The sequence below is a fragment of the Apium graveolens genome, chromosome 7 (assembly GCF_009905375.1).
Source record: "Apium graveolens cultivar Ventura chromosome 7, ASM990537v1, whole genome shotgun sequence".
NCBI lineage: Eukaryota > Viridiplantae > Streptophyta > Magnoliopsida > Apiales > Apiaceae > Apium > Apium graveolens.
Window position 1 is genome coordinate 86,665,071 of NC_133653.1, and position 72,089 is coordinate 86,737,159.

Consider the following 72,089-nt stretch of genomic DNA (forward strand, 5'->3'; position numbering starts at 1 on the left):
TTATATTGTTCTTCACTTGTACACTTGGTAATATATAAACCAAGTAGAAGCTAGTAATTAGAAGAGAGATTTTCCAGAGCTGTTTAGAAATATATTGAGAGAAAATTCATCTAGTTTGTACTAGGATGCAGCTGTGATCAACATTGTTTAATCACAGATTTTCTAAAATACCATCTCTGGTGGAACAACAAATCCACCAGAAAAGTTTTTAAGGTCTGTTGTGTTCTTTACATTTGTGCTTGAATATATATCTGTCTGTATTAGCTTAAAACAATTCACACACTTGTTCTTCTTGAACATACAACTTTCATAAACTGCTCAAAACTTGAAAAAGTTTTGAGATTTACATTCAACCCCCCTTCTGTAAATCTCATTGTTAGTCCACTAGGAATAACAGGTCTCAACATAATTGGTGTCTATTTAGCTTCTATCTCTTTTGTGGATGTCTGGTAATAGGGTATTCGTACAACAAAAGTTGGTGTGTACTAGTTTCGTGTTAGCTGACTAGTTGTCATCACCGTTGCATGCTATGGTTAAGAATAATGACTTTGAATAAAGTAGTAATGAAGTTAAAATCTCATGTTTGTCTCATATAGTTAATTCAATCACTTTTAATCTCTTAGTAATTTGCATGTTAGTTTAATCTTAGTTATAAAAATCTCAACTTTTTATTGTCTTAATATTGTGCGATAGCCATACCATTGTTGCATAAGTGCATAATCTAACCTTAACCTAAACCAGTCTCTATGGGAATGAATCTGATTTATATATAATACTTGTGAACACGTATACTTGCGTGTAATTTTAGCGCCTGTTTTCACCCTACCAAGTTTTTGGCGCCACTGCCGGGGAGTCGGTGTTAATTTTTAGTTTATGTGTTTGACATCAGTGGTCGTTAAAGTTCACTGACTCAGATATCTTACTTGTTTACTTTATTGGTGTTTCAGGTACTCTAGAGGGCGTGTATGTGAACACGTGCTCAATCTCGTAAGGAAGAACTAGAAGAAGTTAAATTAGTAGAAGAAGTTTTTGTTGAGGAGAAGTTGAAGAAGAAGCAATCGTTACAATGGGAGAACCAGTAGCAAATATGAAAGCTTAGATGGATTATTCTCAACCAAAGATCAATGACATTCAATCTAGCATTGTCAGACCAGCCATTGCAGCTAATACTTTTGAAATCAAAGTGATAAGTGGCATTTTATACCATTTAGAGCATCTTGTAATGGTTTGAATTGGTATCTTGAACTCGAGTATTTTGTGTATTTAATGTTTCCAGTGTTTTTACATTTCAGGGTATGACTTGTTTGTATAGGAGAATTTCATCGAAATAAGCCTAGGGAAGTACTTGGAATCAGTTGCGGGGAGTTGTGCGAAGAATTTAGCAAAATCAGAAGCAAACTTGAGAATTTTCCAGAATGCATACAAGCGCCCGCCTGGAAGGAGCAGGCGACCGCCTGGTAGCAGGCGCCCGCCTGGAAGGAGGCGGCGGCCGCCTGGGGTCGGAATTTCAGATTCTGGAATTTCTAATTCGAGTTCTATTGGGCTTCTGTGACTGTTGTTTCTTGTGGACTCTTATATAAGTAATCTTGGGAGACGTTTTGAAGGACAAGTAACAAGGAGAGAAGATTAAGAAGACCGTTTTAGCACGCAACAACGAAGAAGAGGAAGCATACGTTTATCTTGTGATTCTTTTAATTCGTTGTAACAGTGGATGCTAGTTTTCTTTACTCTTGAACCTTAATACTCTTGTGACGTACTATGTTTTTATTAAGTAATTTTTATTAGTTTATATCGTTTTGTTTATATCATGTTTTCATATGAACCCATGGTGACGATGAGTTCTATCATGGGCTAATCGTGAACATGGGGTCATAGCGGATTTACTATGGATCTCTTTAGTTAATTGTTTAATACCTTGATATGTGGTGATTGTATGATATCTAGTATAGGTTGTGCTTATTCATCTTATGTGCACCGCGAACATATAAGATAGCGTGTTAATCTCTTGTGAAGCGACAGTGAATCTTGAGATTTAGAACTTGCCATGCTACCATAGGTTCATGTATTATATGCATGATTAGTGGGTAACTCTAACCGTTTTACTTGCCCTGTGTAATCATAAAGAATAACTTGTTCTTAAATCATTATGTTGTCAAATTCTGTAGACATATAGGGTCTCGACATAATTGATGCCTATTCAACTTCTATCTTAATTGTGGATGCTTGGTAGAATGGTATTCGTACAACGAAAGTTGGCGTTTATCAGTTTCGTGTTGTTCGATTAATATCATCACCATTACATGTTAAGGGTAATAACAATAACTATTGAATGAAGTATTAATGAAGTTATGATCTCATGTGTGTTTAATATTGATAATTTAAGTGTTTAATTCTCGTAGATAATATTAGTTAATCAACCTTAATTGTTATTGTCTTGACATTGAAGAGTGATCATACATTGATGAGTAAGTGTTAATTAAATATAATTAGTCAGAGTCTATGTGGGAACGAACTAGAAATCATTCTATATTACTTGCGAACGCGTATACTTGCATGATTTATTTAGCGCATGCTTTGTGCCTAACAAGTTTTTGGCGCCGCTGCCGGGGACTCGGTGTTAATTTGTTTAGTTTATGTACTTGCCATCAGTGGTCATTAGGATTCATTGATTAAGACTTGTTACTTACTGCTCCCGGTTATGTTTCAGATACTCTAGCGAGCGTTTATGCAAACACGTTCTCGCACCCGTAAAAGATATCTAGATACGGCTGAGGAGACAGGTTCAGCTCTTGACTTTCTGGAGAAGATAGTTTTTGAAGATTCGGATACAGAGAGTGAGAAGAAAGAACCTGTAACAATGGGTGATCGTATAGTTCCAGCTGATCCACCTCTTATAGACTTTTCTCGGCCTAAAATCGATGACATTCAGTCAAGCATCATTCATCCGGCTATTCAGGCCAATACTTTCGAAATCAAGCCGGGCACTATTCAGATGGTGCAGAATTCTGTTTCTTTCAGGGGTGCTGCAACTGAAGATCGCAACATGCATATCAGGAATTTTGTCGAGATCTGTAGTACTTTCAAATATAATGGTGTTATTGATGAGGCTATCAAGCTGAGGCTTTTCCCATTCTCTCTGAGGGACAAGCCTAAGGACTGATTACATTCTTTACCAGCTGGGTCCATCACTACTTGGGAAGATCTCGCGTAAAAGTTTCTGGTGAAGTTCTATCCAATGGCCAAGACTGCAGCTATGAGGAGTGCTCTTACTCAGTTTGCGTAGTAATAAGGAGAATCTATGTGTGAAGCGTGGGAGCACTACAAGGAGATGTTGAGAAAGTGTCCACATCATGGTATGCTAACTGGATGGTGATCACTGGGTTCTATAATGGTTTGGGGGCCCAATCTAGGCATATGCTCGATACAGCTTCTGGAGGCGCTTTGTGGGCTAAAAGCTATACTGAAACCTATAATCTTATTGAAACTATGGCTGCAAACGAGTATCAAAACCCAACTTAAAGGATGATGTCTGGTAAGGGTAGTAGGTATTCTGGAAGTCGATGCAGCTACAGCTATTGCAGCGCAGCTCCAAGCGCTGTCTATGAAGGTTGATTCTTTAGCCAACTATGGAGTCAATCAAATAGCTATTATATGTGAGCTTTGTGCAAGCTTTCATGCTACGGATCAGTGTTCTCTTGTTAATGAATCTGTTCAGTATGTGAACAATTATCAGCGACCGCAGCAGCCTGTGCCAACTACTTATCATCCTAATAACAGAAATCATCCCAATTTCAGCTGGAGCAATAATTAGAATGTTGTTCAGCAACCATATCAGCAAGCCGCAAGTAAACAGTTCAATCCACCTGGATTCCAGCAACCTCAGCAATATGCTCAAAGGCAATCATATCCTCAACAAGGAGGTGCTACTCCACCTTCTAGTGCTAATTTTAAGGAGTTAAAGCTGTTGTGCAAAATTCAGGTTGTTTCTATCAAGACCTTAGAAAATCAAATCGGTCAAATAGCCAATGCCTTGCTCAATCGTCAACCTGGCATACTTCCCAGCGATACTGAAGTGCCAGGGAGGAAGGAAGCTAAGGAGCAAGTTAAAGCTGTCAACTTAAGGTCTGGAAAAGTTGCTGATGCTGAAAAAGCAAAAGATGGAGAAGTTGAAGTCGTAGATGAAGAATAAAAGCAAAAGGAGAAAGAGGGGGAACCAAGGAAGACTACTGTTGAACACACTCTTCCTGAGGGTAATACAGGGGAGAAACAGCTCTATCCTCCACCACCTTTTCCTAAGAGATTGTAAAAACAAAAGCAGGACAAGCAATTTGGTAAGTTTCTGGAGATGTTCAAGAAACTTCACATCAACATACCTTTCACTGAGGCTCTGGAGCAAATGCCTAATTATGTGAAATTCATGAAAGGTATTCTTTCAAGGAAGGTGAAACTGGATGATCTTGATACCATTGCTCTAACGGAAGAATGCAGTGATGTGTTATAACAAAAGTTACCTATAAATCTTAAGGATCCAGGTAGCTTCACCATTCCTTGCACCATTGGCAAGTTTTCATTCGACAAGTGCCTTTGCAATTTGGGAGCAAGCATCAATCTGATGCCGTTGTCTATCTTCAAAAAGCTGAATTTTCCTAATCCAAAGCTCACCTACATGTCTCTACAATTGGCTGATCGTTCTATTACATACCCACGAGGCATCATGGAGGACATGCTAGTAAAGGTGGACAAGCTCATCTTTTCTGCAGATTTTGTCATTCTGGATTTGGATGAAGATAAGAAGATTCCCATAATCTTGGGAAGACCTTTCTTGGCTACTGGTCGTACCTTGATTGATGTGCAAAAAGGTGAACTTACTATGAGGGTGCAAGATCAGGATGTGACATTCAATATGTTCAATGTGATGAAATTCCCTACGGAAGATGAGGAATGCTTCAAGATGGATTTGGTCGATTCTGCAGTTATTTCAGAACTTGATCATATGCTAAGGTCTGATGCCTTAGAAAAAGCCTTATTGGGGGAATTTGACAGTGATGATGAGGAAGGCAATGAGCAGTTACAATATCTAAATGCTTCTCCTTGGAAACGAAAGCTAGACATGCCATTTGAATCTCTTGGTAATACTGATCTCAAGAATGCTGAGGGAAAGCTCAAACCATCTATTAAGGAAGCACCTACATTGGAGCTTAAACCATTGCCTGAACACTTGAGGTATACTTTTTTAGGTGATGCATCTACTTTTCCTGTTATTATTTCATCTGACCTTTCAGGTAGAGATGAGGACAAGCTCTTGAGGATTTTAAGAGAATTCAAATCGGCCATCGGATGGACTATAGCAGATATAAAAGGGATCAGCCCTTCGTACTGCATGCATAAAATTTTCCTAGAGGAAGGTAGTAAACCGAATGTTGAGCAATAGCGAAGGCTTAATCCTATAATAAAAGAAGTGGGGAAGAAAAAAATTCTAAAGTGGCTGGATGCAGGAATCATATATCCTATTTCTGACAGTTCTTGGGTGAGCCCCGTGCAATGTGTACCTAAGAAAGGAGGTATTATTATGGTAGCAAATGAGAAGAACGAGCCCATCCTCACTCGAATAGTCACAGGCTGGAGGGTATGCATGAATTACAGAAAGTTGAAAAAAGCCATAAGGAAGGATCACTTCCCTCTTCCATTTTTTGATCAGATACTCGACAGGTTGGCTGGTCACGAGTATTATTGTCTTCTGGATGGCTATTTAGGCTAAAATCATATTTGCATTGCACCAGAAGATCAAGAGAAGATACTTTCACTTATCCATTCGGCACGTTTGCTTTCCGTAGAGTTTCTTTTGGCTTATATGGTGCACCTGCCACTTTTCAGAGATGCATGATGGCTATATTCTCTGATATGATTGGAAATAATGTCGAAGTGTTCATGGAAGACTTCTCCGTCTTTGGACATTCGTATGATGGATGCTTGAATAATCTCCGTTCGGTGCTCAAAAAGTGTATGGAAACTAATTTGGTGCTCAATTGGGAAAAATGTCACTTCATGGTGCAGTAAGGCATCATTCTTGGGCATATGGTCTCTAGTAAGGGTCTTGAGGTGGATAAAGCCAAGGTGGGAGTCATTGAAAATCTTCCGCCACCAATTTCTGTGAAAGGAATCCGTAGTTTTCTTGGTCATGCGGGTTTTTATCGGCATTTCATCAAGGACTTCTCTAAGATTTCTAAGCCGTTGTGCAACTTGTTCAATAAAGATGTGCCTTTCAAATTTGATGATGAATGTTTGGCAGCATTTAAGACTCTCAAGAAGAGTTTAATCACTGCACCAGTTATTACGGCACCTGATTGGAGAGAACCTTTTGAGATGATGTGTGATACAAGTGAGTATGTTGTGGGAGCAATTCTTGGGCAGCGAATGTCTAATATCTTTCATGTGGTCTACTATGCTAGTAAGACACTAAATGAAGCTTAACTGTACTACACCATTACTGAGAAGGAGCTCTTGGCTATAGTTTTTGGTTTTGAGAAATTTCGATCTTATCGACTTGGGACAAAGGTGACAGTATTCACTAATCACGCTGTCATCCGCTATCTGGTCTCAAATAAGGACTCGAAGCCTAGACTTATTCGTTGGGTGCTCTTGCTACAAGAATTTGAGTTAGAGATCAAGGATCGAAAAGGTAATGAAAATCAAGTAGTTGACCATCTCTCTAGATTGGGGAATCCCGATTCTACTTCACTTGATAAGACATTGATCAACGAATCTTTTCCGGATGAGCAGTTATTCGCAATTCAAGAGGAAGAGCCATGGTTTGCAGACATTGTGAACTATCTTGTTAGCAATATAATGCCTCATAATATGAATGCGGCTCAAAAGAAGAAGTTTCTGCATGAGGTGAAGTGGTACATGTGGGATGAACCATATTTGTTTAGAAAAGGAGTTGACCAGATTATCAGGAGATGTATCCCATTCGGTGAGACGGAGGGGATATTACGAGACTGTCATTCCACAGTTTATGGTGGACATTATGGTGGTGAAAAGACAGCAGCTCGTATTCTTCAAGCAGGTTTTTTCTGGCCTACGTTGTTTAAGGATGCACATCAGTTCGTTTTAAGGTGTGATCATTGCCAAAGAGTTGGGAATCTTACCAGAAAGGATGATATGCCTTTGAATGTGATGCTTGAAGTTGAGCTATTCGATGTTTGGGGAATCGATTTCATGGGACCATTTATCTCGTCCTGCAATAATCAGTACATCTTGTTGGAAGTCGATTATGTCTCGAAATGGGTAGAATTCAAGGCTCTGCCGACTAATGATGCAAAGGTAGTGTTGAGTTTCCTTCATAAGCAGATATTCACAAGGTTTGGAACACCACAAGTTATCATAAGTGATGAGGGGTCACATTTCTGCAATCGTAAGTTCACTTCTATGATGCAGCGCTACAATATGAATCATCGCATCGCTACTGCCTATCATCCGTAAACTAATGGTCAAGCTGAAGTATCTAATAGAGAGATCAAGCGCATTCTAGAGAAAGTCGTTTGTCCGTCAAGGAAATATTGGTCTTTGAAGCTCGATGAAGCTGTTTGGGCTTATAGAACAACATACAAGACTCCACTTAAGATGTCCCCGTTTCAACTTGTCTATGGTAAGTGTTATGGATAAAAAACTAAGGTTATTACTTGCTGTATTTAATACTAAGATTCGGGAGCTCAAGGCCTTTAATGGCTGCTCTCCTGTTTCGTGACTCAATCTGCCTTTACGAGATGCCTACGTATCTCTGTGAATTAGAGAATCAAGCCAAAAAAACGTAGTTCTGATTGGTGGGGGGTGAGACCCCTTATATAGATGTTGGGAGTCCTTGAATTGGACTTGGTATAGGAGACTTGGTGGGCAAGTCTCATAATTAGAATGGACTTTGGAGTCCTAGATAGTAGGAAACTGATTCCTTATCCTTTTAGGTCCCCTTGAGGCTAATCTCCAAGGATTTATATCCTTATCGGGACTCTTTTCAACATCTGATTTGTCCCTTATTAAATAATTACGAAATTAATTAATAATCAGGGCTTTTGGGCCTTTTTTATTCCATCAGGCCTGATCTGGTCCATCAGGCTTAACCTTTCTGGTCTGAGTATCATATATCTTTTTATTGGGCCTAGCAGCCCACAGCTTGTACAATTAATGCAGTATTTAATTATACAAGCATAATTTATTTATCCCTATTATTTGCCCCCCAACTTTTGGGAAACATTGATTAGGTTTCGCAGAAGTTAAGTCTATTCGTTCCCTTACAGGGTTTCGTTTTTCCGTAAAGTGTGGAGCGACCTACACATTTACAATGAATTTTTCCTTTTATTCAGGAATTATCTTAATTTCCAGGAATTTTTCCCTTATTTCCGGGATTTTTTCCTTATTTTCTGGATTTTTCCCTAATTTTCTGGGATTTTTCCTAATTTTCTGGAATTTTTCCCTAATTTTCTGGGATTTTTCCCTAATTTTCTGGGATTTTCCCTAATTTTCTGGGATTTTTCCCTAATTTTCTGGGATTTTTCCCTAATATTCTGGGATTTTCCCTAATTTTCTGGGATTTTTCCCTAATTTTCTGGGATTTTCCCTATTTTTCAGATTTCCAGCCCTTTTTCGACCAGGATCCTAGTCGAAATTTCGACCTGGATCCTAGTCGAAAATAGGGGTCAGCCTTGCCATCCTGGTCGAAAGAATTTGACTAGGATCCACGACCTGGAACTCGACCAGGATCCTAGTCGAAATTTCGACCTGGATCTAGGACCTGGAATTCGACCAGGATCCTAGTCGAAAATTCGACCTGGATCTAGGTCGAAAATTCCACCTCTTTTTTTTTTTTAGCTTCTTGCCATGAGCCTATCGACTAGGATTTTGACTAGGATTCTAGTCGATATTTCGACCTGAATCCTGTTCGAAAATTCTTTGATATTCTTGCTTCCTGGTCAAAGGATTTCGACTAGGATTCACGACCTGGAATTCGACCAGGATCCTAGTCGAACTTCGACCTGAGTTTTTAATCCCCCCTTTTTTTTGAAAGATGCTTGGTTTATTCGACCTCATTTTTGGTCGAAGTTTCGACCTCAATTCAGTCCCGTTATTCCAGCTTCTTGCCATGAGCCTATCGACTAGGATTTCGACTAGGATTCTAGTCGATATTTCGACCTGGATCCTGTTCGAAAATTCTTTGATTTTCTTGCTTCCTGGTCGAAGGATTTCGACTAGGATTCACGACCTGGAATTCGACCTGGATTCTGGTCTTTTTTACCCGTTATTTTCGGGTGTCTGCTCGAAAGATTTCGGGCAGGATTCACGACCTGGAATTCGACCTGGATTCTGGTCTTTTTTACCCGTTATTTTCGGGTGTCTGCTCGAAAGATTTCGGGCAGGATTCACGACCTGGATTTCGACCTGGTTCCTGGTCTTCCACTAGCCTTCTTTATTTAGCTTTAATTTAGGGTATTGTATTTTCCAAATCCTAATTGGATTTGGGCCTGGCCTTTTTTGTTGGGCCTTATTAAATTTTACTGAGCCTCTATTATTGGGCTTTTCCAAATCTTATTGGGCCTCTTTTATTGGGCCTTTTCAAAATCTTATTGGGCCTCTTTTATTGATCTGGGCTTAATACACCCTGTTTAGAATGCTCTAGAATTCCTAGGAATATTCTGGAATATTCTTTTTTCTGGGCTTTTTCCTATAGGCTTTTGTCCTCAATGGGCTTTTCGTCCCTTCAACTTCCTTTTCCTCTTATATAAAGGAATGAGGAAAGGCTATTACTCCTCACTTTCTCATTTCTTAGTTTTCTTCTTCATCTTCCTGCTAAGATTCTCAGAGGAATAACAGCAAGTCGGAGCTCAAAGCCTTTTTCAGGAGCGCTTCTTCATGTAAGATTCCTCCCTTTGCTTTTCGTGTCTATTTTTCCATTGTGTGCCACTTTAAGATAGCCTATTTACGTGCCCCTTACTTTTTTCCAGATGGCTGACAAAAGAATGACCCGTTTGGCCAAGATGAACGTGGCTAGAAAGTCCAACGATTTTCCTATTCGATCGAGGTATACTTCCTTAATCGACATGATCAACACTCGAGGGGACGAGTATCCGTCTGATGCGCATCTGGACGCGCACGATCATATCAGTGCTTTACGGGATCCCAAGGAGCTGGAAAAGTTGAGCAGCTGCTTCAAAATCAAGGAGCCTTTTAAGCTGGTTCTTGCGGGTCCGGCCGACAGGGCCTGTCAGTGGAAGAGGGACGCGCTATGCGTCTATAGGGATACTCTAAGGGCAGGTATTAGACTCCCTTTTCATCCATTCATTCCTTTGCTACTGGCTGATGTGGGCATCAGCCCTTGCCAACTTCCCCCTAATTCCTGGAGGTTGATTCTGTGCTATCTGTCACAATGCGCCAAGCACAACGTCCCCACATCTGTTGCTGTCTTCAGGAAGATTTTTCAGTTCAAAAATAGCCCTGATAAAAGTCCGGGTTGGGTTTCTATCAACCAGCGCCCCACTATCCCCCATATCGTGAATGGGAAGTCCATCCCTGACAACAACTTGGGGTGGAAGAAAGATTTTTTGTTTGTTATTTAGGAAGGTGGAGATTGGGGCTCCCTGTTTCGATCATCCTTTGGGCTGGCCGTGGACGGGAGCCCAAATGACATAACTTTGTCTGAGGAGGAGGCTAGAGGTTTCAACCTCCTTACGCAAGACAACGACACTTCCCATTGTTGGGACCTTATCCGGGAGACCATCCTGGTAGAACGCGGCCTTTCGCCCGTTAATAAGAAAAGTAAGTTCCCTTTCTTATCTCCTTTATTTCCTGCACTTTTATTTCATTGATTTTCAACTGACTTTGTTTGTTGCAGTGGCTGAGAAGATTGAGGAGGCTACCAAGCCGAAGGACCTGGAGACAACCAGGATGAAGAGGGCTGGGAAGGTCTTTAAAGACCCTCGACTTGGTGATCGCTTCCCTGAGTTCCTCCTTCAGGCAATGGAGCCAAGCGAGGAAGGCCCCAGCCAAGTTTTGCGCACCAAGCAGAGGCCAGGGGCCTATTTTCAACCTGCCTGGGGGATCCGGGGCAAGGACTCTATCGTGGGCAGCACGGCGCTGTCCAAGGAATGGTCTAAGCATTCCATCTCCCCGGTGGACTATCAAGATTTTGTCCTTCAACAGGACTTAGAGGGGAATGAGCTATTTGGAGCCCAGGCTCTGGCGACGGTACGTCCTTTACTTATGCTCTTCTTACTTATTTTTCCACGTTTCTTTTCTGAACTTTCGCTGTTTCTCTTGCAGGCTAACGCCCATTTTCAGGGGGCAATCCACCAAGCTAAAGCTTGGAAGGTTGGCCTGGAAGATGCCAACAAGAAGTTGGAAGAGGCCAACCAAAAAATAGAGGCCCTTGAAGCTCAACTAGCCTCTTCCACTTCTGACCTAGAGACGGCCCGGGCCGAAAATGTCATTCTGAAGGCGCAGAAGGACAAAGCCTTTGATGGCTGGATGGACACCCAAGAATTCAAGGACTTGATGGTGGAGCATGATGCCCTTCTTCACCCAGTTAGCTATAAAGAGGGCTGGGATGCTGCTGTGGAGGCCATCCAGGATGAGTTTCCCGAGGTCCTTGAGCAGTCTCCCTTTCCTTGCCCTGTGCGGGTTCCAGAGCTTGGAGGGGTTACTGAGAAGCTTGCTGTTATGATCAAGGACGGAGAGGAGGAAGATTCTTCCGAAGAGGAGTTTGAGCCTGTCGCTAAGAAGGCCAGGGTGGAAGAGCCTCCAAAAGCAACGCCTCAACAGCCAGCATCTCTTGCAGAGGGAACTTCTACAGGGACTTCGGAGGGGACAACCGAGACGTCCGAAGGAATGACCGAGACTTCCGAGGAGACTTCAGATAGTGGTTCCGAGGAATCTCAGCCTTCCAAGGCCTAACTTTTTGTATATCTTCTATTTGAACTTCATTCATATCTAAACTTGTCACCCTTCGGGGTTATATTTTATATGTTGCTTTTCTTCTTTCTGTTTTAACTTTACAATCTTAATACGCATTTGAACTTTAAACATCCTTAGATAGAAATAATTTCAAACTCTTTAATATGAAGTCTGGTTTTCCAAAACCTTACACAGCATGGGTTCGACCCTAATCAACAATAACTAGACAATGTAAATTCTACTGGAATATAAAATCCTACGCAAGCAAAGCTTCATGGTGCTTTTAAACCTACTTGTCAATGACAAGTGAGAATCGTACTTCACCTATCTTACACGTAGTAAACCTTCAGGTTTTGTGCGTGCCAGGTCCTCGGGACTTCAAAACCTTCCATAGTTTCCAGCTTGTAGGTTCCTCTACCCTGAACGCTCTTGACTCTGTACGGCCCTTCCCAATTCGGGGCAAGCTTTCCTTTCTGTCCAATACCAGAAGCCTCTATTTTTCTCAAGACTAGATCTCCTTGTTTAAAAAATCTCTCTTTAACCTTTAGGTTGTAATAGAATGAAGCCTTTTTCTGATATTCTACTATCTTTGCATGTGCCTCATCTCGCACTTCATCAATTAGATCCAGGGCTAACCTCTGCCCTTCCTCATTTTCTACAGCATTGAAAGTCTGAATCCTTGGAGAGGAATGCGATATCTCCACGGGAACTACTGCTTCTGCCCCATATGCCAACATGAAAGGAGTTGCTCCTGTCGTGACTCTACAGGTAGTCCTATAGGCCCATAATATTGGAAGTATCTCATCCACCCAATTATTTCTTGACTTCTCGATCCTCTTTTTTAGTCCATCCAGGATTATCCGATTTGCTACCTCTGCTTGACAATTGGCTTGCGGGTGAGCCACAGAGGTGAATCGTAACTCAATTTCATTTTATTCACAATACTTCTTGAATTCCTCATTGTTGAATTGTGTTCCATTGTCAGTGACGAGGATACGGGGAATTCCATATCGGCACATAATGTTTTCCCACAGGAATTGTGCAACCTGCTTAGTTGTGATTTTGGCCAAGGGTTTGGCTTCGATCCACTTGGTGAAATAATCAATGGCTACAATCAGAAATTTCCTTTGTGCCGTGGCCATAGGAAAAGGCCATAGAATATCCATCCCCCACATGGCAAAGGGAATAGGCGAGTTGATAGAGGTCAGCATCTCGGGGGGTTGTCTAACAACTGGTGCATGCTTCTGACAGCGATCACACTTCTTCGCATATTCTTTGGCATCGGCCATCATTTCTGGCCAATAGAAGCCTAAACGAGTTATCTTATGAGCCAAGGCCCTGCCCCCCAAGTGTTGTCCACAAATACCTTCATGCACTTCTTCAAGAGCCAAGCGTGCCTCATCGGGCCTGAGACACCTCAAGTAGGGAACCACGAAAGATCTTTTGTAAAGAATCCCATCTATCAAAGAGTACCTTAGTGCCCGAACAGTTAACTTCCGTGCTTCAGTTGCATCACTTGGCAACCAACCGGTCTGAATGTGAGCCTTGATGGGATCAATCCATGACGTCCCCAAGCCTATAGGAGCCAGCAGCTTAACATCTATGCTTCGTGTCTTCAAAACACGGAAGTACACACTTCCTCAACTTTCTTCAATCTCAGACGAAGCGAACTTTGATAGCGCATCTGCCTTAACATTTTCTTCCCTTGGAATGTGTTCAACATGGCACTCATTAAATTGGGTCATCACAGCCCTTACTAGGCGGACATACTTAGCCATCGTATCATCCCTTGCCTCAAATTCTCCCTTTACCTGGGATATGATCAGCTTCGAGTCTCCACGGACCTTTAAGTTTTTGACTCTAAGTGTCCCAGCTAGACCAAGGCCAGCTATCAGGGCTTCATACTCTGCCTCATTATTTGTGGTTGGAAAATCTAGCTTCATCGCGTACTCAATTAAGAACCCATCAGGGCTTTGCAAAACCAACCCTGCTCCACTGGAATTTGTTTTTGATGCTCCATCAAAATAGAGAACCCAATATTCTTTCTCCTTGTCATTCTTCTCCCTGTCCCCATTGTCGACTCCCTTATCTTGAGGTATGGTATCTTCCTGCCCCCCGACTTCTTGGTTGGGTATGGTACATTCCACCACGAAGTTAGCTAGTGCCTGGGCTTTTATAGCCGTACGTGGCTTATACTTGAGATCAAATTCTCCCAACTCTATTGCCCACTTAATCAGTCTCCCACTTGCCTTGGGACTGTGAATGATATTTCTCAGTGGCTGATTTGTTAGCACTTCAATCTGGTGAGCTTGAAAATAAGGACGCAGCTTTCTTGAAGCCATTACCAAGGCTAAAGCGAATTTCTCTATAGTTGAATAATTCAACTCAGCACCATGCAAAATTTTGCTGACATAGTATATGGGTTTCTGGACTTTCAGTTCTTCCTTAACCAACACCGCGCTCAAGGCGCTCTCTGAAACAGCCAAGTACAAGAATAAAATTTCACTCAGAACTGGCTTGGCCAACAACGGGGCCTGGGCCATATACTTCTTTAACTCTTCAAATGCCTTCTGGTTTTCCTCATTCCATACAAAGTCTTTGATGCTCTTTAGCGATTTGAAGAATGACAAACACTTTTCCCCCGACTTGGAGATGAATCGTCCTAGCGCAGCAACCCTTCCTGTAAGCTTCTGAACATCCTTAACAGTTTTTGGTGGTTTCATGTCCAGGATCGCCTTTATCTTATCCGGGTTAGCCTCAATTCCCCTCTTTGAGACCATCAGTCCCAAGAATTTTCCAGATCCTACTCCGAAAGCACACTTCGTCGGATTCAACATCATCTTGTGGTACCTCAGGACCTCAAAAGCTTCCCTTAAATGGGCTATATGATCAGTCTTTACTAGACTCTTGACTAACATGTCATCAACATAGACTTCCATAGTCTTACCAATAAGATCCTTAAAAATTCTATTCACCAACCTTTGATAGGTGGCTCCTGCATTCTTGAGACCAAACGCCATAACAAGATAACAATAAACACCAAAGTCAGTGATAAATGATACCTTTGGAATGTCATCCTTATGCATTTTGATCTGGTTGTATCCGCTAAACCCATCCATGAAACTCAGCATCTCATGTCCAGCGGTGGCATCAATCAAAGTATCAATTCTAGGCAGCGGAAAACAGTCTTTGGGGCATGCATCATTCAGATCGGTGAAGTCTATACACATCCTCCACTTTTCATTAGCCTTCTTCACCATTACAGGGTTTGCTAACCACTCCGGAAATTGAATCTCCTCAATGAAACCAGCCTCTAAGAGCTTTTCCACTTCCTGCTTTATAGCCTCTTGTCTTTCCGGGGCAAAATTTCTTTTCTTTTGTTTCACTGTCTTCCGGCTTGGATCTACGTTTAGCTTATGAGTAATTAACTCCGGGTCTATGCCTGGCATATCAGCTGCTGACCATGCAAACACATCACTATTTTCTTGCAAAAATTTCACTAACTTCCCTCTAAGGGGCTCCTCTAATGTGGCTCAAATGAAAGTCGTCCTCTCAGGATTCTCGGGGTCTAAAGGAACCGAAACCAATTCTTCTGCTGGCCTTCCTCTATTCTCATCATTTTCTCGAACATCCATATCTTCAATAGGAAGAACCTGCCCCCCGACTCCATCTGCCCTCAAAGAGGCCACATAACAGCTTCTAGCCATTTTTTGATCTCCTCTCTCTTCTCCAATCCCGTTTCGGGTGGGAAACTTCATGACTGAATGGTAGGAAGAGGGGACAGCCTTGAAGGCATGTATCCCTGTTCTCCCCATGATAGCATTATAAGTTGAACTAGCCTTTACCACCACGAAATCCAGCATCTGCGTTGCTTGCCTTGGCTCCGTACCTATGGTGGTTGGCAATTTGATTATCCCTTCCACAGGACATTCTACTCCAGCAAATCCATATATCGGCATGTCGGTTGGTGTTAACTGGGAGTCGTTATACCCCATCCTTAGAAAGGTGTCGTGGAGCAAGATATCCACAGAAGCACCATTATCCACAAGGACCCTCTTAACCGGGCTATTTCCTATTATTGGTGTTATGACCAGCGGGTCGTCATGGGGAAACTTCACACCCTCTAGGTCGGAATCATCAAAAGCCAATGTTACTTCTGTCCTGGCCCTTTTCGGGGCTTCTCCAACAATATGCATAACCTCTCTAGTATATGCCTTTCTGGAATTTTGGGACAATCCAGCAGCAGTTGGACCTCCAAAGATTGTGTTTATCACAGGCCCTCGAGGTCTCGGCCCTCCATAAATGGTGTTTATAACTGGTCCTCTAGGCTGGGGGTTTCGCCCCTGATCGTCTTGGTCCCTCCTACGATCCTCAAAGTTCTTCCTTCCATTATTATTCCTATCCCCTCCTTCTCCAGTGTATTTGTTCAATCTTCCTTTTCGAATGAGGAACTCAATTTCATCTTTCAATTGCCTACACTCATCGGTGTCATGGCCAACATCTTTATGAAACCTGCAATACTTGCTCTTATCTAGCTTGGCGGGATCAGCCTTCAAGGGCTTAGGCCAGCGAACATCTCTGTCTTTCTCAATCTCCATCAAAATCTGACTTCTAGGAGCATTAGCTTAGCGTATTCAGTGAACTTTTGCCCAGGTCCTCCCTTCTTGGGGGTTGAATCATGGTTTTGCTCGGTTCTAGGATATTTGTCCTTTGCAATATATTCCAAATTAGTTTTTCGCTTCTTGCCTCCAGTGGGCTCATTACTTACTATGGTCTTCCTCATGCTTTCTTCAACCTTGATATACTTCCCTGCTCTCTCTTGGAGTTGCAACATGTTTTCAGGGGGACGTTTGGCCAAGGACATCTTGAAAAACTCATCCCTGGTTCCTTGTTGTAGTGCTATCATGGCTACCTTATCATCAAGGTCTGGGACTTTTAAAGCCTCCTTTGTAAAACGATTCAGGTAATCTCTCAAGGATTCCTTAGCTCCCTGCACAAGACTCATAAGGGATGCTGAACTTTTCTCATGGACTCTTCCACTGATGAATTGCTTAATAAAAGCCTGACTTAATTCTCTGAACGATCCAATAGAATTTGGGGACAGGTGACTGTACCATCTTTGAGCCATACCCGACAGGGTTTGAGGGAAGGCCCGACACTTTATAGCATCATTCACGGGTTGCAGCAGCAGTGCATTAGAGAATGTCCTAACATGATTAGCGGGGTCTCCCGTGCCATCATAGGCTTTGATAGTGAGCATCTTGAATTTCCTTGAGATATGGGCATTCATTATCTCTTCTGTGAAGGGTGGAGTTGGATCATCAGGATCTCCAAGGGGAAGGAGATTGCTTGGATCAGTTCTTGGGACAACAGCCCTTCTTCTTACCGGACCATCCAGGTCTATGACAGGAGGAGGATTTCTCCCCCTAGGAGATATCTGGGGTCTGGTGGCCTGGTGAGCCTCCAAATCACGCCTCAGCCTTTGGATTTCAGCCTCATGAGCCCTGATCCTTTCCTGCACTTCTTGGGGATTCGCCCCTGGGGTGCTTTGGGGGCGTTGCCTTCCATCGGCCATTGGCTCTTTTCCAGGACGCCTCCTTCTCGGGGCCACTTCATCATCCGAAGATTCAGAGTCTCTCTCAGTATAAGGACCAGAAAATTCCCGATCCTCAGGAATAGGACCCAAACCTCGTATATAGGGGGGTGACTACCCTCGTGCTTCGCCTCGCCCAGCATATCCGCTTCCTCCAACCTCAGGGCGAAGGGGCATCCCATAAGGGGGGTTAGTAGTAACAACAGTTGAATATTCATACCCGACGGGTCGAGAATTCATAGGTATATGTACTTGTTGAACTTGAGGATTCGTACCTTGAATAGTCGGGGGAGTTGTCCCTTGTGGCTGAGGTTGAGTTGCCCCTGTCTGGGCTTCCCCCTGAGTAGATACATAAGTTGAATGGGGAGGAACCTCCACGGTTGATGAAATCACCTGGGTTGTCTCTGATGGTGTTCCTTCCTCTAGAGCTCCAATTGTTCTCCGTGTTCTCGCCATGGTTGTTGTTGCGTTTTCCCACAGACGGCGCCAAATGTTATGGATAAAAAACTAAGGTTATTACTTGCTGTATTTAATACTAAGATTCGGGAGCTCAAGGCCTTTAATGGCTGCTCTCGTGTTTCGTGACTCAATCTGCCTTTACGAGATGCCTACGTATCTCTGTGAATTAGAGAATCAAGCCAAAAAAATGTAGTTCTGATTGGTGGGGGCGAGACCCCTTATATAGATGTTGGGAGTCCTTGAATTGGACTTGGTATAGGAGACTTGGTGGGCAAGTCTCATAATTAGAATGGACTTTGGAGTCCTAGATAGTAGGAAACTGATTCCTTATCCTTTTAGGTCCCCTTGAGGCTAATCTCCAAGGATTTATATCCTTATCGGGACTCTTTTCAACATCTGATTTGTCCCTTATTAATTAATTACGAAATTAATTAATAATCAGGGCTTTTGGGCCTTTTTTATTCCATCAGGCCTGATCTGGTCCATCAGGCTTAACCTTTCTGGTCTGAGTATCATATATCTTTTTATTGGGCCTAGCAGCCCACAGCTTGTACAATTAATGTAGTATTTAATTATACAAGCATAATTTATTTATCCCTATCAGTAAGGGATGTCATTTACCTGCGGAGCTTGAGCATAAGGCTTATTGGGCATTGAAGAAGTTAAACCCTTATCTAGATGCAGCTGGGAAGAAGCGAATGCTTCAGTTAAATGAACTTGATGAATTTCGACTTTAAGCGTACGAAATCAACAAAATATACAAGGAAAAAGTAAAAAGGTGGCACGACAGGAAGCTATCTCCTAAGTCATTTGTGTCGGGACAACAAGTTCTTCTATTCAACTCTCGTCTCCGACTTTTTCCTGGAAAGTTGAAATCAAGGTGGTCTGGACCATTTATCGTCAAAATTGTGTTTCCACATGGAGCGGTGGAGATTTTTGAGAATGATCCGGGCCAAGCATTCAAAGTAAATGGTCAGAGATTGAAGCACTATTATGGGGATATGGAAAACCATGAAGTGGTTAGTGCCGTTTTATTGTCAACTTGATCGCAGTACTCTACGTCAAGCTAATGACGTAAAAGAAGCGCTTCTTGGGAGACAACCCAAGATATGAGACCATAGGAACCCTTAGAATTTACTACTCTATCCAAAAACCCAAAAAAATCAGAAAATTGAGGGCAGGAAATTTTTTTTCCAGTGACCTTGCAGGCGCCCGCCTGCTAGGACCAGACGGCCGTGTGCTAGCAGGCGCCTGCCTGCTGGTACCAGGCGACCGCCTGTGGACCTGAGTTTTGAAAAATTTGTTTCAGCCTTATAAAGAAAAACAGAAAAAGCAAAAACACAAAAAAAAACCACAGCACCATTACCCCATTACCCCATTACCCACAAATTCTCCCTACAAATTAGCCATTATCCCACTCCTAATCAATTTTTTACCCTAAGCCTACCCTATATATACATACAACCCCATATATACACATCCATTATAATTTCATCTCTCAAACCCTTTCCTACACATAAAACACAACTCTCCAACTCTTATTCTCAGTTTAAATTGCCCCAAAGAGATCTCGAACTGTAGAGAGCAACAACACCATTCCGATTGCTGATTCTTCAAAGAGCACTGTTGCAAGGCCCCGATTGGTGGATAGGGCTGATGAGGAAGAGTATACTAAGCTATTAACTAAGCCGATTATGAAGGAGAGGGGATTCTTGCCATCGGGGAGGGATGGTGAGTTGTTGCCGATGATTGCAGAGAAGGGGTGGATTACTTTCTGTGAGCACATGAGGCTGTATCGATGAGTGTTGTTCGCGAGTTCTATGCGAACGCCAAGGCTGACAAGAATGGGTTTTTTGTTGTTCGTGGGCTTACTGTTGATTATCAGCCTGAGGCGATTCACCGGGTTATTGGGCAGCAACAAAGGAAACCCCAGGAGGAAAATTGGAATGAAAAGGCCCCTGAGGATTTTGACTCAGATTTGATTATTGCTACTCTCTGTCAGCCAGGCACGGTGTGGAAGTTTAAGAGGGGATCCAACGATTATCGTTCTTTCCCTACTATCTCCATGAATAGGTATGCTCGTGCATGGAATGCATTTATTTATGCTAATATTCTTCCTTCTTCGCATGCACATGAGGTTACAGTTGAGAGAGCCAGGTTGTTGTGGGGGATTCTGAATGAGGGGTATTATGTGGACCTTGGTGAGTTTATCTACCAAGGGATTTTGAAGTTTTTGAGGGGGAGGTCGCAGTACAATATCCCGTATGCCTCTATTGTCACAAAGTTGTGCAAGGCTGTTGGAGTCCACTGGCCTTCTTATGAGCAGTTGCAGATGTCGGCCGCTCCTATTGATTCAGTAACATTGAATGCAATGCAGGAGTGGACGGGTGGAGAGCCCGAGTTATATGGTTTGGGATATCACCTTCCAGGAGGACGTCTAGCAGCTGGTTCTATGATGGCTAGGCCCAGTCAGGCACGGGGGAGGCAGGTTCTTCCAGAGGCCAGGGAGGAGATGGTTCGGGATTGGCTGATGTCCAGTACAGGAGGCTTTCGAGGAGGATGAATGCGATGTATGAGTCACATAGTAGGTTTGCATAGGAGCTCACCCTAGCACTTGGGACTGCATTTAGAGGCCTTGGAGGTGACATCCAGTGACCCATTTTTGGTGATGATTCTGCTTATCCACCTCCTAAAACTCCACCCTCTGAGGGTGATGATGATGATGATTCTTCTGAGTAGGTATACCCTGTGTTCCTTTCTATTACCTTCACTGGGGACAGTGAAGATTTTAAGTTTGGGGGTGGTAGTTAAGGAACATATTTGTGTGTGTGTCATGTAGTTACATTTTCATGTTAGTTTAGCTCATATAGTTGCATATTTTTCCATATAATTTTTTTTTATATATATACAGTTTTTTTTATTTTATTTTATAGCTTTATTTATCATGTCATATAGCTCATGCATATACCATGATCCCTTTTGTGTTGCTTTATCGATTGATATGTGATATTGAAGCGATGTAGTGATAGCATTAGAGTGATGTTGAATCTTGTAAGGTTGGCATGCATGCTGAAAACACTTGTAATTTCACTAAGTCTTAGAGTATGCTTAAGGACTAGATTGTTGTCATGATTTGATGGTTTTTGAGGTTAATCTATTGCTTATGCTGAGAATGTATGATATGCTCTTAATGATAAAAGGCATGAAAAGATAAAATTGGAGTAAAAAATTGGAATTCATTGCTAGTTGTGGCTAGGCATCAAATGGTTAGTAGCCGGCTCATATTGTATACGAGTAGTCTAGGATTGAGCAAGATGGAGCGAAACGCACTTGCTCAGAAAAAAAAAAGAAAAAAAAAAGAAAAAAGAAAAAAAAAGAAGAAAAATATGGTTTAATGCATAATTGATCACGAGTGAGCTCTTTGGTATTCGAGTTATTAAGTTCTTAGGGGACTTTGTGCCTAGTGACCTAAGGCTTTTATAGTCTGAGATCCGCTAACCTAACGCTCGCTAAATGGATGCCATTGCATAAGTCTTTTGTGGACCTTACTCATTGCACGATCAAATAAGCATCTGTTATGTGTTGAATAAAAGTATGATTCTGTAATAAACTCCAATGATCTTGAGGTGTTATAAGTCATTTTGTGTCTAGAATATATTCTTCGTATAATCTTGTGATTGCCTTAAGGATAATTAAGTTATGATGATTGATTTAGTTTCGAAGCATAACTGTTAAGCATTCGCACACACCACATTTCTAGTTGTATGTTAGCTTGCGTGATTTGATTGATCTTTAGTCGGCTAATTGCATTTGTTGATATGACATATGTTGGTTGGTTTAGTCATCGCGATGGGGATCGCTGCATTTCATGTGGTTTGCATCCATGCATATTTTTTTCTGAGTTTAAGTCTGTGCTGCTTGAGGACAAGCATCGATTTAAGTTTGGGGGTGTGATAAGTAGCATTTTATACCACTTAGAACGTCTTGTAATGGCTTGAATTGGTATCTTGAACTCGAGTATTTTGTGTATATAATGCATTTTCGAGTGTTTTTGCATTTCAGGGTTTGACTTGTTTGTACATGAGAATTTCATCGAAATAAGCCTAGGGAACTACTTGGAATCAGTTGCGGGGAGTTGTGCGAAGAATTCAGCAAAATCAGAAGCAAACTTGAGAATTTTCCAGAAGGCATGCAGGCGCCCGCCTGGAAGGAGCAGGCGACCGCCTAGTAGCAGGCGTCCACTTGGAAGGAGGAGGCGGCCTCCTGGGGTCGGAATTTCAGATTCTGGAATTTCTAATTCGAGTTCTATTGGGCTTCTGTGACTGCTGTTTCTTGTGGACTATTATATAAATAATCTTGGGAGACGTTTTGAAGGGCAAGTAACAACGAGAGAAGATTAAGAAGACCGTTTTAGCACGCAACAATGAAGAAGAGGAAACATACGTTTATCTTGTGATTCTTTTAATTCGTTGTAACAGTGGATGCTAGTTTTCTTTACTCTTGAACCTTAATACTCTTGTGACGTACACTCATCATCACCATGGGTTCATAGCGGATTTACTATGGATTTCTTTAGTTAATTGTTTAATACCTTGATATGTGGTGATTGTATGATATCTAGTATAGGTTGTGCTTATTCGTCTTATGTGCGTCGCGAACATATAAGATAGCGTGTTAATCTCTTGTGAAGCGACAGTGAATCTTGAGATTTAGAACTTGTCATGCTAGCATACGTTCATGTATTGTATGCATGATTAGTGGGTAACTCTAACCGTTTTACTTGCCCTGTGTAATCATAAGGAATAACTTGTGCTTAAATCATTATGTTGTCAAATTCTGTAGACATATAGGGTCTCAACATAATTGATGCCTATTCAACTTCTATCTTAATTGTGGATGCTTGGTAGAATGGTATTCGTACAACGAAAGTTGGCGTTTATCAGTTTCGTGTTCAATTAATATCATCACCATTACATGTTAAGGGTAATAACAATAACTATTGAATGAAATATTAATAAAGTTATGATCTCATGTGTGTTTAATATTGATAATTTAAGTGTTTAATTCTTGTAGATAATATTAGTTAATCAACCTTAATTGTTATTGTCTTGACATTGAAGAGTAACATACATTGGTGAGTAAGTGTTAATTAAATATAATTACCCAGAGTCTCTGTGGGAACGAACTAGAAATCATTTTATATTACTTGTGAATGCGTATACTTGCAAAATTTATTTAGCGCATGCTTTGTGTCTAACACAAAGCTAGCACAATTCAGATGCTGCAGAATTCAGTCCAGTTTGGGGGTTCTCCAACGGAAGATCCTAACATGCATATTAGAGATTTCATCGAGATCTGCGACACTTTCAAATTCAACAATATTTCTGAAGATGCTGTTAAGATGAGGCTTTTCCCATTCTCTCTAAGGGATAAAGCTAAGTGTTGGTTGCATTCTCTACCAGCAGGTTGTATCACTACTTGGGAAGATCTTGCTCAGAAGTTTCTTACTAAATTCTTTCCTATGGATAAGATAGCTGCACTCTGAAACGCTCTCACTCAATTTGCGTAGCAATCGGGAGAATCTTTGTGTGAGGCTTGGGAGCGCTACAAGGAAATGCTTAGGAAGTGTCCTCATCATGGGATGCCTGACTGGATGATTATCAACTGCTTTTATAATGGTTTGGGAGCACAGTCTAGACCCACGCTTGATGCAGCATCAGGTGGAGCCTTATGGGTTAAGAGCTACGATGAAGCTTATGAGTTGATTGAACTGATGGCTGCTAATGAATACCAGAACCCAACTCAGAGACTACCTCAAGGCAAGGTAGCAGGAATTCTAGAGGTGGATGCAACTACTGCTATAGCTGCTCGGCTTAAGGCTTTAACGATGAAGGTGTATTCTTTGGCTAATTATGGAGTTAATCAGATCATAAGTGTATGTGAGCTTTGTGGTTATGCGCATGAGACTGAGTAATGTGTTATTTCTAGTGAATCAACTCAATTTGTGAGCAACTTTCAGAGGTCGCAACAACCAGTTCCAGCCACTTATCATCTCAATAACCGCAATCATCCTAACTTCAGCTGGAGCAACAATCAGAATGCGGTACAACAGCCTTATCAGCCGTATGCAGCAAAGCAAGTCAATCCTCCTAGTTTTCAACAACCGCAATATGCTCCAAGACAACAACTCCAACTCCAACAACTACCGCATGGAAGTGCAAGTCAATCTAATGAAAAATCTGAATTGGAGGACTTGAGGCTCATGTGCAAGAGCCAAGCGGTTTCTATCAAGACTCTGGAGAATCAAATCGGGCAGATTGCCAATACTTTGTTGAATCGACAACCTGGTACACTCCCTAGTGACACAGAAGTTCCAGGAAAGAGGGAAGAAAAAGAGGAGGTCAAGGCAATTACATGTCTGGGAAGGTTGCGAACCCCTAAAAATCTCAAGTTCCAGAATCTGAAGTTTTGGCTGAAGAAGATGTGCAGAAGGAAGCAGAAGTGGAATCAAGGAACAAAACTATGGAACACACTCCTTCTGAGGGTAATAAAGGGGAGAAATAGGTCTATCCTCCACCTCCTTTTCCTAATAGGCCTCAGAAGTAAAAGTTGGATAAGCAATTTGCTAAGTTTCTGGAGGTTCAAGAAACTTTACATCAACATACCTTTCGCTGAAGCTCTCGAATAGATGCCTATCTATGCTAAGTTTATGAAAGATATTCTCTCTAGGAAAGTGAAGCTCGATGACTTAGAGACCGTTGCTCTTACGGAGGAATGTAGTGTTGTGCAGCAATAGAAGTTGCCTCCGAAGCTTAAAGATCCTGGAAGCTTCACTATTCCTTGCACCATCGGAAACTTGTCATTCGACAAGTGTTTATATGATTTGGGAGCTAGCATCAATCTGATGCCTTTTTCTATCTTCAAGAAGTTGGGTTTACCTGATCCAAAGCCTATACATATGTCCCTACAGTTGGTCGATTGTTATTACATATCCACGAGGCATTGTGGAGGATGTCTTGGTTCAGGTGGACAAACTCATCTTTCCTGCTGACTTTGTAATTCTTAATTTCAAGGAGGATAAAAAGATTCCCATAATCTTTGAAAGACCATTCTTGGCTACTGGCCGAACCTTGATTAATGTGCAGAAGGGTGAGCTCACCATGCGAGTACTAGATTATGATGTGACCTTTAATATTTTCAATGCCATGAAATTCCCTAATGATAAAGAGCAGTGCTTAAAAGTGGAATTGGTTGATTCTATGGTTACTTCAGAACTTAATCAAATGCTAAGGTCTGATGTCTTAGAGAAAGCCTTGATGGGGAATTCAGATAGTGAAGATGATGAAGGTGATAAGCAGTTGCAGTATTTGAATTCTTCTCCTTGGAAATGAAGGCTGGATATGGATTTTGAATCTCTTAGATTTTCAGAACTCAAAAATGCTGAGGGGCATCTCAAGCCATCTATTGAGGAAGCTCCTACATACAAGCTTAAATTTTTTCCTGAATACTTGATGTATGTATTTTTAGGTGAAGCATCTACTTTGACTGTTATTATTGCATCTGACCTTTCAGGTAGTGATGAGAAAAAGCTCTTGAGAGTTCTGCGAGAGTTCAAATCGGCAATTGGATGGACTATAGAAGATATTAAGGGAATCAGCCATTCATATTGCATGCACAAAATTCTGCTAGAGGAAGGAAGCAAGCCGATTGTTGAGCAACTGAGAAGGCTAAATCTGATGATGAAGGAGGTCATGAAGAAGGAAATTCTTAAGTGGTTAGATGCAGGCATTATTTCTCCTATTTTTGACAGTTCTTAGGTGAGCCCAGTTCAGTATGTGCCGAAGAAAGGAGGCATCACAGTGGTTACTAATAAAAAGACTGAGCTCATTCCGACTCGAACGGTCACGGGGTGGATAGTTTGCATGGATTACAGGAAGCTGAACAAGGCCACGAGGAAAGATCACTTCCCTCTTCCTTTTATTGATCAGATGCTTGACAGGTTGGATGGGCATGAATACTACTGTCTTCTGGATGGCTATTCGGGCTATAATCAGATATGCATCGCTCCAGAATATCAGGAAAAGACTACCTTTACTCGTCCGTTTGGTACTTTTGCCTTCAGAAGAGTTTCTTTTGGGTTATGTGGTGTACCTGCCACATTTCAGAGGTGCATGATGGCCATTTTCTCTGACATGATTGGTCAGAATGTGGAGGTGTTCATGGATGATATTTCTATGTTCGGGGATTCTTTCGACGAGTGTTTGCAAAATCTTGGCGCAGTTCTAAAAAGGTGTGTTGAGACCAATATGGTTCTCAACTACGAGAATTGTCATTTTATGGTGCAACATGGCATCATTCTTGGGCACAAGGTCTCTAATACAGGTCTTGACATGGACAAAGCCAAGGTGGGGGTCATTGAAAACCTTCCTCCACCAACTTTTTTTAAGCGAATCCGCAGTTTTCGTGGTTATGCGGGTTTCTATCGGTGTTTCATCAAGGATTTCTCTAAAATCTCTAAACAATTGTGCAATCTATTAGAGAAAGATGTCCCTTTCAAGTTTGATGATGAGTGTCTAGCTGTTTTTGAGAGACTAAATAAGAGCTTGATCACGGCACCTGCACCTGATTGGAATGAGCCTTCTGAAATGATGTGCGATGCGAGTGACTATGCAGTTGGGGCGGTTCTTGGGCAAAGGAAGAACAATGTATTTCATGTGGTCTATTATGTTAGTAAGACCCTCAATGGTGCTCAACTGAACTACACCACAACTGAGAAAGAGCTATTGGCCATTGTCTACAGTTTTGAGAAGTTTCGATCTTATTTGCTTGGGATAAAGGTGACAGTCTTCACTGTTCACACTCCTATTCGCTATCTCATCTCGAAGAAGGACTCGAAGCCTAGATTGATTAGATGGGTTCTTTTACTACAAGAGTTTGAACTTGAGATCAAGGATAGAAAAGGTACTGAGAATCAAGTCGCTGATCATCTCTCTCATTTAGAAGATCCAAGTACAGCTTCACATGACAAGACATTGATAAATGAGTCTTTTCCCGATGAGCAGTTGTTTGGGGTGCAAGAAGAAGAACCGTGGTTCGCAGACATTGTGAACTATCTTGCGAGCAACGTTATACCCCCGGACTTGACTTACGCTCAAAGAAAGAAGTTTATTCACGAGGTGAAGTGGTACATGTGGGATGAGCCATTTTTGTTTCGTCAAGGAGCTGACCAAATCATTAGGAGATGTATTCTGTACAGCGAGACGGAGGGTATCTTGCGAGACTGTCATTCAATTGTTTATGGAGGCCACTATGGTGGAGATAAGACAACAACTCGTATCCTTCAAGCAGGATTCTTTTGGCTACATTGTTTAAGGATGCGAAATAGTTTGTTTTGAAGTGTGATCGCTGCCAGCGTGTTGGTAATATGTCAAAGAAGGATGAGATGCCTCTTAATGTGCTTCTCGAGGTTGAGGTCTTCGATGTTTGGGGAATTGACTTCATGGGGCCATTTGTCTCATCGTGCAACAATCAGTATATCTTGTTGGCAGTAGTTTATGTCTCAAAATGGGTGGAATTTAAAGCTTTGTCGACTAATTATATGAAGGTAGTGCTCAATTTTCTTCACAAGCAGATATTCACAAGGTTTGGGACTCCAAAAGTCATAATCAGTGACGAGGGATCGCATTTCTACAATCGCAAGTTCATTGCTATGATGCAGAGATATAATGTGAATCATCGCATTGCTACAGCCTACCATCATCAGACTAATGATCAAACCGAGGTGTGTAACAGAGAGATCAAGCATATTCTAGAGAAAGTTATATGTCCATAGAGAAAGGATTGGTCTTTAAAGCTGGATGAAGCTGTTAGGGCTTATCGAACAACATTCAAGACTCCGCTAGGCATATCACCGTTTCAATTGTTTTATCGTAAAGGATGTCATTTGCCTGTGGAGCTAGAGCACAAGGAATATTGGGCTTTGAAGAAACTGAACCTTGATCTGACTGCAGCTGGTAAGATAAGGATGCTTTAATTGAATGAACTCGACGAGTTCCGACTTCAAGCATATGAGAACAACAAAATGTACAAGGAGAAAGTCAAGAGATGGCACGATAGGGGTCTAGTGCTTAAATCATTTATGCCAGGGCAACAAGTTCTTTTGTTCAACTCTCGTCTTCGTCTTTTTCCTGGAAAATTGAAGTCGAGATGGTCAGGGTCATTTGTTGTCAAAACTGTGTATCCACATGGAGCGGTGTAAATTTTTGAGAATGATCCAGGCCAGGAATTCAAGGTTAACGGACAGTGTTTGAAGCATTACTATGGAGATATGGCAAACCGTGAGGTGGTTAGCGTCATTTTTGTTGGATTTTAATCGCAGCGGAGGCATGGTAAAACACTTTTATACATATAAAATCCAAATAAAAGCATATAAATCGTGATTAAAACATATGAATCTATTACTAACCTTTAATACCGATCCAAAAGCAATGATCGGAGATCCTTAGCAGCTGCTCCTCAAACGTGAAGCACTCCACCGGTATCCACCAAGAAAACGACGTTAAGGAGGAGGAGGAGGAGGAGGTGGAGAGAATTAGGTTTTTCTAAAATTTTTGGGTTCGGGTTAGAATAAAAATAGGGTTTATAATAGTATATTTATAGGCAAAATTTTCAGCTGAAATTTTCCCATAAAATATTATTATTATTAACCCATTTATTATTCTCATTAATAATTAAAATACCTTTTAATTATTAATCCTTTTTCTAAACACTTTAGAAATAATTCGCTCTCTTGATTTAATTTCCAAAAATTAAATTCTTAATTAATAATATTAAGAACTTTTCTTAATTAATTTATAATCAATTAAATCTCATTTAATCAATTATTAAATTTGCCAATTAATTATTTATTTCATAAATAAATAATTATTAGCCATTATTAATTAATTCCTCCACCATTAAATCATTTTCTTTTTATGGTGTGACCCTGTAGGTTGAATATTAAGCCGGTAGTAGAAATAAATAATAATAAAACTATTTTATCATTATTTATATAAATTCTCTAATTTATTAAATATGATTAATTAATTAATCATATTTATTCTACATCGTGAGGGATACTTCTCAGCATATCGCGACTATCCGGATAATACGAATTCACTGCTTAGAATACCAAGAACCTATTCAATGAATAGTTACCGTACAATAAACTCCTTCTACCCTACAATGTCCTGATTAAATACAAGGCATGGATCTTGTGTCAAGCCTATCTAATTTAATCACTTGCTTACCATTTACTATGCTTAGTTCTATGCAAATTAGAAACTCCTTTCTAATTTCATTCACTCTGGCCAAAGATTCCTGAACTAGCATAAGTGGATCAGCCTTGAACATTCGCTTCCTTTACTGGAAGGGGTAGATCCTTTATTGATCATACACTATCTTCGTGTACAAATTCCTATACCCAGTAGAGCCCTAATAATTGTCCCTGGAGACTAAGAACTAAACCAAAGCATAGTTCAGTGTACACAAGATGACTATGATGACCTCAAGTCTAAGGATACTTGTACAACTATCACTATGTGAACAACTGCTGATACGTGAGTGAACTCCATCAGTTGTTCAGCTGTGCGAGTCATGTTCAGTGAACTTATTCTATAATAAGCACCTACATACTAGCTATAGTGTCACCACACAAATGTCTATGAGAACAGACATCCTTCATAATGAAGCAAGCATAGTATGTACCGATCTTTGTGGATTATTAATTACCAGTTAGTAATCCTATGATCAGGAACTATTTAAGTTTAGAGTTATCATCTTTTAGGTCTCACTATTATGATCTCATCATAATCCATAAAAAGCTTTACTCTAAACTATGGTATATCTTATTTAAACACTTAAATAGATAGAGCCCGTAATAAAAACAAAACAAGTCTTTTATTAATATCAATGAAATCAAAACAGATTATATAAAAGTTATTCCTAAATCCTAATACATGATTGGACTTAGTACATATTCCTTTCAATCTCCCACTTGTACTGAAGCCAATCACTCTGGTATCTATTACCCATCTAGTCTTTATGACGATCAAAGTGACTTTCATAAAGTAGCTTTGTAAGTGGGTCTGCTATGTTGTTATGTGTGTCAACTCTATTTCAATACAACACAAGAAATGTTATCGCGCTCCCACTAACCCTTTTGTTGACACATGGTTCATCTACGTTTTTCATAAAACCAAACTCTTTGATTGTCTCATCAAAATGGATGTTCCATCTACGAGAAGCTAGCTTTAAACCACATATGGTTCGCAGCAGCTTATACACTAGGTTTTCATTTCTCTTGGAAAGAAAACCATCTGGCTATTTGCCAGATCTCATAGTCGTAGTAAGCAGCATTCGCAAGCAAAATCCGAACTGATTATAACAGGGCTACAGGTAAAAGGTTTCATCAAAGTCAATCCATTGCCTTTGTTTGAATTCTTTTGCCACAAGCCTGGCCTTAAAGGTCTCCACCTGGCCATCTGCTCTAATCATTCTTTTGTATCCCATATACATAGATTTCATTCCGGATTTCATGGCACTATGCCATTTCTCTGAGTCAACACTACTCATAGCCTCATTATAGGTCACAGGGTCGTCATCATCAATGATCGACAACTCATTGTCATTCTCAATGACAAGGCCATATTACCTCTCAGGTTGGTGAAACACTCTCCCTGACCTACGAATGGGCTGTTCCACAGAAGGTTGTTCAGTCAGAACAGGTATTTCCACTTGATCTGTAGTAGTTTGTGCTTCTTGAACTTCATCAAGTTCAATTTTGCTCCCACTGTTTCCTTCAAGGATAAACTCCTTTTCCAAGAAGGTAGCATGTCTGGAGACAAACACCCGATGATCGGTGTAAAAGTAATACCTTAAAGTCTCTTTAGGATATCCCACAAAACTACATTTTACGGATCGATATTCCAGCTTATCTGGGTCAACTTATTTGATATAAGCTGGACATCCCCAAATCTTAACGTGTTTAAGACTCGGTTTCCTTTCCTTCCATATCTCATACGGAGTTTGAGGAACAGATTTGGAAGGGACCTTATTCAGTAAATATGCTGAGGTTTCCAATGCGTAACCCCATAGGAATACTGGAAGATTTGCATAGCTCATCATGGACCGAACTATGTCTAACAAAGTTCGATTTCTCCTTTCAGATACCCCATTCAACTGTGGAGTATATGGAGGAGTCCACTGGGAGACTATACCATTTACTTTGAGATAATCCAGAAACTCTCCATTCAAGTATTCACCACCTCGATCTAATCGAAGAATTATAATACTATGTTTGGTTTGTTTCTCCACTTCATACTTATACTCTTTGAACTTTTCAAAGGCCTCAGACTTGTGTTTCACCAAACACATATCCGAATCTAGATCTATTATCCATGAAAGTAATGAAGTATGAAAATCCACCCATGGCTTGCGTAGACATTGGTCCACATACATCTGTGTGTACCATTCCTAGCAAATTTGCAGCCCTCTCTCCATGTCTACTAAATGGAGACTGCAGTGCCACAATGAAGTGAGATTTTCATCATCCCTTTTCTTTTATTAGTTTGTTCAATCTGAAGTAAATTATGTCACATTTATACAGACCATTATTTAAAGTACCACGTCCATAAAGAATATTATCTCTAAGAATAGAACATTCATTATTCTCAATAATAAATGAAAATCCAGCCAGGTCTAACATGGGAATAGAAATAATATTCCTCACAATCAAGGGAACAAAATAACAATTATTTAAAACAATAGTCTTGCCCGTAGGCATATGTAAATTAAATGATTCTACATCTTTAGCAGCAACTCTTGCTCCATTTCCCATCAGTAGAATCACCTCCTCTTCCTCAAGAGTCCTACTTCTCCTTAGTCCCTGCAACAAATTGCAGATATGAGAACCACAGGCGATATCTAATACCCAAGTAGAAATTTGATTTAATGACATATTCACTTCTATCATGAACATACCTGAATCAGAAGCGGTAGTCTCACTACCCTTCTTCTTCTTCAATTCTGCAAGGTAAACCTTGCAGTTCCTCTTCCAGTGCCCCACCCTCCATTGCCTTTGTTTGAATTCTTTTGCCACAAGCCTGGCCTTAAAGGTCTCCACCTGGCCATCTGCTCTAATCATTCTTTTGTATCCCGTATTCATAGATTTCATTCTGGATTTCATGGCACTATACCATTTCTCTGAGTCAACACTACTCATAGCCTCATTATAGGTCACAGGGTCGTCATCATCAATGATCGACAACTCATTTTCATTCTCAATGGCAAGGCCATATTACCTCTCAGGTTGGCGAGACACTCTCCCTGGCGTACGAATGGGCTGTTCCACAGAAGGTTGTTCAGTCAGAACAGGTGTTTCCACTTGATCCGTAGTAGTTTGTGCTTCTTGAACTTCATCAAGTTCAATTTTGCTCCCACTGTTTCCTTCAAGGATAAACTCCTTTTCCAAGAAGGTAGCATGTCTGGAGACAAACACCCGATGATCGGTGTAAAAGTAATACCCTAAAGTCTCTTTAGGATATCCCACAAAACTACATTTTACGGATCGATATTCCAGCTTATCTGGGTCAACTTATTTGACATAAGTTGGACATCCCCAAATCTTAACGTGTTTAAGACTCGGTTTCCTTTCTTTCCATATCTCATACGGAGTTTGAGGAACAGATTTGGAAGGCACCTTATTCAGTAAATATGCTGAGGTTTCCAATACGTAACCCCATAGGAATACTGGTAGATTTGCATAGCTCATCATGGACCGAACTATGTCTAACAAAGTTCGATTTCTCCTTTCAGATACCCCATTCAACTGTGGAGTATATGGAGGAGTCCACTGGGAGAATATACCATTTACTTTGAGATAATCCAGAAACTCTCCATTTAAGTATTCACCACCTCGATCTAATCGAAGAATTATAATACTATGTTTGGTTTATTTCTCCACTTCATACTTATACTCTTTGAACTTTTCAAAGGCTTCAGAGTTGTGTTTCATCAAACACATATCCGAATCTAGATCTATTATCCATGAAAGTAATGAAGTATGAAAATCCACCCATGGCTTGCGTAGACATTGGTCCACATACATCTGTGTGTACCATTCCTAGAAAATTTGCAGCCCTCTCTCCATGTCTACTAAATGGAGACTGCAGTGCCACAATGAAGTGAGATTTTCATCATCCCTTTTCTTTTATTAGTTTGTTCAATCTGAAGTAAATTATGTCACATTTATACAGACCATTATTTAAAGTACCACGTCCATAAAGAATATTATCTCTAAGAATAGAAAATTAATTATTCTCAATAATAAATGAAAATCCAGCCAAGTCTAACATGGGAATAGAAATAATATTCCTCACAATCGAGGGAACAAAATAACAATTATTTAAAATAATAGTCTTGCCCGTAGGCATATGTAAATGAAATGATTCTACATCTTTAGCAGCAACTCTTGCTCCATTTCCCATCAGTAGAATCACCTCCTCTTCCTCAAGAGTCCTACTTCTCCTTAGTCCCTGCAACAAATTGCAGATATGAGAACCACAGGCGGTATCTAATACCCAAGTAGAAATTTGATTTAATGACATATTCACTTCTATCATGAACATACCTGAATCAGAAGCGGTAGTCTCACTACCCTTCTTCTTCTTCTTCAATTCTGCAAGGTAAACCTTGCAGTTCCTCTTCCATTATTCTTTTGCCACAAGCCTGGCCTTAAAGGTCTCCACCTGGCCATCTGCCCTAATCATTCTTTTGTATCCCGTATACATAGATTTCATTCCGGATTTCATGGCACTATGCCATTTCTCTGAGTCAATACTACTCATAGCCTCATTATAGGTCACAGGGTTGTCATCATCAATGATCGACACCTCATTGTCATTCTCAATAACAAGGCCATATTACCTATCAGGTTGGCGAGACACTCTCCTTGACCTACGAATGGGCTGTTCCACAGAAGGTTGTTCAGTCAGAACAGGTGTTTTCACTTGATCTGTAGTAGTTTGTGCTTCTTGAACTTCAGCAAGTTCAATTTTGCTCCCACTGTTTCCTTCAAGGATAAACTCCTTTTCCAAGAAGGTAGCATGTCTGGAGACAAACACCCGATGATCGGTGTAAAAGTAATACCCTAAAGTCTCTTTAGTATATCCCATAAAACTACATTTTACGGATCGATATTCCAGCTTATCGGGTCAACTTATTTGACATAAGCTGGACATCCCCAAATCTTAACGTGTTTAAGACTCGGTTTCCTTTCTTTCCATATCTTATATGGAGTTTGAGGAACAGATTTGGAAGGCACCTTATTCAGTAAATATGCTGAGGTTTCCAATGCGTAACCCCATAGGAATACTGGAAGATTTGCATAGCTCATCATGGACCGAACTATGTCTAACAAAGTTCGATTTCTCCTTTCAGATACCCCATTCAACTGTGGAGTATATGGAGGAGTCCACTGGGAGACTATACCATATACTTTGAGATAATCCAGAAACTCTCCATTCAAGTATTCACCACCTCGATCTAATCGAAGAATTATAATACTATGTTTGGTTTGTTTCTCCACTTCATACTTATACTCTTTGAACTTTTCAAAGGCTTCAGACTTGTGTTTCATCAAACACATATCCGAATCTAGATCTATTATCCATGAAAGTAATGAAGTATGAAAATCCACCCATGGCTTGCGTAGACATTGGTCCACATACATCTGTGTGTACCATTCCTAGCAAATTTGCAGCCCTCTCTCCATGTCTACTAAATGGAGACTGTAGTGCCACAATGAAGTGAGATTTTCATCATCCCTTTTCTTTTATTAGTTTGTTTAATCTAAAGTAAATTATGTCACATTTATACAGACCATTATTTAAAGTACCACGTCCATAAAGAATATTATCTCTAAGAATAGAACATTCATTATTCTCAATAATAAATGAAAATCCAACCAAGTCTAACATGGGAATAGAAATAATATTCCTCACAATCGAGGGAACAAAATAACAATTATTTAAAACAATAATCTTGCCCGTAGGCATATGTAAATGAAATGATTCTACATCTTTAGCAGCAACTCTTGCTCCATTTCCCATCAGTAGAATCACCTCCTCTTCCTCAAGAGTCCTACTTCTCCTTAGTCCCTGCAACAAATTGCAGATATGAGAACCACAGGCGGTATCTAATACCCAAGTAGAAATTTGATTTAATGACATATTCACTTCTATCATGAACATACCTGAATCAGAAGCGGTAGTCTCACTACCCTTCTTCTTCTTCTTCAATTCTGCAAGGTAAACCTTGCAGTTCCTCTTCCAGTATTCTTTTGCCACAAGCCTGGCCTTAAAGGTCTCCACCTGGCCATCTGCCCTAATCATTCTTTTGTATCCCGTATACATAGATTTCATTCCGGATTTCATGGCACTATGCCATTTCTCTGAGTCAATACTACTCATAGCCTCATTATAGGTCACAGGGTTGTCATCATCAATGATCGACAACTCATTGTCATTCTCAATAACAAGGCCATATTACCTATCAGGTTGGCGAGACACTCTCCTTGACCTACGAATGGGCTGTTCCACAGAAGGTTGTTCAGTCAGAACAGGTGTTTTCACTTGATCTGTAGTAGTTTGTGCTTCTTGAACTTTAGCAAGTTCAATTTTGCTCCCACTGTTTCCTTCAAGGATAAACTCCTTTTCCAAGAAGGTAGCATGTCTGGAGACAAACACCCGATGATCGGTGTAAAAGTAATACCCTAAAGTCTCTTTAGGATATCCCATAAAACTACATTTTACGGATCGATATTCCAGCTTATCGGGTCAACTTATTTGACATAAGCTGGACATCCCCAAATCTTAACGTGTTTAAGACTCGGTTTCCTTTCTTTCCATATCTTATATGGAGTTTGAGGAACAGATTTGGAAGGCACCTTATTCAGTAAATATGCTGAGGTTTCCAATGCGTAACCCCATAGGAATACTGGAAGATTTGCATAGCTCATCATGGACCGAACTATATCTAACAAAGTTCGATTTCTCCTTTCAAATACCCCATTCAACTGTGGAGTATATGGAGGAGTCCACTGGGAGACTATACCATTTACTTTGAGATAATCCAGAAACTCTCCATTCAAGTATTCACCACCTCGATCTAATCGAAGAATTATAATACTATGTTTGGTTTGTTTCTCCACTTCATACTTATACTCTTTGAACTTTTCAAAGGCTTCAGACTTGTGTTTCATCAAACACATATCCGAATCTAGATCTATTATCCATGAAAGTAATGAAGTATGAAAATCCACCCATGGCTTGCGTAGACATTGGTCCACATACATCTGTGTGTACCATTCCTAGCAAATTTGCAGCCCTCTCTCCATGTCTACTAAATGGAGACTGTAGTGCCACAATGAAGTGAGATTTTCATCATCCCTTTTCTTTTATTAGTTTGTTTAATCTGAAGTAAATTATGTCACATTTATACAGACCATTATTTAAAGTACCACGTCCATAAAGAATATTATCTCTAAGAATAGAACATTCATTATTCTCAATAATAAATGAAAATCCAACCAAGTCTAACATGGGAATAGAAATAATATTCCTCACAATCGAGGGAACAAAATAACAATTATTTAAAACAATAATCTTGCCCGTAGGCATATGTAAATGAAATGATTCTACATCTTTAGCAGCAACTCTTGCTCCATTTCCCATCAGTAGAATCACCTCCTCTTCCTCAAGAGTCCTACTTCTCCTTAGTCCCTGCAACAAATTGCAGATATGAGAACCACAGGCGATATCTAATACCCAAGTAGAAATTTGATTTAATGACATATTCACTTCTATCATGAACATACCTGAATCAGAAGCGGTAGTCTCACTACCCTTCTTCTTCTTCAATTCTGCAAGGTAAACCTTGCAGTTCCTCTTCCAGTGCCCCACCCTCCATTGCCTTTGTTTGAATTCTTTTGCCACAAGCCTGGCCTTAAAGGTCTCCACCTGGCCATCTGCTCTAATCATTCTTTTGTATCCCGTATACATAGATTTCATTCTGGATTTCATGGCACTATGCCATTTCTCTGAGTCAACACTACTCATAGCCTCATTATAGGTCACAGGGTCGTCATCATCAATGATCGACAACTCATTGTCATTCTCAATTACAAGGCCATATTACCTCTCAGGTTGGCGAGACACTCTCCCTGACGTACGAATGGGCTGTTCCACAGAAGGTTGTTCAGTCAGAACAGGTGTTTCCACTTGATCTGTAGTAGTTTGTGCTTCTTGAACTTCATCAAGTTCAATTTTGCTCCCACTGTTTCCTTCAAGGATAAACTCCTTTTCCAAGAAGGTAGCATGTCTGGAGACAAACACCCGATGATCGGTGTAAAAGTAATACCCTAAAGTCTCTTTAGGATATCCCACAAAACTACATTTTACGGATCGATATTCCAGCTTATCTGGGTCAACTTATTTGACATAAGTTGGACATCCCCAAATCTTAACGTGTTTAAGACTCGGTTTCCTTTCTTTCCATATCTCATACGGAGTTTGAGGAACAGATTTGGAAGGCACCTTATTCAGTAAATATGCTGAGGTTTCCAATACGTAACCCCATAGGAATACTGGTAGATTTGCATAGCTCATCATGGACCGAACTATGTCTAACAAAGTTCGATTTCTCCTTTCAGATACCCCATTCAACTGTGGAGTATATGGAGGAGTCCACTGGGAGAATATACCATTTACTTTGAGATAATCCAGAAACTCTCCATTCAAGTATTCACCACCTCGATCTAATCGAAGAATTATAATACTATGTTTGGTTTGTTTCTCCACTTCATACTTATACTCTTTGAACTTTTCAAAGGCTTCAGAGTTGTGTTTCATCAAACACATATCCGAATCTAGATCTATTATCTATGAAAGTAATGAAGTATGAAAATCCACCCATGGCTTGCGTAGACATTGGTCCACATACATCTGTGTGTACCATTCCTAGCAAATTTGCAGCCCTCTCTCCATATCTACTAAATGGAGACTGCAGTGCCACAATGAAATGAGATTTTCATCATCCCTTTTCTTTTATTAGTTTGTTCAATCTGAAGTAAATTATGTCACATTTATACAGACCATTATTTAAAGTACCACGTCCATAAAGAATATTATCTCTAAGAATAGAAAATTCATTATTCTCAATAATAAATGAAAATCCAGTCAAGTCTAACATGGGAATAGAAATAATATTCCTCACAATCGAGGGAACAAAATAACAATTATTTAAAATAATAGTCTTGCCCGTAGGCATATGTAAATGAAATGATTCTACATCTTTAGCAGCAACTCTTGCTCCATTTCCCATCAGTAGAATCACCTCCTCTTCCTCAAGAGTCCTACTTCTCCTTAGTCCCTGCAACAAATTACAGATATGAGAACCACAGGCGGTATCTAATACCCAAGTAGAAATTTGATTTAATGACATATTCACTTCTATCATGAACATACCTGAATCAGAAGCGGTAGTCTCACTACCCTTCTTCTTCTTCTTCAATTCTGCAAGGTAAACCTTGCAGTTCCTCTTCCAGTATTCTTTTGCCACAAGCCTGGCCTTAGAGGTCTCCACCTGGCCATCTGCCCTAATCATTCTTTTGTATCCCGTATACATAGATTTCATTCCGGATTTCATGGCACTATGCCATTTCTCTGAGTCAATACTACTCATAGCCTCATTATAGGTCACAGGGTTGTCATCATCAATGATCGACAACTCATTGTCATTCTCAATGACAAGGCCATATTACCTATCAGGTTGGCGAGACACTCTCCTTGACCTACGAATGGGCTGTTCCACAGAAGGTTGTTCAGTCAGAACAGGTGTTTTCACTTGATCTGTAGTAGTTTGTGCTTCTTGAACTTCAGCAAGTTCAATTTTGCTCCCACTGTTTCCTTCAAGGATAAACTCCTTTTCCAAGAAGGTAGCATGTCTGGAGACAAACACCCGATGATCGGTGTAAAAGTAATACCCTAAAGTCTCTTTAGGATATCCCATAAAACTACATTTTACGGATCGATATTCCAGCTTATCGGGTCAACTTATTTGACATAAGCTGGACATCCCCAAATCTTAACGTGTTTAAGACTCGGTTTCCTTTCTTTCCATATCTCATATGGAGTTTGAGGAACAGATTTGGAAGGCACCTTATTCAGTAAATATGCTGAGGTTTCCAATGCGTAACCCCATAGGAATACTGGAAGATTTGCATAGCTCATCATGGACCGAACTATGTCTAACAAAGTTCGATTTCTCCTTTCAGATACCCCATTCAACTATGGAGTATATGGAGGAGTCCACTGGGAGACTATACCATTTACTTTGAGATAATCCAGAAACTCTCCATTCAAGTATTCACCACCTCGATCTAATCGAAGAATTATAATACTATGTTTGGTTTGTTTCTCCACTTCATACTTATACTCTTTGAACTTTTCAAAAGCCTCAGACTTGTGTTTCACCAAACACATATCCGAATCTAGATCTATTATCCATGAAAGTAATGAAGTATGAAAATCCACCCATGGCTTGCGTAGACATTGGTCCACATACATGTGTGTGTACCATTCCTAGCAAATTTGCAGCCCTCTCTCCATGTCTACTAAATGGAGACTGCAGTGCCACAATGAAGTGAGATTTTCTTCATCCCTTTTCTTTTATTAGTTTGTTCAATCTGAAGTAAATTATGTCACATTTATACAGACCATTATTTAAAGTACCACGTCCATAAAGAATATTATCTCTAAGAATAGAACATTCATTATTCTCAATAATAAATGAAAATCCAGCCAAGTCTAACATGGGAATAGAAATAATATTCCTCACAATCGAGGGAACAAAATAACAATTATTTAAAACAATAGTCTTGCCCATATGCATATGTAAATGAAATGATTTTACATCTTTAGCAGCAACTCTTGCTCCATTTCCCATCAGTAGAATCACCTCCTCTTCCTCAAGAGGCCTACTTCTCCTTAGTCCCTGCAACAAATTGCAGATATGAGAACCACAGGCGGTATCTAATACCCAAGTAAAAATTTGATTTAATGACATATTCACTTCTATCATGAACATACCTGAATCAGAAGCGGTAGTCTCACTACCCTTCTTCTTCTTCTTCAATTCTGCAAGGTAAACCTTGCAGTTCCTCTTCCTGTGCCCCACCCTCCATTGCCTTTGTTTGAATTCTTTTGCCATAAGCCTGGCCTTAAAGGTCTCCACCTGGCCATCTGCTCTAATCATTCTTTTGTATCCCGTATACATAGATTTCATTCCGGATTTCATGGCACTATGCCATTTCTCTGAGTCAACACTACTCATAGCCTCATTATAGGTCACAGGGTCGTCATCATCAATGATCGACAACTCATTGTCATTCTCAATGACAAGGCCATATTACCTCTCAGGTTGGCGAGACACTCTCCCTGACCTACGAATGGGCTGTTCCACAGAAGGTTGTTTAGTCAGAACAGGTGTTTCCACTTGATCTGTAGTAGTTTGTGCTTCTTGAACTTCATCAAGTTCAATTTTGCTCCCACTGTTTCCTTCAAGGATAAACTCCTTTTCCAAGAAGGTAGCATGTCTGGAGACAAACACCCGATGATCGGTGTAAAAGTAATACCCTAAAGTCTCTTTAGGATATCCCACAAAACTACATTTTACGGATCGATATTCCAGCTTATCTGGGTCAACTTATTTGACATAAGCTGGACATCCCCAAATCTTAACATGTTTAAGACTCGGTTTCCTTTCTTTCCATATCTCATACGGAGTTTGAGGAACAGATTTGGAAGGCACCTTATTCAGTAAATATGCTGAGGTTTCCAATACGTAACCCCGTAGGAATACTGGTAGATTTGCATAGCTCATCATGGACCGAACTATGTCTAACAAAGTTCGATTTCTCCTTTCAGATACCCCATTCAACTGTGGAGTATATGGAGGAGTCCACTGGGAGAATATACCATTTACTTTGAGATAATCCAGAAACTCTCCATTCAAGTATTCACCACCTCGATCTAATCGTAGAATTATAATACTATGTTTGGTTTGTTTCTCCACTTCATACTTATACTCTTTGAACTTTTCAAAGGCTTCAGAGTTGTGTTTCATCAAACACATATCCGAATCTAGATCTATTATCCATGAAAGTAATGAAGTATGAAAATCCACCCATGGCTTGCGTAGACATTGGTCCACATACATCTGTGTGTACCATTCCTAGCAAATTTACAGCCCTCTCTCCATGTCTACTAAATGGAGACTGCAGTGCCACAATGAAGTGAGATTTTCATCATCCCTTTTCTTTTATTAGTTTGTTCAATCTGAAGTAAATTATGTCACATTTATACAGACCATTATTTAAAGTACCACATCCATAAAGAATATTATCTCTAAGAATAGAACATTCATTATTCTCAATAATAAATGAAAATCCATCCAAGTCTAACATGGGAATAGAAATAATATTCCTCACAATCGAGGGAACAAAATAACAATTATTTAAAACAATAGTCTTTCCCGTAGGCATATGTAAATGAAATGATTCTACATCTTTAGCAGCAACTCTTGCTCCATTTCCCATCAGTAGAATCACCTCCTCTTCCTCAAGAGTCCTACTTCTCCTTAGTCCCTGCAATAAATTGCAGATATGAGAACCACAGGCGGTATCTAATACCCAAGTAGAAATTTGATTTAATGACATATTCACTTCTATCATGAACATACCTGAATCAGAAGCGGTAGTCTCACTACCCTTCTTCTTCTTCAATTCTGCAAGGTAAACCTTGTTGTTCCTCTTCCAGTGCCCCACCCTGTTACAGTGAAAGCAAACAACTTTGCTCTTGGGGTCTTCAGCTTTTGGTGGAACCGGCGTTTTCTCACCTACTTTCTTCTTCTTGGAAAGGTTCCTCTTCCTTTTCTTAGGATTGGAACCTTCACCAATTAGAAGAACAGAACTCTTCTTAGGGGGAAAATTCGATTCCGCAGTCTTCAACATGTTGTGGATTTCAGGCAGGCTGGCATCCAACTTATTCATGTGAAAGTTCACAACAAACTGCGAGAACGAACTCGGAAGCGATTGCAAGACCAAGTCTTGGCTCAGCTCCCCATCCATGGCAAAACCAAGTTGTCCAAGACGTTCAATCAAATTGATCATCATAAGTACATGGTCATTCACAGATGATCCCTCAGATATCCTACAACCGAACAGCTCCTTCGATATCTCATATCGAGCTGTCCTCCCTGCCACATCATACAACTCTTGTAGATGCATGAGGATAGTGTGAGCATCCATATGCTCATGTTGCTTCTGTAGCTCAATGTTCATGGAAGCTAGAATATGCATTGAGCAACATTTGCATCATCTACCCATTTACGATACACAACATGTTCATCATTATGTGCATCAATAGCAGGTTCAGTAGGCTTAGGTGAGTCAATCACGTATTCCAGCTTCTCAATCCTGAGAACAATTCTCAAGTTTCGAAGCCAGTCAGCAAAATTAGGACCAGTCAACTTGTGAGCATCCAATATGCTCCTGAGTGATAGTGCAGAAGACATAATGTATATTGTAAATCTGTAAATGATAAACACATAACAACACTTAGAAAATATTCGATTTCATTTTAAAAACACTATATAAATCGGGTCTTTATTCATAAGTGGCTCCCACTAGTTTATCTAATTTATTCAACCCCCTACGTGAAAAATTAAGCATTCATAATGCTAGTGGGAATAGGGATCCTACATTCCATTACACAACCCCGGCTGTAGCACGAACCGCCATGTAATGTTCAGTAGGCAGACAACTCTTGTCAATTACATCTTATGTTATTCCCTAATCAAACTTTAGCCTCTTAAATAATTGAGTAACGGCTGTGGCACAACAAACTCAATATTCTAAGTCAAGTCTAACCCAACATTCCGTACAATTGAATCAGTCCCCAACGGCCCACGGCTGTGGCACGTACCGACCTTTAGATTCTAATTCAATGTACACATCTCTATGTAATAGACAAGTATTTCTTATTTCTAAATCAAAGCCCTCGGCTGTAGCACGAACCGACAATGATTCAAAAATAAGAACTACTTTTCTATCATGTTGGAAGGCTATGACCGACACAAGCCCGTTGTATCATTGGCCAATTACTACTTGATATTATTTAATTTTAGAGGGATTATATTACGTTACAATCATAATCATATTATAAAGAGATTCTTCCTTTTAAATTAAATATTTCAAATCAATAATCAATAATCAGATGATTCCCAGATCGGGTGGAGCATTGTCAAGAGGCGTCACTTAATAACCCTTTCTTACAGATAGAAATCTGTTGTTGACAGAATCATCCTTTCTCTCATATTGAAAATTCATATTCAATTACGTGTTTCATAAACACAAGAATCTCATGATTGTATTCATAATATTATTATTAAGGTTATGAAATAATTTCACTATACTAGATTGTCTAACAAGCGCCTTATGTTCATTTAAGTTCACCTAAATCTATCATCGCATGATAAACTAAGCATATATCACATATATCAACATGAATAAACATCAAGGTAGGCATGTTACATCATCTAGCGTATTGGTCTAAGCGTTATACATCTCTATGTATCACATGAAGCATTTAAAAGCAGTTAAAACAGTTAAAAACAGCTTTAAAACACTTTCGGAAATATAAACAGTTCAAAAATTTTATATAAACTAAAATTTGATCACTTCATTAGATCCGTCTCGGAAAAATGAATCCAACAATATATTGCACGCCCAAAACGGAGTTACGAAACTCCCAAAAAATCAAATTTAATGTGGACAGTCGGGCTGTAACGCATTACAGGAACGCGTTACTAGCACTGTAACACATTCCGGTGATGCGTTACAACCCTTTTAAGCCATTAAAAGGTGTAACGCATTCTGTGAATGCGCCATAGGGTGTAACGCATTCCCGGAATGCGCGACACCCCTTTCCCTTCTCTTGCAGCAGCCGACAACTGCGCCTGTCAGTCTCGAACTCCGTGCGCCGTACCTGACAGCTTCTTTACTTCTGTGCATTCAACCAGATAATAGCAGACCACAGCAGATATACAGAAGCAGATGCATAATATATATAATGCATATAGATCTTTGGTAAAAATTTCAGAATTTTATGTGCTTGTATAAATTAATTATGATTTTTACAAGTTATATTATGGATTAATTATGTCTGACGAGAAATCATTTCTCAGAATAATTTTGAATGTTGATCCGGGTTCTACAAGTGTTGTAGATCGTCTGGGTATTTTTTTCATAATTTTATGATGTATAGATTTTTTATTATGAATTTTTGAAGTTGTTGCAATTAAAATTCGTAATTAAATAAGTAAATATATGTATATATAGTATATATATATGTTTGTTTTGTTGGCTGCTAAAGAGAGCAGTCTGCTGTGATGTTACTGCTGCACAGAAAAAGAATGTCAGACGGCGAATCGCAGAAAGGAGAGGACCGCGCGCATGGGGTTCACGCGCTCCTGGCTCACGCGCGGCGCGTGGCTGACACGCGCTGGTCAAAGGTCAAATGTCATGCTGACGTCATCAGATGACGTCATGCTGACGTCAACACAGGGGTTAGGGCGTGTGAGGCGCGTGTACGCGTGGGGGCGCGTGGGGAACCTTGTTTCGGCGCGTGAGGGCGCGTTATAGCTCAGATTTGGGCGATTTTGGTGCCGTTGGATTCGTCTTTTCGAAACACTTCTGTTAGCTATAAAAAATCTATACATCATAAAATTATGAAAAAAATACTCAGACAATCTACAACACTTGTAGAACCCAGATCAACATTCAAAATTATTCTGAGAAACGATTTCTCATCAGACATAATTAATCCATAATATAACTTGTAAAAATCATAATTAATTCATACAAGCACATAAAATTCTGAAATTTTTACCACAGATCTATATGCATACAACCTTGCTCTGATACCAATGTTGGATTTTAATCGCAGCGGAGGCATGGTAAAACACTTTTACACATATAAAATCCAAATAAAAGCATATAAATCGTGATTAAAACATATGAATCGATTACTAACCTTTAATAGCGATCCAAAAGCAACGATCGGAGATCCTTAGCAGCTGCTCCTCAAACGTGAAGCACTCCACCGGTATCCACCAAGAAAACGACATTAAGGAGGAGGAGGTGGAGAGAATTAGGTTTTTCTAAAATTTTTGGGTTCGGGTTAAAATTAAAATAGGGTTTATAATAGTATATTTATAGGCAAAATTTTCAGCTGAAATTTTCCCATAAAATATTATTATTATTAACCCATTTATTATTCTAATTAATAATTAAAACACCTTTTAATTATTAATCATTTTTCTAAACACTTTAGAAATAATTCTCTCTCTTGATTTAATTTCCAAAAATTAAATTCTTAATTAATAATATTAATAACTTTTCTTAATTAATTTATAATCAATTAAATCTCATTTAATCAATTACTAAATTTGCCAACTAATTATTTATTTCATAAATAAATAATTATTAGCCATTATTAATTAATTCCTCCACCATTAAATCAATTTCTTTTTATGGTGTGACCCTGTAGGTTCAATATTAAGCCGGTAGTAGAAATAAATAATAATAAAACTATTTTATCATTATTTATATAAATTCTCTAATTTATTAAATATGATTAATTAATTAATCATATTTATTCTACATCGTGAGGGATACTTCTCAGCATATCGCGACTATCCGGATAATACGAATTCACTGCTTAGAATACCAAGAACCTATTCAGTAAATAGTTACCGTACAATAAACTCCTTCTACCCTACAATGTCCTGATTAAATACAAGGCATGGATCTTGTGTCAAGCCTATCTAATTTAATCACTTGCTTACCATTTACTATGCTTAGTTCTATGCAAATTAGAAACACCTTTCTAATTTCATTCACTCTGGCCAGAGATTCCTGAACTAGCATAAGTGGATCAGCCTTGAATATTCGCTTCCTTCACTAGAAGGGGTAGATCCTTTATTGATCATACACTATCTTCATATACAAATTCCTGTACCCAGTAGAGCCCTAATAATTGTCCCTGGAGACTAAGAACTAAACCAACGCATAGTTCAGTGTACACAAGATGACTATGATGTCCTCAAGTCTAAGGATACTTGTACAACTATCACTATATGAACAACTGCTGACACGTGAGTGAACTCCATCAGTTGTTCAGCTGTGCGAGTCATGTTCAGTGAACTTATTCTATAATAAGCACCTACAGACTAGCTATAGTGTCACCACACAAATGTCTATAAGAACAGACATCCTTCATAATGAAGGAAGCATAGTATGTACCGATCTTTGTGGATTATTAATTACCAGTTAGTAATCCTATGATCAGGAACTATTTAAGTTTAAAGTTATCATCTTTTAGGTCTCACTATTATGATCTCATCATAATCCATAAAAAGCTTTACTCTAAACTATGGTATATCTTATTTAAACACTTAAATAGATAGAGCCCGTAATAAAAATAAAACAAGTCTTTTATTAATATCAATGAAATCAAAACAGATTACATAAAAGTTATTCCTAAATCCTAATACATGATTGGACTTAGTACATATTCCTTTCAATTTTATTGTCAACTTGATCTCGGAATTCTACGTCAAGCTAGCGATGTAAACCAAGCACTTCTTGGGAGGCAACCCATGTTTGTTTTACATTAGTAGTTGAAAAAAGAAGATAGAAGGAAGAGAAATCAGAAGAAAATACAAAAAAACATTTTTTCCAAGAGCACGGTGCGCTGGGAAGCGGGGCTGCCGCGCTGAACAGCAGAAGTTATGCGCGCCCGTGCTGGGAAGCGGGGCGGCCGCTCTGGAACAACAGGAACAAAGCGTGCCCGTGCTCCCAAGCGGGGCGGCCGCGCTGATCCCTGAAGAAAAAAAATATAAAATCCGAAAATTCAAAATAAATACAAGAACCCAGCCGAATTTTACTCCTTCCACTACCCTAATTCCTACTCCTAATCAATTCTAAACTCTACCCATTATCCCCACTAACCTACATTCACATCCCACTTCTATTATAACCTTAATTCTAATTCGCTATATATACATACACTTATATACATCCATCTCCACCTTACTTTTATTCTCTTAAACCCTAAATCTCTCTACACACATCTCTTATCTCACTTAATCTTTTCCAATGGCACCAAAGAGAGCCCGCACTTAAGTAAGCAGCAGCACTAATCCCGCCACTACCGATTCTTCGAATTTTAAGGGTACGAGGCCACGATTTGTTACTCCGAAGGCTGAAGTGGAGTACACAAAGTTTTTGTCTAAGCAGATAGCGAAAGAGAGGGTTTTTTTACCTTTGGGTAAGGATGGTAAGCTTCTCGAGATGATCTTGGAGATGGGTTGGATTTCGTTTTGTGAGGCACATGCGGCTGTGCCTATGAGTATTGTTCACGAGTTCTATGCGAACGTAAAAGCTGATAAGAATGGGTATTCGGTGGTGCATGGGTTGACAGTGGACTACACTCCGGAGGCTATTCGCAGGGTCATCAACCAACCTGAGAGACAACCTACTCAGGAGGAGTGGGTTAATAAGACGGGGGAGGACTTTGATTTGGATTTGATTGTGGCTATACTGTGTATCCCGAGGACACATTAGAAGTTTGAGAGGGGATCAAATGAGTATCTCAATTTCCCCGCTTCATGCATGAACATGTTTGCTCGTGCTTGGAATACTTTTATTTGTGCAAATATCATGCCTTCTTCTCATGTGCATGATGTGACTATAGATCGTGCGAAGTTGTTATGAGGGATTTTGCAGGGAGATTATGTGGATCTCGGTTCTGTTAATTATTAGGGTATTTTGCGGTTTTCACTTGGAGGCACTACAGGGTCTTTCCCTTATGCCTCGATAGTGACCAAGCTTTGTATTGTGGTAGGAGTTCATTGGCCCGCACACGAGAAACTTCAGTTACCAAGCGCCCCCATCGACAGTTCTACGATCTTGAGCATGCAGGAGTGGTATGGTGGGAAGGCTAACGAGAAAGGACTTGGGTACACCTATGATCATTTGTCGGGTGGCCAGCCAGCCGATCAGACGTATGCTAGTGGTTCGACTCAGGCATGAAGAGCAGTATGGAGACATCAGATGGGTGAGGCTAGTTCTTCACAGCAGCAACAGCAGCAGGAGGCAGAGGATAGTGCTGGTTTAGACTCGACGCTGTATAGGCGTTTAATAAGATAGATGGATGCGATATATGAGTCGCATAGCAGGTTTGCACAGGATCTGACTCAGGCATTGGGTACAGCTTTTCGAACCACGGGGGTTGATATACGGTGGCCAGTTTTTGGAGAGGATTTTGTGTACCTGCCTCCTGACACTCAACCCGCGGAGGGTGATGATTTTTCTTCTTCCGAGTAGGTATGCCTTGATTCCTTGCTATTATCTTCACCGAGGATAGTGAAATTTTTAAGTTTGGGGGTGATAGTTAAGGAATATTTGTGTGTGAGTTTATATAGATGCATATTCATGATATTTAGTTCATATAGTTTGCATATTTTTCATGTAGTTATTTATTTTTGTTTTTTTTATTTGTTATCATGTTAGTATGATGCATATAGTTATCATGATCCCTTAGGGTGCTTTTCCGATTAATTTGTGATGTTAATTCGAGTGTTGTGATGTCATATAGAGGAATGTTAAGTCCTAATGAATTGATTTGCATGCTAGAAATAAGAAAATTTTCACTAAGTCTTATAGGTTGCTTGAGTGCTAGATCATGATCATGACTTGTTTGTTTGTCGAGGTTTAATCACTTGTTTATGTCTAGAATTTATGTTATTCTCTTAGTGACGAAATAACATGGATTTTTAAAATTGGAGAAAAATTTGGATTTCAATGCTAGTTGTGGCTAGGCATCAAATGGCTAGTAGCCGGCTCATATTTTATGAGTAGTCTAGGGTTGAATGAGATGGAGCGAAACGTACTCATTCAGAAATTATTGAAAAAAAAGAAGAAGAAGAAGAAGAAGAAAACAAGAAAAAAATATGTTTTATGCATAATTGATCACGAGTGAGCTCTTTAATACTCGAGTTATTAAGTTCTAGGGGACTTTGTGCCTAGTGACCTAAGGCTTTTATAGTCTGGGATCCGCTAACCTAACGCTCGCTACATGGATATTATTGCATAAGTCTTTTGTGGACCTCGCTCATTTTGTATTTTGTTTTGTGTTATCAATAAAAGCATGAATCCTTGTATAATTCTGATAAAATTGAAGTGTTGTCAGTCATTTTGTGTTTATCGTTTATTATGTTTATAACCTTGTGATTGTCTAGACGAGAGGTGAGTTATGATTATTGATCTAGTTTCGAGAGTATATCTGTTAAGCAATTGCACACACGCAAGTTTTTGGATTGTAAGTTGATTTGTGGGATTTGATTGAACTTTGTGTGAATAATTACATTCTTTGAGATGTCGCTCATTGATTGGTTTGGTTATTCTGAGGGGATCATTGCATTCATGTTAGTTGCATTCATGCATTTTTATTTTTTGTTTTTGAGTCTGTTATGCTTGAGGACAAGCATCAATTCAAATTTGGGGATGTGATAAGTGGCATTTATATCCAATTAGAATGCTTCGTAAAGGCTCGAATTGGTGTTTTGTACTCAAGTTGTTTATGTTTTTGATGTGTTTTTGTAGTGTTTTTCATTTCAGGGCATAATTGGAAGAAGGAATGGATATTACATTATTTCTATGCTAAAAGGGTGTTAGGATGGAGCCTCGGTCGATTGCACGAAAGAAACCAGCAAGTGAAGTCAAGAAACAGAAAAACCCAGTTTTTCCAGAAGTTCAGGCCGGCCGTGCCAGTATTGGGGGCAGCCGCGTTCATTTAACAGAAACCCAGGGCGACCGCGCGGGATCCCAGGGCGGCCGTGCTAGGTCAATTTTTTAGAATTCTGAGTCTAATAGAAGACTAATTTGCTGGACTCCTACTCTAATTTGGCTGGTATTTAAAGACTCTTAAAAGACGTTTTTGATATACCAGAGCAAGGAGATAGCAGCAAGAAGACCTAATGGCACAATACAATGAAGGAGAAGAAGATCTTGTTTTTACCTGTGCTTCTTTGCTTAAGTTGTAATATTGGATGCTTGTTTTCTTTGTTGTTTGAACCTAATACTCTTGTTAACGTACCTTGATATATTTATTCAGTTTATTAAGACTTAGTTTATCTACCATGCTTTCATTGGAACCCATGGTGACGATGAGTTCGCTTATGAACTAATCGTTGTCGTGGGGTTCTAACAGATTTACTTACGGATTTGTATAGTTAATTTTTTCGATACTTAAGTGTATGGTGATTGTATAATATCCATGTATTGGTTGTGCGTATTCGTCTTATGTGCGTCGCGAACATATAAGAGAGTTTTTTAATCTCTATTGAAGCGACAATGAATATAGAGATTTAGAACTTGCCATTCTAGCATAAGTTCATGTATTTATTATGCATGATTCGTAGGTAATTTTTAACATCTTACTTGCCCTATGTAATCACGATAGATAACTTGTTCATTAAACCTTTGTTAGGAATAGTGTATTAGTTTGATGATAAGTTAAACAAAACACTTAAGTAGAAATCTAGTGTTTGTTGCCTCAACAGATAAGACCATCTTGTCTATCCGTTGATGGAGTAGCTTTACTTAGAAATAATTCTAGTATTGTAGCACATTTCAGTCTCTGCAATTAAGTTATAATTCTTAGAAGTTGTGGGAAATTATAAGTCATGTTGACTACTAGTGGATATGCAAATAGGAGGGCTAATTGTAAATATTTCATGCCTTGTAATTTTGTGTAAATGAAGTAGTATCAACTGATAAATTAAAGGCCTTCGACGGATGAGAAACAAAGCTTCAACGGATGTCTCTAAAGCTTCAACGGATAACATCCATCAACGGATGAGTCCATCAACGAATGAATCCATCAACGGATGAGTGCATCAACGGATAAAGCTTCAACTGCTAAAGCATCAACGGATAAAGCCATCAACGGATGAAAGCTTCAACGGATGCTCAGTTCAATAGCAGTTGATAGTGACAATTCATAAGCTGACAGAGGCACATGGGTTGACAGAGACAATTGGAATGTGGTAGCCTCTTGGAGGAATCAAGAAAAAGCAGCATTTTCATTCTGGTGCAAACAAGGAAGTATTCAAAGATTCACAGATTATCTTAGATTGCATTAGATAGAGAAATGAAGAAGAAACTGAAGGGATTTTAGCACATAAATGCAACGAAAATGTAAATTTAAATCTTAAAAAAACGAAACCCTCGGCAGGATCCATACGAAAAGTAATATTTAATTCGTAGTTCAGTATGTTTACCTTAAGAAGCTTTACGTTAATGGAAAGATGGAGGTCTTTAATGGCGATCCAAAAATGAAGAACGGAGATCCTTAGCAGCTGCTCCTCAAGTGTGAAGCACTCCACCGGTATCCACCAAGAAAACGATGTAATGAAGGAGGAGGAGATGGAGATAATTAGGGTTTTGTAAATCTTTTTGGTTAAGGCAAAAATAAGGTCTATAATAGTATATTTATAGGCAAAATTTTCAGCTGAAAATTTTCCCATAAAATATTATTATTATTAACCCTTTATTATTCTCACTAATAATTAAAAACACCTTTTAATTATTAATCCTTTTTCTAAACACTTTAGAAATAATTCTCTCACTTGATTTAATTTCCAAAAATTAAATTCTTAATTAATAATATTAAGAACTTTTTCTTAATTAATTTATAATCAATTAAATCTCATTTAATCAATTATTAAATTTTCCAATTAATTATTTATTTCATAAATAAATAATTATCAGCCATTATTTATTAATTTCTCCACCATTAAATCATTCTCTTTTATGGTGTGACCCTGTAGGTTCAATATTAAGCCGGTAGTAGAAATAAATAATAATTAAACTATTTTATCATTATTTATATAAATTCTCTAATTCATTAAATATGGTTAATTAAGTAATCATATTTATTCTACATCGTGAGGGATACTTCTCAGCATATCGCGACTATCCGAATAATACGAATTCACTGCTTAGAATACCAAGAACCTATTCGGTAGTAGTTACCGTACGATTAATTCCTTCTACCCTGCAATGTCATGATTAAATACAAGGCATGGAACTTGTGTCAAGCCTATCTTATTTAATCACTTACTTTCCCATTCACTATGCTTAGTTCTATTTAATGTAAATTAGAAACTCCTTTCTAATTTTATTCACTCTGGCCAGAGATTCCTGAACTAACATAAGTGGATCAGCATTGAACATTCTCTTCCTACACTGGAAGGGGTAGATCTTTTATTGATCATACACTATCTTCGTGTACAAATTCCTATACCCAGTAGAGCCCTTATAATTGTCCCTTGAGATAAGAACTAAACCAAAGCATAGTTCAGTGTACACAAGATGACTATGATGACCTCAAGTCTAAGGATACTTGTACAACTATCACTATGTGAACAACTGCTGACACGTGAGTGAACTCCATCAGTTGTTCAGCTGTGTGAGTCATGTTCAGTGAACTTATTTTATACTAAGCACCTACATACTAGCTATAGTGTCACCACACAAATGTCTATGAGAACAGACATCCTTCATAATGAAGCAAATATAGTATGTACCGATCTTTGCGGATTATTAATTACTAGTTAGTAATCCTACGACCAGGAACTATTTAAGTTTAGAGTTATCATCTTTTAGGTATCATTATTATGATCTCATCACAATCCATAAAAAGCTTTACTCTAAACTATGGTATATCTTATTTAAACATTTAAATAGATAGAGCCCGCAATAAAAACAAAACAAGTCTTTTATTAATTTTGAACTTTTTGTAACCCTTTTGAATAGTGTTTTTGCTGATATTGCTGAATAAGAAAACTTTTCATGCCACACTATGTAGGGGTTCTTTTATTGTAATTCTGAGATCTTATTAGTACTCTATATGATATATAAGTGTATGTAAAGATCGTCAGAATCCAAATTCAAGCACTTTGATTTTTCCCGAAAATCCACCAGATACCGAAAGAATTGAGTATAAGGTAACAAGATAAAAAGGATTTGAATTCAAGGATTATAAGAGAGGATCATAAAAGGAATATAATGTATTGAGAAAGGTTAAGGAAACCCAAGTAATAAGATCCCGGGTATGATCCCTCAAACGATAAATAAAAACGAAAGTTAAGCGAACCGTATAACAGATCAGCGGTCGTTAGCCAAGTAATTAGAAGCTAATCAAAGAGATTAATGAGGATGATGTCATCAAACCAATAAGAAGAGGACAAGCATGGGAAGATGACATAGGATTGATGACCTAAGCATGACCAAAGAGAAGTGTGTTGTTGGTTGATTAAGAACCACACAAAAATCACCATGGTTAAAAGGTAAATAATTAAAACAAAAGCCAAAAACAACCAACCAACAAATCATTTCACCAAAACACAAGTTGACTTCACTTTTCTTCAAGAAGAGCTCTCGGCCTCTTTTCCATTTCAAGAAGAAAAAAACCAAAATCCAAGTTCCAAGCTTCATTAATTAGTGAGGTACGCTTCAAATTCCTTCACAATCTCTTCCAAAAATTCATGGAAGAAGAGGGTGAATAGTGTTTTTCAAGAACTTAAAATTTTGTTCTTGAGTTTTTATTTAGATTAAGCTTGGGTAAGGACTTTCAAGGGTGATTCCAAGCTAATTAGTTACTCCTACTCACCAAGGAAGGTATAATCTCAAACCCTAGCCCTACTTTTGTATATTTAGAGCTTTTGTGTTTAGTATGGTTCATGAGAAGATTGATTATTGAGTATTTAGAGATGTGTTGGTTTTGTGATGTGTTTGGAGTTATAAATCTTGTTGATTAGTTAAAGAACTTAAGTAAAGCTTTTAGTTCATGATGGGAAGTAGTATAAATTTGGAAATATTGAGTTGTTGGGGCTGTTGTAGCATTGTAAGTATGGAGTTTGGTTGTATGGTTGAATTGTGGTTGATTGGTGGTTGATTTAGAGTAGGATAAAAATTGGTAATCGCGTAAACATAGTCGTCGTAATGTCCGATTTACTTTAGACTGTTTTGTTCTTAACAATCAGGACCCGAGGACTCACTGTTAGGTTTTGACCATTGCCATGATTAGATAGTTCATGTTACGAGCTTCGTTTTGATATGTGATTCGTTTGAATCCGATGTACGGTTTAGGAGAAACGACCGTTTTAAGTAACGGCATTTCGTGAATGAACCATTACCCCTCGCCTTACTTTGAAACATAGGTTAAAGACCTTAAAGGACTAATTGGAGTATGAATCATTTATGTAAAGTGTATTAGGTAGTTGGTAAGACACTCGTGAAAGAATCGCCTTAAAACCCTTAATGGTTAATTTATTAAAAATGGTGGAGCCGAGGGTACTCGAGCGACTTAAGAGAATCGTTGAGCGCAAAGCGAGTGTTAGAGTCTAATTGGTTAAAGTATAGATTCATAAGCGACTTTGGTTTAATTCCAACTTATATGTTGTTTATAGGTTACTAGACTCATCCCAAGCCATTTATCACCCACAGTCGCTCAGGCAAGTTTTCTACCCGTTATATTGTTGTTGTGATGTATACATATGTATATGCATTATCTTGTGATAGATGCATGGTGGTTAATTAGCAAATCTTGCGATATATTGGAGCATGTGATATGGTATATATGCATGTTTGTTTCGTAATCTTGATATGTAATTATTGATTCAATTGCTTATAAGTTGCATAATACCTATGCTAGAGATAAGCAGTAGTTGCGTATACCCTTAGTATAGGGGACCCAAAGGTGAATATTTTCTAAAACCGGGAGTCGATGTCCCGAGTATATTATATATATACTTATATATATATTGATATAGTTTTCAAAACTATTAATCGAATAAGTTTTATTCGATAACTTTATTTTATTTAATGAATATTAGTTGAATATTCATTCGAGGACTTATGACTCCGTTTATTTTAATTAATGAATATTAGTTGAATATTTATTCGAGGACTTATGACTCCATTTATTTACTAATTAATATTCTTTATTTTATTAAAGAATAATGTTTCGATAATCAAACTTATTTTCGATTATTCAAATAAAGATCATACTTTCGTATAAGTATATCTTTGGTTATTAATATTCATTTCAAGTATGAGTTTTAAAACTTTTACTTCAATTATTTTTATAAGGATCATCCTTATGAGAATATTATTTAAATAATAATATTCAGATATTTTCTAATATATCGGGACTGATTTATTTCATTAAATCAGCATTACTCCAAACATTCTTAAAAAAAATGTTTTCGAGTCTTCAAAATGATTTTAAAAGTTAGAGCGGATCCCAAAACTCGTTTTCAAATTTAAGCTCTTCTTTTCAAAGGGGACTTGAATACTCGCTCAAAAATCTGAGGGATCCGGCTATGTGGTGTATTTTATATTCGCAACATTGTTACTGTTTTGAGAAAACAATTTGATTACTTGCCCAATGTTCGGGAAGTAAGTCCATCTGATTGAGTCGGCATAAGCGACAGGCCGGGGTACGGTCTATGAAGGTGTAAGAGGCTGGGTGACAGTCCATCCACGCGTGAGTGGCCGGGTAACGGTCTAGCGCAAGGTCCTAATGCGGCTAGGGTGATGACCGGCGAGGAATTCATCCATCTACAGTAGAAAAGGTTACTTATTGGTATCTTTGCCTGATCAGCAAGATATCAATATTACGAAACAGACATGCATATAAACCATATCAGCATGCTCCAATATATCGCAAGATTTGCTAATTAACCATCATGCATCTATCACAAGATAATGCATATACATATATACATCACAACAAAAGTATAACGGGTATAAAACTTGCTTGAGCGACTGGGGGTGGTAAAAGTCCTGGGATGAGTTTGGTAACCTATAAACCACATATAAGTTGGAATTAAACCAAAGTCGCTTATGAATCTATACTTTAACCAATTAGACCCTAACGTTCGCTTTTTGCGCTTAACGATTCACTTAAGTCGCTCGAGTACCCTCGGCTCCACCATTTTTAATAAATTAACCATTAGGAATTTTAAGGCGATTCTTTCTCAAGTACCCTACCAACTTCCTAATACACATTAAATAATTGTTTCATAATCCAATTAGTCATTTAAGGGCCTTAACCAAGGTTTCAAAGTAAGGCAAGGGGTAATGGTTCGGTCGCGAAACGCCGTTACTTAAAACGGTCGTTTCTCCTAAACCGTACATCGGATTCAAGCGAACCATATATCAAAACGAAGCTCATAACATGAACTATCTAATCATGGCAATGGTCAAAACCTAACAGTGAGTTCACGGGTCCTGATGTTAAGAACAAAAACCGTCTAAAGTAAATCGGGCATTACGACGGCTATGTTTACGCGATTACCAAATTTAAACCATTCCAATCAATTCACAATTCAATCCACAATCACCACTACAACCAAACTTCATCCATTCTTTACTACAACAGCCCAAACAACTCAATATTTCCAATTTATACTACTTCTCAATCATGAACTAAGAGCTTACTTAAGTTCATTAACTAATCATCAAGATTTACAACTCCAAAAACATTACAAAACTAACCAATCTCTAAATATTCAATAATCATGCCTCTCATGAACTATACTACTCATAATAAGCTCTTAACATTCAATAACAATGCTAGGTTAAGAGATTATACCTTCCTTGTGAGTAGGAGTAAGTAATGAGCTTGAAACAACCTTGGAAAATCCTTACTAAAGCTTTATCTAAACAAAAACACAAGATCAAAATTTCAAGTTCTTGAAAAACACTATTCACTCTCTTCTTCCATGAATTTTAGGAAGAGATTGTGAAGAAATTTGAAGCTTAGACTTATAGGATATCTATATCTATGGACAAGGAACCTTATATAATTACCTCACTAATTAACAAAGCTTGGAACTTGGATTTGTGTTTTTTCTTCCTTTGAAATGGACAAAGGCCGAGAGCTTCTTGTTGGAAATGAAGGTCAACTTTGTGTTTTTGTGTTATGAATTGTTTTGCTTGGTTGTTTTGCCTTTTGTTTTGCTTAATTACCTTTTAACCATGGTAAATTTTGTGTGGTTTATAATCAACCAACACTTTCTTCTCTTTGGTCATGCTTATGTCATCCTCCTATGTCATCTCCCCACACTCGTCCTCTTCTTGTTGGTGTGATGACATCATCATCATTAACCTCTTTGATTAACTCCTAATTACTTGGCTAATGACCGCTGATCTGTTATACGGTTCGCTTAACTTTCGTTCTCGTTTATCGTTTGAGGGATCATACCCGAGATCTTATTACTTGGGTTCCCTTAACCTTTCTCAATACATTATATTCCTTTTATGATCCTCTCTTATAATCCTTGAATTTAAATCCTTTTTATCCTGTTACCTTATACTCAATTCTTTCGGTATCTGGTGGATTTTCGGGAAAAATCAAAGGGTTCGAATTTGGATTGTGACGATCTTTACATACACTTATATACCATATAGGGTACTAATAAGATCTCAGAATAACAACAAAAGAACCTCTATAAGTGTGGTAGGAAAAGTTTTCTTATTCAGCATAATCAGCAAAAACACTATTCATAAGGGTTACAAAAAGTTAAAAATTTTGGGGTTATTATAGTCTCCCTTCCTTAAAAGGATTCCGTCCCGGAATCAGATAAAAAACAAATGGGGGTACTTTTCTAGCATTGCGCTCTCTAGTTCCCAAGTTGATTCTTCCGCGTTTTGATTCTGCCATAGCACTCTGACTAGCTTGATCACTTTGTTCTGAAGCACCTACTCCTTCTTATCCATAATCTTTACTGGTTTCTCCACGTAAGTCAGATCTGGTTACATATCGACCTGCTCGTACTCCACTATGTGTTTGGCATCATGATGATACTTCCTTAGCATTGACACATGGAACACATTATGAACTTGTTGTAGGTTCGGGGGTAAGGCTAGCTCGTAAGCTATCTTCCCAATCCGTCTTAGTATCTCAAAAGGTCCAATGTATCTTGGGCTTAGTTTCCCTTTCTTTCCGAACCTCATTAATCCCTTCCAAGGGGATACTTTTAGCAGTACTAAGTCTTCTACTTCATACTCCTTGTCCTTTCGGGCTAGGTCTGTATATTTCTTTTGTCTGTCTTGGGCTGCTACCAGCCGTCCTCTGATGAGATCTACTATGTCTTTGGTCCTTTGGACCACTTCAGGTCCGAGCATCTTCCGCTCTCCTACTTCATCCCAGTATAAGGGAGATCGACACCTTCTTCCATACAGGGCCTCATAAGGCGGCATTCCGATGATGGCATGAAAGCTATTGTTATAAGAAAACTCGATCAACGGTAAATGATCATCCCAACTTCCTTTAAAGTCTATTTCACAGACTCTCAACATATCATCTACTGTCTGGATGGTCCTTTCACTCTGCCAATCCGTTTGGGGATGGTATGCGGTACTCATATTTAATTTGGTCCCCGCACATTCCTGAAAGGTCCTCCAAAATCTGGAGTTGAACCTGGGGTCTCGGTCTGAGACAATGGATGCTGGGACTCCATGTCGCGTCACTATTTCCTTAAGGTAAATGTCCACCAGTCTATCGACTGTGTATCTCTCATTGATAGGAATAAAATGAGCTGACTTTGTCATTCGGTCTATAATCACCCATATGGCATCATGGTTGGCTTTCGTCCTTGGTAAGCCGACAACAAAATCCATGGCTATCTGTTCCCATTTCCATTCGGAAATCTCCAGGGGTCGTAAAAGTCCACTGGGTCTCTGGTGCTCTGCCTTTACTCTTTGGCAAGTCAAACATTTGCTTACCCATTATGCTACGTCCCTCTTCATGTTGGGCCACCAGTAATACTCCTTCAAATCCCTATACATCTTGGTACTTCCCGGGTGAATGGAATACCTTGAACTATGGCTTTCATCCAAAATCTCGTCTTTAAGCTCTTGAACGTTCGGAACCCAAATCCGGTAGGAGTACCTCATTATCCCTTTATCATCTCTCTCAGTATGGATCTCTTCTCCAGTCATTGACTCTCTGCCTTCATTCATTACTTTCTCTTGGCACAATTTAATCTTTTCCAATAACTCTGGCTGCATCGAGATCTCAAACAGCTTTTCAGTTCCGGCTCCGGTTACCTTTACTTCTATTTTCATTCTCTCGAAATCCCTTATCAATTCCTCCGAAGTCATTATTATTTTGAGTCTTTCCTTCCTGCTAAGGGCGTTAGCCACCACATTGGCTTTCCCTGGATGATAGAGAATCTCACATTCATAGTCCTTGATTAGTTCTAACCATCTCCTCTGGAGCATGTTGAGCTCTTTCTGCTGAAATATGTACTTGAGGCTCTTATTGTCTATGAAAATCTTGCACTTCTCTCCATACAAGTAGTGCCTCCAAATTTTTAAGGCAAAAACTATTGCCGCGAGCTCAAGGTCATGAGTAGGATATCTAATCTCGTATTCCTTCAGTTGTCTCGACGCATACGCAATCACCTTATCGTGCTGCATAAGCACACACCCTAATCCTTTGTGCGACGCGTCACTATATATCACAAAATCTCCTTTATCGTCTGGCAATGCCAACACCGGGGCCGTTACCAACCTTTTCTTTAATTCTTGAAAACTGTTCTCACATTTTTCCATCCATTCAAACTTCTCTATCTTACGAGTAAGTCGTGTCAAAGGGGCTGCGATCTTCACAAAGTCCTGTACAAATCTATGATAGTATCCGGCCAATCATATGAAACTCCTTACCTCTATGGGTGTGGTTGGCCTTTCCCAATTTGAGACCGCCTCTATCTTGGAGGGGTCGACCAATACTCCTTCTTTATTGATCACATGTCCTAAAAACTGTACTTCATTCCGCCAGAATTCGCACTTCGAGAATTTGGCAAATAACTGTTCCTCTCTGAGTATTCCTAGAGCTATCCTCAAATGCTCTGCATGTTCTGCCTCGGTCCTTGAGTAGATTAAAATATCATCGATAAAAACTATCACACACTTGTTCAAGTACTTCTTGAATACTCTGTTCATTAAATCCATGAAAGCCGCTGGGGCGTTGGTTAATCCAAAGGACATTACCAAGACCTCATAGTGCCCATACCTGGTACGGAACGCGATCTTGGGAATATCTTCGGATTTAATCTTTAGTTGGTGATATCCAGTTCTCAGGTCAATCTTGGAAAAATAAACAACATCCTTTAGCTGGTCGAACAGATCGTCTCTTCTAGGTAACGGGTACCTGTTCTTTATGGTTAGCTTATTCAACTCTTGGTAGTCGATGCACAGCCTCATGCTCCCATCTTTCTTCTTAACAAATAACACTGGTGCTCCCCACGGAGACACACTGGGTCTTATCATACCCTTATCCAAAAGTTCATGCAATTGGGTAGCTAATTCCTTCATTTCTAATGGGGCTAACCGGTAAGGTGCTTTTGAAACTGGCGCCGTCCCTGGGGCCAACTCAATAGCAAATTCAATCACTCTATCTGGTGGTAATCCCGGAAGGTCTTGTGGGAATACATCTTCAAATTTGTTGACTACCGGAATATCTTGTAAGTTGGGCACCTCCTTCTGCGTGTCTACCATATAGGCTAGGTAAGCCTCGTTTCCTTTTCGTAGCATCTTATTGGCCTGGGCCATGGTCAAAAATTTCTGCGTCTGCCTCTTTCCTCTAAATATGACTTCTTTCTTCCCTGGGATATTCAACTTAACTTTCTTCCCCTTACAGTCTATCTGAGCATCATTGCTAGATAGCCAGTCCATTCCCAAAATTACATCAAACTCCCCTAATTTAAAAGGAATCAGATCAACAATAAAAGATTGTTCCCCTATGCCTAACTCACAGGCGGGGTGAATCTGGTTAACATGAATAATTTCATGGTTGGCTATTTCTACTTGTAAGGGTTCTATCAAGGGTTCAGCCTTAAGTCTTAATTTATGCGCAAAGTCCTTTTATATAAAAGATTTAGTTGCTCCAGAATCAAATAAAACATTTGCACTGACTGAATTTAGAGAAAGGGTACCTGCTATCACATCTGAGTCTTTCATAGCATCTTGGACTGTCATGTTGAAAGTCCTCGCAGTAGGTGGCTTATTGGAGGCAGCCCTACTAGCCCCCGAAGCTGCTGGTTTGTTCATTGGGCATTCCCTCTTCCAATGACCCGGGCATCCGCACTGATGACAAGTGGTGGTTGGAATGACAGCAGGGGTTGATGAAGGGCACTTAGTTGAATAGTGACCCTCTCGACCGCACTTAAAGCAGGTTACTGGCTTTCCTTTACACTCCCCAGTATGCATTCTTCCACAAGTGTTACAGGCTGGAAATGGGGGTCGAGACTGGTTGGAATAGGACATTCTTGACTTCTGGCCGCTCTGGCTCACATTCACACTCATTGGCCGCTTAAACCCAGTGTTCTTTCCCGGTAGGGACACTGCTCCTCTATTAACTCTAGTTGGGAAGCTCCCTCATGCGGAACCTCCACCCATGCTCATACTTTTTCTCTTTATTCCCTTCTTCTCTCTTTCCTTCTGCATCTGTTCACTTCCGGCTTCTACGATTGTTGCCTTTTGCACCAGAGTGGCATAATCAGTAAGCTCAAGGATTGCCACCCTATTCTGAATCCATGGTTTCAGTCCCTGCTGAAACCTCCTAGTTTTCTTTTCCTCGGTGCTCACAAACTCCGGCACAAACCTTAATAACTCAGTAAATTTTGCTTCGTACTCTGCCACAGATAAATTATTCTGCTTTAGCTCCAAGAACTTGAGCTCCATCTGGTTCTCCATAAACCTCGGGAAATACTTTCCCAAAAACAACTGACTGAATCTCTCCCAGGTTATAATAGCATCTGTCTCCATGTTTTTCTTGGCCTCCCACCAGTAGTTAGCCTCTCCTTTCAGAAGGTAGGTAGCAAATACAGTCTTCTGTGCCTCATCGGTACTCAGAATCTCAAAGAATTTCTCTATTTCCTTTAGCCATGCCCTTCCCTCAACTGGGTCGGCTGATCCGTGGAACTTAGGGGGCTTAAGGGACTTGAAAGCCCTGAAAGAATTTACCACAGCATTGTTATTTCCTTGAGGGGGTGGGTTGGGTTGACATTCCAAGTTCTGCCTTAGTAGTTGCATGAACTATCCCATGGGATCCATGCCTGGGTTTGGTACTGGTTGCTCAACCTCAGTTTCTCCTTCTTCAGACTCTATCTCAAATCCTTCAACATCATATGTTTCCTCCTCCTCTTCATACAGGGAGTCATCCTATTCAACATAATCCTCATCTTCCTCTTTACTGTGTTCTTGGTTCCTACCGTCCTGGTTATGGCTTCCCTGGTCCTCAGATCCAGGGTTCGCCCTAGTTCCAATCTTTCTTGGCGGCATGATACTGATAATTTTTTGGGAAATTCAATGTTAGGTCACAATCATACATAAAATTGTGCCTTGCACAGTTCTATAATGGGGAGAATGTATCTCGTAATTCTATTATATTATGACATTTCTAATAAGAAGTGCAGTAATAATAACGATAAAAACAGTGATCTCGTCACTAAGGAACTGAAGTGAAAGGAAACAAATATATACATGATGTGAGAAAGACATAGTTTGATCTGGTCAAAAGTACAACAGTTCTACAGCCATCTGCCCAAAAGTGATACATAAGAGTCTATCTGTCTAGTCAGAGAAAGGGATGCTATATACAAGTCAACTATCCCGGAAAATTGGCTCTTACTATGGCCTCGACTAACTAGACGACTAGACTACCCCATCACTGGTCCTGAATCACACACCGGAGCGGCTCAGCTCCCACACCCTTTCCATCGCACGACGGAAGATGTAGTCAGCCTGCCTCCTAGAGATCCTGCCGTGCCTGTCCCCTTGGAGTGATCGGAGTCTCGCACGGGCCGTGAGCTCTATCCCATTCAGCTCCCTTCTCAGGGATCGGGGTATGGTAGTTCTAGCCTCATAAGATCGGGCGTACCGACCAGCCCTCTCCACCTCCAACTCCCTCCTGACCTCATCTAGTCGGGCCTCAGCAACAGCCACTCGGGTCCTCTGTACATCCTGAACATAGCCGTGAGCTAACAAAGACTGCCTATGGGCGGGGTCGAGAGGTGGTGAATCTGGAGCCGCTGGGGGTGCCTCCTCGGTCTGCCTAGGCTCGGGAGTATGGGTCTCAGAGCTGTCATCATAGGGTCTCCAAGATAGTGGTGGAGGGGTGGGAGCTCTGACCACCGGGAGTGAGGGTAAAGGGGTACCATTGTACTCTACCATAGCTCCGACATGCTCCTCAACTACTAGGATCTCATCCGGGTCCTCGTCATCTGAACTCGCAATAACCTCCGTCTCTGACTCCTCTGAGGGGTCCTCCTCCTCCTCCATCTCAGGCTCCTCCTGATCCCCGGCATCTAGCAGTGCCTCATCATGCTCACGCTCGAACATCTCTGGGTCCTCTATCTCATGTGCCTACACATTAAACGAGCTAAGTTACTATCATGATACTTATAAGGGTTCCCGTAAGGGTTTTAACTGTCAGTGCTGCTTTAAGTAGTCCGACTATAAACTTGGCAAGAGTTCTTATTATCTTTGTGAGTTTATTATTATATCGTCGCATCATCTCTGAGGTTTATAACGCTTAGCTCTGATACCATTTCTGTAACACCCCCAGATCCGGGGTCGGGGATCCGGGTCGTCACGGTCTTTCTTTCCACAATATCACTTAACTTAATTAATAATAAATAACCTCATGCTGTGACCCCACACTAACACACACCACAACACATTATAGTCTCAGAGATGAAATTGAAATAAGTACAAGTCCTTGAATCCACAATTTAAAAGTTATTACAACCCAAAATGATTACTTGATAAGTTTACAGTTAATTTCCATTATCTGCCACAAGTTATAATTATACATAATTGATTCCCAAAAGTAGAATGCCTGATCTACAAATAGATCTACCTCTGCAGCTATAGCAGCTACGATATCAACGGGAAGACGCGGGACGCTTCCCACGCGCTTGCGCTGGGTCTGCTTGAGTCTGGCCATCTTTCCTAACTGTTGTTGTGTGATGAAGAAATGAAGCAAGAGTGAGCATTACAGCTCGCAAGATAATATATAACGTAAACAATAATGCAAGTATCTAAATGGATAACTTACTAGAATCCTTTATCAAGTGTAAGGTAATTACTCACTGGATATAAGCTTAAAGGAAGATGAAGTTACCAATTACTTCACTATACTTATACCATTTTTTTGAAAACTACTTGAACTACTACTGTTCAAAGTATAATAAGTTTCAAAAGGTCATCCCATAGATGAGACCACAAGTTAAGACTTGAATATATTCAATCTTTGAAATATTATTGAATGAAATGAAGTTACGAGGTACTTCATTAAGTCCCGATATATATATCTACATATATATCTCTTATACATTTCCTAGAAACCTCTGTTATCTAAAGTATGAACAGAGTTTGTAATATTCAATGAATTTTGGAAAGAAAAGAATTTTGGCATAAACCTGATATCTTGCTGATCAGGCAAAGATACCAATAAGTAACCTTTTCTACAAGTAGATGGACGAATTCCCCACTGGTCATCACCCTGGCCGCAATAGGACCTTATGCTGGACTGCCACTCAGCCACTTACACATTTGATGGACTCCCACTGAGCCACTTACACTTTCATGGACGCCCACTGAGCCCATGTTGCTTATGCCGACTCAATAGATGGACTTACTTCCCGAACGTTGGGTAAGTAATCAATTCATTTTTCAAAACAACAACCTTGTTGCGAATATAAATACACCACAGAGCCGGATCCCTCAGGTTTTGAGCGAGTATTTAAATCCCCTTTGAAAGGAAGATCTTAAATATAAAAATGAGTTTTGGGATCCGCTCTAACTTTTAAAATCATTTTGAAGACTCGAAAACACTTTTACGAATGTTTGGTGTAATGTTGATTTAATGACATAAATCAGTCCCGATATATTAGACAATATCTGAATATTATTATTTAAATAATATTCCCATAAGGATAATCTCTATATAAATAATTTGAAGTAGAAGTTTTAAAACTCATACTTGAAATGAATATTAAATAACCAAAGATATACTTATACGGAAGTACTATCTTTATTTGAATAATTAAAAATAAGTTTGATTATCGAAACATTATTCTTTAATAAAATAAAGAATATTATTTAGGAAATAATCGAAGTCATAAGTCCTCGAATGAATATTCAAAGTAATATTCACTAAATAGAATAAACAGAGTCATAAGTCCTCGAATGAATATTCAAGATAATATTCATTAAATAAAATAAACCGAGTCATAAGTACTCGAATGAATATTCAAAGTAATATTCATTAATAAAAATAAACTTATCGAATAAACCTTATTCGATTAATAGTTTTGAAAACTATATCTATATATATATAAATATATATAATATACTCGGGAACATCGACTCCCGATTTTAGAAAATGTTCACCTTTGGGTCCCCTATACAAAGGGTATACGCAATTACTGCTTATCTCTAGCATAGGTATTATGCAATTATAAGCATTGAAATCAACAGATAGATATCAAGATTACGAAACAGACATGCATATAAACCATATCAGCATGCTCCAATATATCGCAAGATTTGCTAATTAACCATCATGCATCTATCACAAGATAATGCATATACATATATACATCACAACAACAGTATAACGGGTAGAAAACTTGCCTGAGTGACTGGGGGTGGTAAAAGTCCTGGGATGAGTCTGGTAACCTATAAACCACATATAAGTTGGAATTAAACCAAAGTCGCTTATGAATCTATACTTTAACCAATTAGACCCTAACGTTCGCTTTTGCGCTTAACGATTCACTTAAGTCACTCGAGTACCCTCGGCTCCACCATTTTTAATAAATTAACCATTAGGAATTTTAAGGCGATTCTTTTGCGAGTACCCTACCAACTGCCTAATCCACTTTAAATAATTGTTTCATAATCCAATTAGTCATTTAAGGGCCTTAACCAAGGTTTCAAATTAAGGCGAGGGGTAATTGTTTGGTCGCGAAACGCCGTTACTTAAAACGGTCGTTTCTCCTAAACCGTACATCGGATTCAAGCGAACCATATATCAAAATGAAGCTCGTAACATGAACTATCTAATCATGGCAATGGTCAAAACCTAACAGTGAGTTAACGGTTCCTGATGTTAAGAACAAAAACAGTCTAAAGTAAATCGGGCATTACGACGGCTATGTTTACGCGATTACCAAATTTAAACCATTCCAATCAATTCACAATTCAACCCACAATCACCACTACAACCAAAATTCATCCATTATTTACTACAACAGCCCTAACAACTCAATATTTCCAATTTATACTACTTCTCAATCATGAACTAAGAGCTTACTTAAGTTCATTAACTAATCATCAAGATTTACAACTCCAAAAACATTACAAAACTAACCAATCTCTAAATATTTAATAATCATGCCTCTCATGAACTATAATACTCATAATAAGCTCTTAACATTCAATAACAATGCTAGGTTAAGAGATTATACCTTCCTTGTGAGTAGGAGTAAGTAATGAGGTTGAAACAACCTTGGAAAATCCTTACTAAAGCTTTATCTAAACAAAAACACAAGATCAAAATTTCAAGTTCTTGAACAACACTATTCACTCTCTTCTTCCATGAATTTTAGGAAGATATTGTGAAGGAATTTGAAGCTTAGACTTATAGGATATCTATATCTATGTACAAGGAACCTTAGATAATTACCTCACTAATTAACAAAGCTTGGAACTTGGATTTGAGTTTTTTCTTCCTTTGAAATGGACAAAGGCCGAGAGCTTCTTGTTGGAAATGAAGGTCAACTTTGTGTTTTTGTGTTATGAATTGTTTTTCTTGGTTGTTTTGCCTTTTGTTTTGCTTAATTACCTTTTAACCATGGTAAATTTTGTGTGGTTTATAATCAACCAACACTTCCTTCTCTTTGGTCATGCTTATGTCGGCCTCCTATGTTATCTTCCCACACTTGTCCTCTTCTTGTTGGTGTGATGACATCATCATCATTAACCTCTTTGATTAACTCCTAATTACTTGGCTAATGACCGCTGATCTGTTATACGGTTCGCTTAACTTTCATTCTCGTTTATCGTTTGAGGGATCATACCCGGGATCTTATTACTTGGGTTCCCTTAACCTTTCTCAATACATTATATTCCTTTTATGATCCTCTCTTATAATCCTTGAATTTAAATCCTTTTTATCCTGTTACCTTATACTCAATTCTTTCGGTATCTGGTGGATTTTCGGGAAAAATGAAAGTGTTCAAATTTGGATTCTGACGATCTTTACATACACTTATATACCATATAGAGTACTAATAAGATCTCAGAATAAAAATAAAAGAACCTCTACAAGTGTGGTAGGAAAAGTTTTCTTATTCAGCATAATCAGCAAAAACACTATTCATAAGGGTTACAAAAAGTTAAAAATTTTGGGGTTATTACATTCCATCTACGAGAAGCTTGCCTTAAACCATATATGGTTCGCAGCAGCTTACACATTAGGTGTTCATTTCCCTTGGAAAGAAAACCTCTGGCTGTGTCATATACACTTCCTCCTCAAGTTCCCCATTGAGGAAGGCCGTTTTCACGTCCATTTGCCAGATCTCATAGTCGTAGTAAGCAGCAATCGCAAGCAAAATCCGAATTGATTTTAACAGGGCTACAGGAGAAAAAGTTTCATCAAAGTCAATCCCTTGCCTTTGTTTGAATCCTTTTGCCACGAGCCTGGCCTAATAGGTCTCCACCTGGCCATCTACTCCAATCTTTCTTTTGTATACCCACTTGCACCCAATAGGCTTAACACCTTCAAGCGCCTCAACCAGAGTCCATACTTGGTTGGTATACATAGATTCCATTTCGGATTTCATGGCACTATGCCATTTCTCTGAGTCAACACTACTCATAGCCTCATTATAAGTCACAGGGTCGTCATCATCAATGATTGACAACTCATTGTCATTCTTAATGACAAGGCCATAATACCTCTCAGGTTGGCGAGACACTCTCCCTGTCCTACGAATGGGCTGTTCCATAGAAGGTTGCTCAGTCTGAATAAGTGTTTCCACTTGATCCGTAGTAGTTTGTGCTTCTTGAACTTCATCAAGTTCAATTTTGCTCCCACTGTTTCCTTCAAGGATAAACTCCTTTTTCAAGAAGGTAGCATGTCTGGAGACAAACGCCCGATGATCGGTGTAAAAGTAATACCCCAAAGTCCCTTTAGGATATCCCAAAAAATTATATTTTACGGATCGAGATTCCAACTTATCTGGGTCAACTTTCTTGACATAAGCTGGACATCCCCAAATCTTAACGTGTTTAAGACTCGGTTTCCTTTCTTTCCATATCGCATATGGTGTTTGAGGAACAGATTTGGAAGGCACCTTATTCAGTAAATATGCTGAGGTTTCCAATGCTTAACCCCATAGGAATACTGGAAGATTCGCATAGCTCATCATGGACCGAACCATGTCTAACAAAGTTCGATTTCTCCTTTCAGATACCCATTTAACTGTGGAGTATATGGAGGAGTCCACTGGGTGACTATACCATTTTTTTTGAGATAATCTAGAAACTCTCCATTCGAGTATTCACCACCTCGATCTGATCGAAGAGTTATAATACTGTGTTTGGTTTGTTTCTCCACTTCATGTTTATATTCTTTGAACTTTTCAAAGGCTTCAGACTTGTGTTTCATCAAATACACATATCTGAATCTAGATCTATCATCTATGAAAGTAATGAAGTACGAAAATCCACCCATGGCTTGCGTAGACATTGGTCCACATACATCTGTGTGTACCAATCCTAGCAAATCTGCAGCCCTCTCTCCATGTCCACTAAATGGAGATTTGGTCATTTTACCCAATTGACAAGACTCGCATGTAGGATATGATTCAAAATCAAAGGGGTCAAGTAACCCTTCCTTATGCAATATCCGCAGTCTATTTTCACCAATATGACCTAGCCTACAGTGCCATAAATAGGTCATATTTTCATCATCTCGTTTTCTTTTATTAGTTTGTTCAATCTGAAGTAAATCATGCTCTACGTCACATACATACAGACCATTATTTAAAATGCCACGTCCAAAAAGAACATTATCTCTAAGGATAGAGCATTCATTATTCTTAATAATAAATAAAAAACCATCCACATCCGACATAGGAATAGAAACAATATTCCTCACAATAGAGGGAACGTAATAACAATTATTCAAAATAATAGTCTTGCCCCTAGGCATATGTAAACTAAATGATCCTACATATATGGCCGCAACCCTTGCTCCATTGCCCATACGTAGAATCACTTCATCTTTTTCAAGAGTCCTACTTCCTTTTAGTCCTTGCAACGAATTGCGAATATGAGAACCACAGGCGGTATCTAATACCCAAGTAGAAATTTGACCTAGTGACATATTAACTTCGATCATGAACATGCCTGAATCAGAAGCGGTAGTCTTACTAACCTTCTTCTTCTTCAATTCTGCAAGGTAAACCTTGCAGTTCCTCTTCTAGTGCCCCAACTTGTTACAGTGAAAATAAACAGCTAAATTAGGACCAGTCAACTTGTGAGCATCTAGTATGCTCCGGAGTGATAGTGCAGAAGACATGACGAATATAGTAAATCTGTAAATGATAAACACATAACAACACTTAGCAAATATTAAATTTCATTTCAAAATACTATATGAATCGGGTCTTTATTCATAAGTGTCTCCCACTAGTTTATCTAATTTTTTCAACCCCCTAAGTGAAAATTAAGCATTCATAATGCTAGTGGGAATAGGGATCCTACATTCCATCACACAACCTCGGCTGTGGCACGAAACGTCATGTGATGTTCAATAGGCAGACAACTCTTGTCAATTACATCTTATGTTATTCCCTAATATAAGTTTAGCCTCTTGAATAATTGAGTCACGGCTGTGGCACGACAAACTCAATATTCTAAGTCAAGTCGAACCCAATATTTCGCACAATTGAATCTGTCTCCAATGGCCCATGGCTGTAGCACGTACCGACCTTTAGATTATAATTCAATGTACACATCTCTATATAATAGACAAGTATTTCTTATTTCGAAATCAAAGCCCTTGGCTGTAGCACGAAACGACAATGATTTAAAAATAAGAACCACTTTCTACCATGTTGGAAGGCTATGACCGACACAAGCCCGTTGTGTCATTGGCCAATTACTACTTGATATTATTTAATTTTAGAGGAATTATATTATGTTACAATCATAATCATATTATAAAGAGATTCTTCCTTTTAAATTAAATATTTCAAATCAATAATCGATAATCAGATAATTCCCAGATCGGGTGGAGCATTGTCAAGAGGCGTCACTTAATAACCCTTTCTTACAGATAGAAATTTGTTGTTGACAGAATCATCCTTTCTCTCAATATTAAAAATTCATATTCAATTACGTGTTTCATAAACACAAGAATCTCATGATCGTATTCATAATATTTATTGTTAAGGCAAGAAACGATTCCTATTCTAGATTTTCTAGAGCACGCCTTATATTGATTTAAGTTCACCTAAATCTATCATCGCATGGTAAACATAGGCATATATCTCATATATAAAATTGAATAAACAAGTAAATGTAAAGTGCAATAAAGTAAATATGTTTGGTTATGGCCCCATCCTATGTGATATTTATCAAGCTCATGATAAAGATCAAGGTCAATCTAATATGGTGATGGAAATAAATACAACTACTTATTACATAAGTCTTCTTCTTTGTTTAGACTTCTTGTATGCCTCGTCTTCTTCTTTGTATCACCTCCATTGGATAGCCTTCTTGAGTCTTCAATTACATTACATGATTGAAAGTAAAACTAATCTAATGAACTTACAAGAATAACTCGAGTTACATTCGAGATTTATGATTACAAAAAGATTGACGACATGCAAGTCGTATTTAAAACCAAAACCAAAACCATTACACTAAGGTCGAAAGGCCATAACCATCCACCATGCTCATACAACACATAAAAGCATGTTAAAACACATAATCTGATCTTAACATATCATATTATCCATGATCTAATCATAAAAAGAAAATATGACAAAAATCAGAAAAATCAGAATCAAATCAAAAAAACAAGAATCACTGTTTACGGGTAGTAAACGACGTCAAACGCCTTACAGACAAGTCGTTGATAGCTTTTGCTATCAGTTTTGTTCAGACACTCGTTTACCTATGGAATAGGGTATTTGTTTGTGTAAATCGGACACCAGACCCAGATTTCAGCAAATCTGCAGCAGCCAATTCAGAATCCGTATCTAATATGATTCTTATAATTAGAACAAACATAAATCATGTATATATCAGTATATATACAGATTACATAATCATCTTATGATTATACAACTCACATGAATATCATATATTCAAAACCATACATATATAAGCATATTATATCAACATCAAATCATGACGAATCACGTACATGCTCATATATCGAAAACAGTTAAACACATAAATGAATTAAAAAAATTTCGCAAGTAGCTCTGATGCCATTAAAGGGTTTTTAGCACATAAACCCAACGAAAACGTAAATTTAAATCTTAAAAAAACGAAACTCTCCGCAGGATCCATGCGAAAAATAATATTTAATTCGTAGTTCAATATGTTTACCTTAAGAAGCTTTACGTTAATGGAAAGATGGAGGTCTTTAATGGCGATCCAAAAATGATGAACGAAGATCCTTAGCAGCTGCTCCTCAAGTGTGAAGCACTCCACCGGTATCCACCAAGAAAACGATGTAATGAAGGAGGAGGAGATGGAGAGAATTAGGATTTT

At 39.1% G+C, this 72,089-nt stretch overlaps 1 non-coding gene across 1 annotated transcript; it reads right to left on the bottom strand.

The window, feature by feature from the left end:
* Nucleotides 1-23,528: 23,528 nt before the first annotated feature.
* Nucleotides 23,529-23,635, bottom strand: LOC141676289 (small nucleolar RNA R71). The gene has a single exon (XR_012556887.1). It is a non-coding gene; the product is annotated as a small nucleolar RNA R71 (small nucleolar RNA).
* Nucleotides 23,636-72,089: the final 48,454 nt, after the last annotated feature.